Source organism: Eptesicus fuscus, chromosome 24 (assembly GCF_027574615.1).
Source record: "Eptesicus fuscus isolate TK198812 chromosome 24, DD_ASM_mEF_20220401, whole genome shotgun sequence".
NCBI classification, from domain to species: Eukaryota; Metazoa; Chordata; class Mammalia; order Chiroptera; family Vespertilionidae; genus Eptesicus; species Eptesicus fuscus.
This window is the reverse complement of record NC_072496.1, coordinates 17,918,522-17,990,610: the sequence shown is the minus strand read 5'-3', so window position 1 is coordinate 17,990,610 and position 72,089 is coordinate 17,918,522. Positions and strand designations below refer to the sequence as shown.

Sequence of the window (72,089 nt, the reverse complement as noted above, 5' to 3'; positions counted from 1 at the left end):
AGACCAAACCAGAGGGAGTCGGACCTGCATTACCACCATTTGTCCACCATCCAGAGCTGAAAAGTCAGTGCCGACATGTGCACATAAGAAACTGGTGGACATTGAAATTGGGTCTCAAAAGAACTGTTGGTCCAGAAGGAAGCTCACTACAGACTGATTCATTTTCCTGTCAGCATAAATATTATTGCTCGTCTCACATTCGGTTCTTATAAGTATATTTCTAGTAACACATGATCTCACTCATCTAGGGGAAATGATGAACAACATAGACTGATGAACAAGAACAGACCCAGAAACAAGGAGGCATCGATTGGACTGTCGGGCCTCAGAGGAAGGGTAGGGGAAGGTGGGGGTAGGGGGGAGAGATCAACCAAAGGACTTGTGTGCATGCATACAAGCCTAACCAATGGTTAAGGACAACAGAGGGGTGGGGGCATCCATGGGGAGGGGTGGGGATAGGAATGGGGGGATGAGGACAAATATGTGACACCTTAATCAATAAAGAAATTAAAATAAATAAATTAAAAAAAATGCCTCCGCCAGAGGCTTTCGGCCTTTGGCAGGAACGGAGCCTGCGATTGATGGCAGGGAGTTTGGGGTCCGTTTCTGCCCATGGCAGAAAATTCCCCTGGAAGCTGTCGGCCTTTGGCAGGAGCAGAGCCTGCGATCTACCTCAGGGAGCTGGGGTTCCGCTCCTGCAATCATTCGCAGGGAGCTGGAGGTCCACTATTGCCCAAGCCTGAAAGCTTCCCCCGGGGGCATTCGGCCTTGGGCACAAGCGAAGCCTGCGATTTATCGCAGCGAACTGGGGGTGCACTCTTGCCCAAGGCCGAAACTACCCCCATAGGCTTTCCAACTTTGGCAGGAGCAGAGCCTGTGCTCCATCACAGAGAGTGGGGTCTGCTTCTATGATCGATCGCAGGGAGTTGGGGGTCTGATCTTGCCCATGGCCAAATGTTTACCCAGAGGCTTTCAGCCTTGGGCAGGAGCGGACCCCCAGCTCCCTGTGATCAATCACAGGAATGGATTTCCAATCCCTGCGATCGATCACAGGTTCCGCTCCTGCTGAAAGCCAAAAGCCTCTGGGGGAGGCTTTCAGCCTTGGGCAGGAGCGGACCCCCAGCTCCCAGCAATCGATCGCAGGAGCGGACCACCAGCTCCCTGCGATCGTGTCCAGGTGGCTTTTGGCCTTGGGTAGGAGCGAACCCCAATCTCCCTGCGATTGATCGCAGGAGAGGACACCCACTCTCTGCGATTAATTGCAGGAGCGGAGCCTGTGATCGATCACAGGGAGCACAGGTCCATTCCTGTGATTGATCACAGGAAGCTGGGGATCCACTCCTTCCCAATAATGAAAGTCTCCACCAGAGGCTTTCGGTCTTTGGCAGGAGCAGAGCCTGCGATTGATGGCAGGGAGTTTGGGTTCCGCTCCTGCCCATGGCAGAAAATTCCCCCGGAAGCATTCAGCCTTTGGCAGGAGCGGAGCCTGTAATCAATCGCAGGTAGCTGGGGGTCCGCTCCTGCCCAAGGCAGAAAGATTCCCCCATGGGCTTTCGGCCTTGGGCAGGAGCGAATCCTGCGATTGATTGCAGGGAGCTGGGGGTCAACTCTTGCCCAAGGCTGAAAAGTCCCACGTAGGCTTTCAACTTTTGGCAGGATCAGAGCTGTGATCGATCGCAGGGAGCTGAGGGTCCATACCTGCGATCAATTGCAGGGAGCTGGAGGTCCGATCCTGCACAAGGCCGAAACCTTCCACTGGAGGCAGGAGCGCAACCTGCGATCGATTGCAGGGAACAGGGGTCTGATCCTGCGATTGATTGCAGGGAGCTGGGGATCGGCTCCTGCACAAGAGCAAAAGCCTCCGCCACAGGCTTTCGGCATTGGGCCGGAGTGGAGCCTGAGATCCATTGCAGGGTGCAGGGGTCTGCTCCTGCACAAGGCTGAATGCTTCCCCCAAATGCTTTTGACTTTGGACAGGAGCTTACCCTGCGACTGATGGCAGGAGCAGGGTCTGCTACAGCGATCGATCGCAGGGATCTGGGGGTCTGCTCCTGTGATCAATCGAAGGGAGCTGGTAGTCCGCTCCTGCCTAAGGCTGAAAGTCTCTGCCAGAGGCTTTCAGCCTTTGGCAAGAGAGGAGCCTGCGATTGGTGGCATGGAGTTTGGGGTCCACTCTTGCCCATGGCCGAAAATTGCCGAAGAAGCTTTCGGCCATTGGCAAGAGCGGAGCATGTGATCGATCGCAGGGAGCAAGGTGTCCTCTCCGGCCCATGGCTGAATGCTTCCCCAAAGGCTTTTGGCCTTGGGCAGGAGTGGAGCCTGAAATTGATTGAGGAGCGGGGTTCTGCTCCTGCGATCGATCATAGGGAGCTGGGGGTCCACTCTTGCCCAAGGCCGAAACTTCCCCCGTAGGCTTTCCGCCTATGCAGGAGCAGAGCCTATGAGCAAATGCAGAGCGCGGTGGTCCACTCCTATGATCGATCGCAGGGATTTGGGGATCCGATCTTGCCTATGGCCAAATGTTTACCCAGGAGACTTTAGGCCTTTGGGAGGAACTGACCCCCATCTCCCTGGGATCGATCACAGGAGCGGACCCCCAGATCTCTGAAATCGATCGCTGGCTCCACTCCTGCCTCCTTCGGAGGCTTTTGGCCTTGGGAAGGAGTGGACACCCAGCTCCCTGGGAACGATCAGAGGAGTAGACCCCCAGCTCCCTGCGATCCTCATCAGGTGGCTTTTAGTCTTGGGCAGGAGCGAACCCCTACCTCTCTGCGATCGATCACAGGAGCAGACCCCCAGATCCCTGGGAGCGTTCCCAGGTGGCTTTTGGCCTGGGTAAGAGTGGACCCCAATCTATCTGCGATCGATCACAGGAGAGAACACCTCCTCTCTTCCATCAATTACAGGAGTGGAGTCTGAGATCGATCGCAGGGAGCGCAGTTCCATTCCTGTGATTGATAACAGGCAGCTGGGGGTCCGCTCCTACCCAAGCATGAAATCTTCCCCCGGGGTCTTTTGGCCTTGGGCAGGAGCAAAGACTGCGATTGATCGCTGGGTGCTGGGGGGTCCACTCTTGCCCAAGGACAAATCTTTCCCTTAAGCTTTGCGCCTTTGGGAGGACCAGAGACTGTGGTCAATCGCAGAGAGTGGGGGTCCGCTCTTATGATCGATCGCAGGGAGTTGGGGGTCCGATCTTGCTCTTGGCCAAATATTTACCCAAGAGGCTTTCGGCCATGGGCAGGAGCAGACCTCCATCTCCATGCGATTAATTATAGGAGCGGACCCTCAGCTCCCTGTGATCGATCGCAGGAGTAAACCCCCAGCTCCCTGCGATTGTGTCCAGGTGGCTTTCTGCCTTGGGAGGAGAGGACTCCATTCTGCCTGCGATTGATCGCAGGAGAAAACACCTGCTCTATGCGATCAATCGCATGAGTGGAGCCTGAGATCGATCGCAGGGAGCGCAGGTCCATTCCTTTGACTGATCACAGGGAGTTGGGGGTCCACAACTGCCCACGGCTGAAAGCCTCCGGCGAACGCTTTAGGCCTTGAGGAGGAGCGGAGCCTGCCTTCGATTGTACGGAGTGGGGGGGTCTACTCTTGTGATCGATTGCAGAGCGCTGGGGGTCCTCTCCTGCAATCGATCGTAGGGAGCTGGGAGTCCGCTCCTGCCCAAGGCCGCAAGCCTCCGCGAGAGCAGAGCCTGCGATCACAGGAAGTGGGTGTCTGCTACTGCTATTGATCACTGGTAACTTGGGATCCATTCCAGTCCAAGGCTGAAAGCCGCCTATGATCGATGGCAGGGAGGTTGGGAACCGCTCCTGCGATCCATAACATGGAGCTGGAGGTCTGCTCCTGCCCATGGTCGAAAGCCTTCGCCGGAGGATTTAGGCTTTGGGCAGAAGCGGAGCCTTCAATGAATTGCAGGCAGCGGGGGTCTGCTCTTGCGATTAATCTCAGGGAGCTGGGGGACCGCTCCTGCCTAAGGCTAAAAGTCTCTGCCATAGGCTTGCAGCCTTTGGCACGAGCGGCGCCTGCGATTGATGGCAGGGAGTTTGGGGTCCGCTCCGGCCCATGGCCGAAAATTCCCCCAGAAATTTTCGGCCTTTGGCTAAAGCGGAGCCTGTGATCAACCACAGGGAGCTCGGTGTCCACTCTGGCCCATGGCTGAATGCTTCCCCAAAGGCTTTCGGCCTTTGGCAGGAGCGGTGCCTGCGACTGATGGCAGGGAGTTTGGGGTCCGCTCCTGGCCATGGCCAAAAATTCCCCCAGAAGCTTTCGGTCTTTGGCAAGAGCGGAGCCTGTGATCGATCGCGGGAGCTGGGTGTCTACTCCGGCCCATGGCTGATTGCTTCCCCAAAGGCTTTTGGCCTTGGGCAGGAGCAGAGCCTGCAATTGATTGAGGAGCAGGAGTTCGCTCCAGTGATCGATTGTAGGGAGCTGGGGGTCCACTCCTGTGATTGATCGCAGGGTGCTGGGGGTCTGCTCCTTCTCAGGCCACAAAGCTTACCCCAGGGCTTTCGGCCTTGGGTAGGAGTGAAGCCTATGATTGATTGCAGGGAGCTGAGATCCACTCTTGCCCAAGACCCTAACTTCCCCTGTAGGCTTTCCGCCTTTGCAGGAGCAGAGCCTGTGATCAAATGCAGAGAGCGGTGTTCCGCTCCTGTGATCGATCGCAGGGATGTGGGGATCCGATCTTGCCCATGGCCAAATGTTTAACCCAGTAGGCTTTCGGCCTTCGTCAGAAACTGACCCCCAGCTCCCTGGGATCGATCACAGGAGCAGACCCCGAGATCTCTAAAATCGATCGCTGGCTCCACTCCTGCCTCTCTCGGAGGCTTTTGGCCTTAGGAAGGAGTGGACCACCAGCTCCCTGGGATCAATCAGAGGAGCAGACCCCAGCTCCCTGCGATCCTTAGCAGGTGGCTTTTAGTCTTCGGCAGGAGCGGACCCCAATCTATCTGCGATCGATCACAGGAGAGGACACCTGCTCTCTTCCATCAATTACAGGAGTGGAGTCTGAGATCGATCGCAGGGAGCGCAGTTCCATTCCTGTGATTGATAACAGGAAGCTGGTGGTCCGCTCCTGTCCAAGCATGAAATCTTCCCCCGGGGGCTTTTGGCCTTGGGCAGCAGTGAAGACTGCCATTGATTACTGGGTGCTGGGGGTCCACTCTAGCCCAAGGACAAATTTTCCCCCTAGGCTTTCCGTATTTGGCAGGATCAGAGCCTGTGATCGATTGCACAGAGTGGGGGTCCGCTCCTATGATCGATCGCAGGGAGTTGGGGGTTCGATCTTGCTCATGGCCAAATGTTTACCCAGGAGGCTTTCGGCCTTGGGCAGGAGCGGACCACCAGCTCCCTGCGATTAATTATAGGAGCAGACCCTCAGCTCCCTGCGATCGATCATAGGAGCAGACACCCAGCTCTCTGCGTTCTATCTTAGGAGCGGATTACTGCTCCCTGCAATCAATGGCATGCTCTGCTTTTGCCCAAGGTCGAATGCCTCTGACGGAGGCTTTCAACCTTGGGCAGGAGCGGAATGCCGGCTCTCTGCAATCGATCGCAGGAGTAATCTCCCAGCTCACTGTGATCATGTCCAGGTGGCTTTCTGCCTTGGGAGGAGCGAACTCCATTCTCCCAGCGATCGATCGCAGGAGAAAACACCTGATCTCTGCGATTAATCGCATGAGCGGAGCCTGACATCGATCGCAGGGAGCGCAGGTCCATTCCTGTGATTGATCACAGGGAGTTGGGGGTCCACTCCTGCCCACAGCTGAAAGCCTCCGGCAAATGCTTTAGGCCTTGAGGAGGAGCAGAGCCTGCCTTTGATTGCAGGGAGGGGGGGGGTCTGCTTCTACGATCGATCACAGAGCGCTGGGGGTACTCTCCTGCAATAGATCATACGGAGCTGGGAGTCCGTTCCTGCCCAAGGCCAAAAGCCTCCGCCGGAGGCAGGAGCGGAGCCTGTAATCTATTGCAGGGAGCGGGTGTCCCCTCCTGCTATTGATCACAGGTAGCTTGGGGTCCATTCCAGCCCAAGGATGAAAGCCGCCTGTGATCGATGGCAGGGAGGTTGGGATCCGGTCTTGCGATCGATAACATTGAGCTGGAGGTCTGCTCCTGCCCATGGTTGCAAGTCTTCGCCAGAGGATTTAGTCATTGGGCAGAAGCGGAGCCTGCCATCAATTGCAGGAAGCGGGGGTCCGCTCCTGAGATCGATCGCAGGTAGCTGGGAGTCCGCTCCTGCCTAAGGCTGAAAGTCTCTGCCAGAGGTTTTCGGCCTTTGGCAGGATCGGAGCCTGCGACTGATGGCAGGGAGTTTGGGGTCCGCTCCTGCCCATGGCTGAAAACTCCCCCAGAAGCTTTCGGCCTTTGGCAAGAGCGGATCCTGTGATAATCACAGGGAGCTGGGTGTCCACTCTGGCCCATGCCTGAATGTTTTCCCAAAGGCTTTTGTCCTTGGGCAGGAGCGGGAGTACGCTCCTGCGATCGATTGTAGGGAGCTGGGGGTCCGCTCCTGTGATGGATCGCAGGGTGCTGGGGGTCTGCTCCTGCTCACGGCACAAAGCTTCCCCGGGGGCTTTCGTCCTTGGGTAAGAGTGAAGTCTGAGATTGATCGCAGGGAGTTGGGGGTCCACTCTTACCCAAGGCCCAAACTTCCCCTGTAGGCTTTCCGCCTTTGCAGGAGCAGAGCCTGTGATCAAATGCAGAGAGCGGTGGTCCGCTCCTATGATTGATCGCAGAAATTTGGGGATTCGATCTTGCCCATGGCCAAATGTTTACCCAGGAGGCTTTCGGTCTTTGGCAGGAACTGACCCCCATCTCCCTGGGATCGAACACAGGAGCAGACCCCCAGATCTCTGAAATCGATCGCTGGATCCACTCTTGCCTCTCTCGGAGGCTTTTGGCCTTAGGAAGGAGTGGACCCCCAGCTCCCTGGGATCGATCAGAGGAGCAGATCCCCAGCTCCCTGCCATCCATAGCAGGCAGCGGCAGGAGCGGACCCCTAAATCCCTGCAATCAATCGCAGGAGCAGACCCCCAGCTCCCTGCGATCATTCCCAGGTGGCTTTTGGCCTTGGGTAGGAGCGGACCCCAATCTATCTGTGATCGATCACAGGAGAGGACACCTGCTCTCTTCCATCAATTACAGGAGTGGAGTCTGAGATTGATCGCAGGGAGCGCAGTTCCATTCCTGTGATTGATAAGAGGAAGCTGGTGGTCCGCTCCTGCCCAAGCTTGAAATCTTCCCCGGGGGGCTTTCGGCCTTGGGCAGAAGGGAAGACTGTGATTGATCGCTGGGTGCTGGGGGTCCACTCTTGCCCGAGGACAAATCTTCCCCCATAGGCTCTCCGTATTTGGCAGGATCAGAGCCTGTGATCGATTGCACAGAGTGGGGGTCCGCTCCTATGATCGATCGCAGGGAGTTGGGGGTCCGATCTTGCTCATGGCCAAATATTTACCCAGGAGGCTTTCGACCTTGGGCAGGAGCGGACCACCAGCTCCCTGCGATCAATCACAGGAGCAGACCCCCAGCTTTCTGCGTTCTATCTTAGGAGCAGACTACTGCTCCCTGTAATCAATGGCATGCTCTGCTTTTGCCCAAGGTCGAATGCCTCTGGCGGAGGCTTTCAACCTTGGGCAGGAGCGGACCCCAGCTCTCTGCAATCGATCGCAAGTGTCAACCCCCAGCCTCTTGCGATCATGTCCCGGTAGCTTTTTGCCTTGGGAGGAGCGGACTCCATTCTCCCTGCGATCGATCGCAGGAGAAAACACCCGATCTCTGCGATCAATCCCAAGAGTGGAGCTTGAGATCGATCGCAAGGAGCGCAGGTCCATTCCTGTGACTGATCACAGGGAGTTGGGGGTCCACAACTGCCCATAGCTGAAAGCCTCCGGCGAACGCTTTAGGCCTTGAGGAGGAGCGGAGCCTGCCTTCGATTGCACGGAGTGGGAGTCTACTCCTGCGATCGATCACAGAGCGCTGGGGGTCCTCTCCTGCGACTGATTGTAGGGAGCTGGGAGTCCGTTCCTGCCCAAGGTCGAAAGCCTCCGACTGAGGCATGAGGTCAGCCTGCAATCGATCACAGGGAGTGTGTGTCCGCTCCTGCTATTGATCAATGGTAACTTGGGGTCCATTCCAGCCCAAGGCTAAAAGCCGCCTGTGATCGATGGCAGGGAGGTTGGATCCACTCCTGCGATCCGTAACATGGAGCTAGAGGTCTGCTCCTTCCCATGGTCGAAAGCCTTCGCCAGAGGATTTAGGCGTTGGACAGAAGCAGAACCTTCAATCAATTTATGGCAGCGGGGGTCTGCTCTTGCAATTGATCTCAGGGAGCTGGGGGTCTGCTCCTGCGATTGATCTCAGGTAGCTGGTAGTCCGCTCCTGCCTAAGGGTTAAAGTCTCTGCCAGAAGCTTTCGGCCTTTGGCAGGAGCGGAACCTGCGATTGATGGCAGGGAGTTTGGGGTCCGCTCCTGCCCATGGCCAAAAATTCCCCCAGAAGCTTTTGGCCTTTGGCAAGAGCGGAGCCTGTGATGGATCACAGGGAGCTGGGTGTCCGCTCTGGCCAATGGTTGAATGCTTCCCCAAAGGCTTTTGGCGTTGGGCAGGCACGGAGCCAGCTATTGATTGAGGAGCTGGGGTCCACTCCTGCGATTGATTGTAGGGAGCTGGGGGTCCGCTCCTGCGATCGATCACAGGGAGCTGGGGGTCCGCTCTTGCCCAAGGCCGAAACTTCCCCCGTAGGCTTTCCGCCTTTGCAGGAGCAGATCCTGTGATCAAATGCAGAGAGTGGTGGTCCACTCCTATGATCGATCACAGGATTTTGGGGTTCGGGTCTTGTCCATGGCCAAATGTTACCCAGGAGGCTTTTGGCCTTGGGCAGGAGCGGACCCCCAGCTCTCTGCAATCGATCACAGGAGTCAACCCCCAGCTCCCTACGATCGTGTCCAGGTGGCTTTCTGCCTTGGGAGGAGCGGACTCCATTCTCCCTGTGATCGATCGCAGGAGAAAACACCCGATCTCTGCGAACAATCGCATGAGCGGACCTGAGATTGATAGCAGGGAGCGCAGGCCCATTCCTGTGACTGATCACAGGGAGTTGGGGGTCCACTCTGGCCCATGCCTGAATGCTTCCCCAAAGGCTTTTGGCCTTGGGAAGGAGCGGAGCCCGTGATTGATTGAAGGAGCAGGGATCTGCTCCTGCGATCGATCGCAGGGAGCTGGGGGTCTGCTCCTGCCTAAGGCTGAAAACTTCCCCTGGGGGCTATTGGCCTTGGGAGGAGCAAAGCCTGCAATTGATCACATGGAGCTGAGGGTCCACTCTTGCCCAAGGCCAAAACTCCCCCTGTAGGCTTTCCGCCTTTGCAAGAGCAGTGCCTGTGATCAATCGCAGAGAGCTGCGGTCCACTCCTATGGTCGAATGCAGTGATTTGGGGGTCCGATCTTGCCCATGGCCAAATGTTTACCCAGGAGGCTATCAGCCTTGGGCAGGAGTGGACCCCCAGCTCCCTGCGATCAATTTTAGGAGCAGACCCCCAGGAAGCTACGATTGTTCCCAGTTGTATTTTGGTCTTGGGTAGGAGCGGACCCCAATCTCCCTGCGATCGATCACAGGAGAAGACACCTGCTCTCTGCCATCAATTTCAGGAGCGGAGTCAGTGATCGATCGCAGGGAGCGCAGGTAAATTCCTGTGATTAATAACAGGGAGCTGGGGGTCCGCTACTGCCCATGGATGAAAGCCTCTGGCTAATGCTTTAGGCCTTGGGTAGGAGCGGAGCCTGCCTTCAATTGCAGGGACTGGGGGTCCGCTCCTGCAATCGATCAGAGAGCACTGGGGGTCCTCTCCTGCGATTAATCGTAGGGAAGTGGGTGTCCGCTACTGCGCAAGGCTGAAAGCCTCCGCCGGAGGCAGCAGCGGAGTCTGCAATCGATCGCAGGGAGCGGGTGTCTGCTCCTGCTATTGATTACAGGGAACTTGGGGTCCACTCCTGCCTAAGGCTGAAAGCCGCCTGTGATCGATGGCAGGGAGGTGGGGATCCACTCTTGTGATCGATTGCATAGAGCTGGAGGTCCGCTCCTGCCCTAGTTCAAAAGTCTTTGCCAAAGGCTTTTGGCGTTGGGCAGAAGCGGAGCCTTCGATCAATTGCAGGCAGTGGCAGTCTGGTCCTGCGATCGATCTCAGGGAGCTTGGGGTCCGCTCCTATGATTGAATGCAGGGAGCTGGGGTTCTGCTCATGCCCATGGCTGAAAGCTTCCCAAGGAGGCTTTTGGCCTTGGGTTACAGCTGAGCCTGCAATCCATCACAGGGAGCTGGTGGTCTGCTCCTACCCAAGGCCGTATCCTCCAGCAGACGCAAAAGTGTAGCCTGCAATCGATCGCAGGGAGCTTGGGATCTGCTTCTGTGATGGATCGCATGGAGCTGGGGTTTCACTCCTGCCCAAGGCAGAAAGCTTCCCCTGGAGGATTTCAGCCTTGGGCAGGAGAGGATCCTGTGATGGATCGCAGAGAGCTGGGGTCCGCTCATGCGATTGATCGCAGGGAGCTGGCATCCGCTCCTGCACAAACCCAAAAGCTTCCCCAGAAGGCTTTCGGCCCTGGGCAGGAGCGGAGCCTGCGATAGATCGCAGAGAGTGGGGGTTCGCTCCTGGTATTGATCGCAAGGAGCTGGGGGTCCGCAAACTTAATGTATTATTAAGCCATTTAACCTATCACTGTGGAACTTACAGCACTGTCCACAGTAAGTATGCAGTATATACTAAGATACTAAAAATTTACAATAAAATATCTTACTATTTCCTTACTTTTTAATATAGAGACTTGCTTTAAGCATCTAATCTTTACAAAAATTTTAATTACTTCAACTATTCCTGCCAACATTTTGATAACTAATGAAATATTAAATATGCTTACTTGCAACCCTGGAAAATATTTGAATCCAATCTTACTGACACTTTTAACTGTCATCCTAATGAATATTTTCTACTCACTTCCTTCAACTGTATTATCAACTCTAAACATGTTAAATTGAAAGGTTATGCTTGAAAAGCCTCAAGAAGAAACATCATGGAACTGGTCAAATTTTAAAAATTCTTCCTTGCTAATGTGCTATTAGAATTGGCCATTGTAACTGCAGAGGAAGGAGAGAAAATGCTGACATCACAGACTCATTTTAACTCAAAAAGGCAATAGTTCATCACATTCAGTCCTATAGGGAAAGCAAGATATAGATCACAAACAATGAAAATTTACTTTCTAGAAATTGTTTGTCTAATTTCTTTAAAAACAATTTCTAGACATGATAGCTAACGGCATGCATTATAGGTAGAGTAAGTCACTTATTCAATATAAGCCCTTGGAACTATCTGCTAGCAAAGAGGTCCTGGAAAGTAATACAGAACAGCCACCCTTTGAATCCAACTTCTGTACCACCAGAAATCTCCACGTTACTAGTTCATTGTGGCAGTTTTAAGGCCAGTTACACAAGAATTTTCAAAGGCTAAAGAGCACAGAATATATGATTTTTATAATGAGAATAGTTGTTATTTAGTTTCTTTGAAAGAGAAACCTTCACCCTGGCCAGATGGCTCAGTGGATTGGAGTGTCTTCCCCGGCACCAAAGGGTCCAGGATTCGGTGACCAGTCAGGGCACGTACCCAGGTGCCAGGTTTGATCCCCAGTCTCAGACACTGGATGGGAGGCAACTGATAGATATTTCTCTCATATCCACATTTCTCTCCATTTCTTTCCTTCTCCCTTCCTTTCCCTCTAACATCAATTAAAAAGAAAGAGAAATCTACAAAGTTAGAAAAACTGAAATGAAAACTCATAATTAAAATTACTTTAAAGTAATTCATATAAAGTAACAATGTCCAAAAGGTTCAGGAGGAAAGGAAACAGCACATAATGAGAAAAAAAGTACCCATTTTGCTCTAGGAAGCAATAAAAATATTTAAGGAATTTTCTATTGTAAAAAAATCAATGTCCCACATTATTAAAGTAAACATTAAAGCATTTGAAACTATACTAGTAGTATACAGAAATAGGTACTTTAAACTTTTAAATGAGAGTACCAAAGCTCAAAAGAAAATGTCAAGGGGAAGGTTAACTAGAACTTTTTTAAAAGTTTAACAGAGACATTTCCTTTTTATCCAAAAATGAAAACAAAATTAAACAAATGTAATACCTCTGATAATTAAAATAATTAAAAGGGAAATAAAAAATATTAAGGCTCATAAATTAAGTACAGGCTAAAAATGATCCTCATAAGGTTTGAAACCCTTCATTTTTTTAAAAAAAGAGGAAATACTAATCTTGCTGGAACAAGAAAAATTATATTTCAACAGTCGTTGTTTTGGTAAGTGAGAAACTCATTATGTCAATACCCTTAAATCCCCCTTAAAAGGAAATAACTTAGCTGGGATTGGAGCAGGAGCGGTAATTCTTCTCCAGTCCTTGCAGATGAGGGGCTCATCATGTCACAGCCCTCATTCCTCCTTAAGATAAGATGGCATTGGCATATTGCACATTAGTAAGGTTATCACAGCTGCCAGATTTTTTTATGGCCACCTTGCACAGGTTTTTGTTCTCACAATATTTGGAAATGGCCTAGGAGGAGAAATGAGATAGAGCACAGGGACATTCAAAATAAAAGAGTTGCAGCCTTCACAGAGAAAGCCACACATTCCTACTTCTTTACATGGATTATAGTTACTGCTTCTCCGGAGAGCTGTGGTCTACACTCCTATTTTATGTTCATTCACAAAGTTAAGTAGTTTAGGGACTCTGATTAGATTGACAGAGCAAAGGGGAACTTAGAATTTTGTAAATTTTGGGTTTTTTCCAAGATGTCAAAGGTGTGACAGTGTCCTAACAATAATACCATCTGTTGTCTGTACACTTGGTTCCTTAAATATAATAAACACTAGTGGCCCGGTGCACTAAATTTGTGCACGCGGGGGGCGGGGGTTGTCCCTCATCCCAGCCTATAACCTCTCCAATCTGGGACTCCTTGGGGGAATGTCGGACTCTAAACCAGCAGTCAGACATCCCTCTCGCAATCTGGGACCACTGGCTCCTAACCACTCACCTGCATGCCTGCCTGTTGCCCCTAACCACTCTGCCTGCCATCCTGATCACCCCTAACTGTCCCCCTGCCGGCCTGATCACCCCAACTTCCCCCCTGCCAGCCTGATAGCCCCCAATTGCCCCCCTGCTAGCCAGCTCACCCCAACTGCCCCCCACCAGCCTTCTTGCCCTCAAATGTTCCCCCTGCCAGCCTGCTGACCCCCAACTGCCCCCAATGCTGGCCTGATAGCTCCCAACTTCCCCACTCTCCCCTCCCCCTGCCAGCCTGATCGCCCCTAACCGCCTCTGCCTCAGCCCCACCACCATGGCTTTGTCCGGAAGGTCTCCCTGGCTAATTAGCATATTACTTTTTTATTAGTATAGATACAGTTGGGAAAAGTCATTGTTTACTTAGCTATTTACATTCTATCCAATCTTCATTAGTTAGAATTTACTCTAAGCAAATTTTAATGAAGCAGGCAAGTTCTGAATTTTACTGAAATATAGGAAAGGTCTAGTGATTGAAGCACCATAAAGGTTCTATTTCACTTGCACATTATGGTAGAAGTACATCTTATTCTAAAGGACCATTAAAGTACCATAGAAACTGTCCATTCCAGTTGTAATTTTGTGGTATACTCCCCAGAATTCATAAGCCATAAATATTACTTTGTTGCACATACTTTACAATTGCCATTGAAAACCCATATACTTTCTACACCCAGTGTTTGAAGTATATATTCTATGATCTAAGTGTCACTCTCTGAGGTTAGTTTTGTCTAACAAACTAAAGGTACTGAACTGTGATCTATACAGAAAAGACATGAATTTGCAAACTGAGTTAGGAGTGATAAGTAGAATATGGTTGTAGATATGATTAGCGACACAATTTAAAGAAATTATTCATATATGGCTAGAAAATAGAATACAGATTCAAAAAAATCATCAAAGTTTAAAATGGATTTAAATTATTCTGAATCATGGTCACAGAAAAGATAATTTTTATAATATGGGATTCTTATACACACCATAAAAAATACCGCTAATATGATGTGAAAGAGTCAATAAGTCTTATTCAATGTTCTAGTTAAAACAGCTTTTCATTTTCCTAATACTACATAATATGATTTACCCACAGATATTGGCTTTTGTGTCTGGCAGCAAACCCCACTTTGTGAATCCACAGCCTTACCTCTAGGTTCAGTGCTCTTTCTTTTTGAAGAGGAGCAAGTGCAATAGGCAGTCCATGGTCACTTGCTAAAGACCGAAGGTCAAAATAGTATTGGGCATAGACACTGGCAGAAACATAAAGATGAAACCGCAGTAGACATATGTACTGCCTTTCCAACTCATTTCTGGGGGAAAAGGAAAACACAAAACCACCAGAGGGCAATTTTAGTCAACATGGTTCTCTTCAAAATTGTCATTCTAAGCTACTAGGTTGGCTCTGAGTTTAGTTTTGAAACAAATAAAGGCTACCCAGCTGGGCTAATACACTAATGTTCAAACAGGCAAACAAGGTTCAACAATTCGCGGTCCCTTTTGCCTCCCAGGACTTTGAGTTTGGGGCACGGGGAAGGAGGTTATGTCTCTTGTGCACAACTGCTGTTGGGTAGGGGCTCGATTATCAGAGTCCCGTTAGTGTAGCTATAGGTTGATTCTCCTTGCTCACTCACAGGGCCCCACTCTAGTGTTCAGATGGAAGGAATGATGTATGCTGTTTCTTAGCCCTGAAGAACTTGCAGACATTTCCATCAGGCTGATAACAGGAAAGGGATTAGTAAAGTAGAGATGTGACAACAAAAGGATTGGGCACATCATCGCAGCAACAAATGGGTCCATTCAGAGCCACCACTATTATCTCTGAGGGGAAAACTCTTGGAAAATTATCAGACACCAAAAAAGAAGTTGAGGAAGAGACAAATAAATGGAAACATATACAAAGCTCATGGTCAGGAAGCATTAACACCTTTAAAATGTCCATATTACCTCAAATAATCTATTTCAATGAAACTCCTATCAAGATGCCAATGCCATCTTTTACAGAAGTAGAACAAATAATCCAAAGTTTTATACAGACCCACAAAAGACTCTAAACAGTCACAGCAGTTGAGAGAAAAACTAAACAGGTTGGAGGTATCACACTACCTGCTATCAAACTCTACTACAAGGCTATAGTAATCAAAAGAGCATGGTACTAGCATAAAAACAAACATAGATCAATGGAACAAAATAGAAAATCCAGAAATAACCCCATACCTGTATGGTTAATTACTATTTGACAAAAGAGGAGACTTGATTCAATGGTATAAAGACAGTCTATTAAATAAATGATGTTGGGTAAATTGGACAGATACATTCAAAAAATGAAGTTAGACCACTTCTTACACCACATACAAAAATAGACTCAAAATGGATTATTAACTTAATGTAAGAGTCAAAACCATAAAACTCATAGAAAAAAACATAGGCACTAAAGTCTGGAATATTTCTTAGTGTTTTGCTGATAGATTACCCTGTGCAAGTGAAATAAAATAAAAAATAAAGAAATGGGACTACATCAAACTAATAATTTTAGTATAGCAAAAGAAAACATCAACAAAATAAAAAGACAATCCACTGACAGGAAAATGTATTTGACAATGATATATCTAATAAGGGGTTTAATATTCAAAATTTATAAAAAACATATATAACTCAATACCTTATAAAAAACATATATAGCCCAACACCAAAAATACAAATAATCTAATTAAAAAATGGACAGAGGGCCTGAACAGACACTTCTCCAAAGAGAGCATACAGATGGCTGATATACATGAAAAGATGCTTAACATCACTGATCATCAGTGAGATGCAAATTAAAACCACAATGAGATATACTCACACCTGTCAGAATGGCTATCATCAATAAATCAACAAACAGCAAGTGTTGATAAGGATGTGGAGAAAAGGGAAACCACTTTTGGTGGCAATGTATACTGGTGCAGACACTGTGGAAAATAGTATGGAAGTTCCTCAAAAATTAAAAATGGAACTGCTTTATGACTCAGTGATTCTACCCTGAGTATATATCCGAAGAAAACCAAGATACTAATTTGAAAGAATATATGCACCCTATGTTCACTGCAGTATTATTTACAATCCTCAAGCTGTAGAAGCAACTCAAATGCCCATTAACTGATGAGTGGATAAAAAAGCAGTGGAATATCATTACTCATCCATAAAAAAGAATAAAATCCTTCCATTTGCGAGAGAACAGATGGACCTAGAGGGTATTATGTTAGTGAAATAAGTCAGTCAGAGAACTATAAATAACATGTGATTTCACTAAAAAGCAATATAAATGAACAAAAACAGAAGCAGACTCATAGGTAAAGGGAACATTTTGATGGTTGTCAGAGGAGAAGAGGTTTGGGGGGCTGGGTGGAGAAGGTGAAGAAATTGAGAAGTACAGATTGGCAATTGCAATGCAGTTATGGGGATATAAATTATGCCATAGTAAGGAGAGTCAATAATACTGCAATAATTATGCATGGTGTCAGGTCAGTACTAAAAATATTGTGGAAAACACTTTGCAAAGCACATGGTTTTTTAACCATTATGCTGTACACCTGAGATTAATATAAACTAACTATAGGCCTAGTGCACAGATTTGTGTTCTTTCGCAATCCGGGACCCCTCAGGGGATGTTAGAGAGCCAGTTTTGGCCCGATCCCCGCAGGCCAGGTGGAGGGACCCCACTGGTGCACGAATCTGTGCACTGGGCCTCTAGTATGCATAAAAGATCTTTGGTTAATCTCTTCCCGCCCTCCCCTCTACCCCCTTGTTTCTGAGATTCATGAGTCTGTTCCATGTTTCCATGCCTATGGTTTTCGCTCCTGCATTAAGCGTCTTCCCCCTGGTGGTCAGTGCATGTCATAACTACTGGCTGGTCAGCCGATCCCTTAGGCTTTTATATATAGATATCGAATGTAAAGTCTTATTGAAAATAAATGAAATTTTAAAAGGGGGAAATAAAAGACCTAAACTGGTAGACAGTGTTAAGGAAGCCATGAAAATATTTACATCACTGTTGTTTTTGGATGTGAGCTTCTACCAAGTTTGCTACCAGAGAAATATACCAAATTATCACACAGATTATTACAATAATAACACATGAAGGCATACTAATTAATGAGGAGGAGTATGAAATGTTTATAGCAAATGTGGATAGAAAAATATATGTAATTTTATGCCTAGTTCAGTCCTCTGCACAATGTAACCTTTCAAAATATTTATTTTGTAAATTTTATGGGGGCAAATAAGGTATTCAAAAATGGTTAGAAACTTCATCAAAACCTTGCAAACTCACAAGTCCTTGATTGTAATGCTTCTTAGCAATCGGGTGAAGTGAGTATTCCATATAGCCAGATCGTGCAGATACTTGTAGGCCTGAATAATCGCTTCCAAAACAATGCGTTTCCAGTTAAATGGGCAAAGGTCGATTTCAGCATAAATTAAAAGTCTTTCTATGTAAACCTGCAAAGTAGAACACTGGTCTTTGATTCTAGTTCAGTTTAAGTGCTGTGATAAGAACTTACAGGAATGACAGATTTCATCAGTTTTTGACATGCCTTTTATTCTTAGGTTCTAGAGAGACTGCTTGGCCAGCAAAAGCCAGAGGCCAAGAAACAGTTGCAAATCAAATACTTTTATTGCCTACTTTCCAGGTGAATTTACAGCCTGCTCACCAAAGAGTCTCTGGTCCAACTCTTGGCCCCAGTCAGGACTCATGCGGGAGACAATCAACAGATGTCTCTCTCTCATACTGATGATTCATTCTCTCTCTCTCTCTCTCTCTCTTTTTTTCCTCTCCTCCCCTCTCTTTTCTACTTTCTCTGAAAATCAATGGAAAACATATCCTCTGGTAAGGATTAACCCTTTGCACTCGCTTGCTTTTTTCTCAATTCCTTTATTCTACTCAGGATTTAATTTTTAAATACCCCAGATTTTACAAAGCGCGGCAGTAGAATAAAAAACTGGAGTTTCTTTTCATACAAACTTATTTATTGGGATTTTTTCATATTTCAAATTATTGATACATTCAAAGAGTAATTTTAATCTCGACATCCGAGTGCAAAAGGTTAAAAAAAAAAATTTAAAGACAGCTCCCCCAGTGGCTGCTGTGTGGTGCAGCAGGACAGGCAGTGCAAACAGGTGTGTCTGAGGCAGGTCTCTACAACTGTCAAGTATTCCTGGATTTAGTGCCTTTGTAAGAAACACACATGCACACCAAGGGTAGTCCTTTTATGTCTCCTAAGCCTCACATCTCCATCATGATTCTGTGAAATCCATCTCTGTCTTACACAACCTGAAGCTTAGTCAGTTCTGTTGGTTTCAGGTGGTAGCAGAGCTGCCAGTCTCTGTCTCCCTGGTTCTCCTCTAAATCTGCCAGGTAGCTGGTGAGGTCTCATGATTTCTTCACATGTATTACATGTCTATTCTACAAAGAACTGGGTGAAGGTAACAGCTAAGCAAAGATTATAGAGGCAAGCTGTGATTTGTTGTTACGTCAAAGGGTTCTTTGAAGAAGAGTATGTTGACTGTCTCAGGTTATCAGATAATCTCAAATGGACAACTCACATTAGCCAAAGGTCTTCAAACCCAGCTGTATTTTAGAAAGCAAACGGTTATTGAACATTATGTGTTATTAGTGAAAGTTTGCACCAATCTCCCAAAGCTAAATGCTCTCAGATATCCTATGAATGAACCTCCTTACAAGATTCAACGGTCAACTTTCTGGGAATAATTAGATACATATACAACATTGGAAATCACTCAACTTCCTGCAATCTTTACTGTAGACTTGGTATGTGCCATTAACCATTCATTTATACCACTTGCCCTCTGGTGTCATTGGAATTGAGATTTCTCTTCTCACTGAAACTCTTCTAGCAGTGAAATCAATCCCATCCCACTTCTGAAGAACACCTCCCACAATTACCTCTTTTTGAACACTTCCCTGTGGCCCAGACACTCTCCCCAATATGAATGTCTTTATATGGTACCCATCCCACCCGCCACAACCCCTAGGATGCTTCCTCTCTGTTTCCTCACAGTGAATGCCCTGATGCTGCTTCTCATCTCCCACTCTCCCCTTCACCCTCTGTAGTCTGCCCCCGGCACTGTCACTAGACTGAAACTACTACTGCTAAGGTCATCGGTGCATTTGCACATACAAACCAGAGCTCTTCACCGCAGCTCCTCACTCCTCACACATTCCCTAATGTCATGGGGGCACTGCCATTTGCCTAGGTGCTTGGCCAAAGACTTCCAATTGAGTTAACCTGCTGCAATCTGTGAGCAATTCTTGTTCTCTCTGCCTGTCACTGGTAGTCAGATCGCTTTCTAGTCTATTTCACTTCCCACCTGTGTCACTGTTATTGCCTCCTGATTTCTCACTCTCCACTCAGACTCCCAGCTACAGTCTTTCTCCCCAAAGCAGCCAGGATAGACTTTTTAATCAAGAGCACTTCCCCACCCTGCTCAACTCTGTCAAGGGGTTTCCACCAAACAAATAAAAATGTCACTTCCTCCCATGGCCTGCAAGCTGAAAGGCCCAATCAGATGGCACGTGCCCTCCTGGCCCTCATGCCCTACCTTCTTTTCCTCATTTGACACTCTGACCACACTGGCCATACCTCACTCTTACTCAAATACCAAGTATAAGTTCCCGTCTCTGAATCTGGCACTTGTTCCATCTGCACATACACCAGAGCTCCTCATCTTCCTCAGTTCAGTCAGGTCAGTGTTCAGATGTCCTCTCTTTACAGAGGCTCTTTCTGATCACCTCTCTAAAGTAGCTGACCTAAGTACTCTTCCCTCACACCAAGCAGGAGACTTTCCCCTTTAGGATTGCCTGAGGCAGGAGTGATACAATCCCCATTCCTTCTCACTAGAATGGACCACTCATTCCAAATGATACTCTTTCCACAGGAATCCTGGATGAATGACACAAAGGTCCTTACACAGCTGTAGCCGAGCAGGCAACTAGCAATGCCCTTTCAGGTCCTACTGGCACTAGAATCCTGGCAACATCACAGGAGTCACAAGAGGACAGCAAGGACGGATGAACACCCATCATCCCAGGAACAGCGAAGTTAGGGCTCTAGTTCTCAGTCAGGACACACATTACAACTGCCCGGGGAATGCAGCCTGGGACTCAGCTTAGCCCTACCCTGAACCTCTCTCTCCCTGGGGCCCAGAAGGTTCTGTTATTGCCCCCGTCCTGCCCCATCAGCACACCTTGTAAGTGTGCCTGTGTGCACTGCCTGCGCCTATGTCTCCTGAGGTCCGGAAGGAGAAATTGGAAATCTCGCTCTCTTGCTGCCTTTAATAGCAACGATTTTGTGGTGAAAAAAGCAAGGACATTTTTAATCATAGTGATTATTAAGCTGAAATGTGTGAACTTTACTTCCTTTTATAGGTTTCCCTTAATAAAGTTCTGAAAGAAGAACTATCTTACCAAAGTTGTTATTGCATATCCTGCTGTTACCTTATAGGCAAAGAAAAAAGGTCGAATAAATCTGTAAATTGATTCGGGATCGGGATTATGATGAAAGAATTCCTCGGGAACCTTTTCTTCCTGAAAGGAAGTACCCATTGAAGAAAAATATTAAGTACTTTTGTAACAGCCCTGTTCCACTTATGCCCATGTGCTAATTAAAATAATTTTTATTGGGTAACATGTATTTTAGCCTTTTAAATAAAATAATGGGACCTTAAAAAACAATACTGATTGAATAATGACGCTCATTAAAGATACAGGCACAACCTCAGATTATTTATATATTCCTTTCCACCTTCCCCCTCTAACATTCCGTCTAAATGTGAACTATCTTTAGGCTCCAAGGACTTGTTGGTCATCATGTCACAGTTCTCTGCAATCAACTTTGAGAATGTAACCATCGGGCTCTAAGGCTGTGCTGTGTGTACAATGCTCACCAGCCACATATTGTTATAGAGCAAATCTGAAGACATTTGAAAATTTTTGTCATTCTAATTAATTCAATATTTAAATAGCTGTTTAATTTTCTCCTAGAGATCTTGATATATCTACTAGGTTTATGTACAAATATTCATATTGTTTGATGCTATTGAAAATTTTCTTTTAAAAATATAAATTTTTGTTTTTTGGGTATGTTGACCCACTTTAGTTCACTAATTATACAAAGCTGAAACTCAGTTCTTACTGACATATCCTATATAATAAAAGGGTAATATGCAAATTTAAGCAAATTTACTGAATGGCGGAACAACCACTCGCTATGATGTGCACTGACCACCAAGGAGCAGAGCCTCAACACAGGAGCTGCCCTTGGTGGTCAGTGTGCTCCCACAGGGGGTAGGGGGGATGCTGCTCAGCCAGAAGCCAGGATGATGGCTGGCGAGCTCAGCGGCTGTGGCAGGAGCCTCCCCTGCCTCCACAGCAGCACTAAGGATGTAAGCCATCAGTCAGACATCCCCGAGGGCTCCCAGACTGCAAAAGGGCAGGGGCCCGGCTTAGGGGCCTCCCCACCCCCAGTACATGAATGTCGCCCACCAGGGCCTCTAGTTTCTTATGTAACACTAGAGGCCCTGTGCACAAAATTCGAATTTGTGCACTGGGGCGGGAGGTGGCCCTCAGTCAAGCCTGTGCCTTCTTGTAATCTGGGACCCCTTGGGTAGGGTCCCTAGGCTTGGCTGATGATCAGAGCATATCAGGGCTTTCCTTCCCCCGGCTGAAGGCAGCTGGTTGTGCCCCGCCGCTGCCACTGCTTGCCATCAGTACAGCACTGCCACCCCTACCCCACCACCAGTCACCTCACTCTGTGGGTGACAGGTGTGGGGTGGGATCATTGGCTGGCTTGGAATTTCCCTCTGCAGGGCGATAACTGGCTGGCCCTGCACACCCGTCACCACATCGCTAGTCAGTGGGCTGGGCCTCCCTCTGTGGGTTGATCAATTGTGGTGCCCCAGATTGATCACCCCGCAGAGGGAGGCCCTGCTCACCCACCGCAGTGCTGTCTGTGGGGGTAGCCTGGGCCTTCCTCTTTAGGGCGATTGGGTGTGGGGCTCTGCCCACCCACCTGGGGCTCTGCGAATGGTCTGTGCCTCCACCATTGGGGCGATTGTGGAGCCGACCCACCGGATTGATCGCCCCGCCAGCCAGCATGGGTCTCCCTCTTTGGGGCAATTGATCACCTCGCAGCGGGTGGCCTGGGCCTCCCTCTGCAGGGCGATCGTGGAGTGATTGCGGGGCCCCCTGACCAACTGCATTGCACCCACCTTTGCTGGCCTGGCGCCAGTGCGTGTCATAGTGTGGTCATTCAGAAGGTAGTCTGGGAGGTCATTCGGCTGTTCAGTTGTTTGGTCTATTTGCATATTACCCTTTTATTATTATAGACTAAAGGCCTGATGCACAGATTTGTGCACAGGTGGGATCCCTCGGCCTTGCCTATGGGGATCAGGCCAAAACCAGCTCTCCGATATCCCTCAAGGGCTCCTGGAGTGCAAAAGGGCACAGGTCGGGCTGAGAGACCACTCATGCCCAGTATACGAGTGTTGTGCATTGGGCCTCTAGATTCTTATATAACACTAAAGGCCTGGTGCACAGATTTGTGCACAGGTGGGGTCCCTCGGGCTGAAACCAGCTCCCTGACATCCCCCAAAGTGTCCCAGATTGCAAGAGGGAAGTTCTCGGGTTACGCACCCTGGAATCGGGCTCCCTCCTCTCTGGTTCTGGATGCATCACCTGAGGACCACAGCTGCCAAGTCACAGCAGCTCCCCAGCTCCTGTGTTGAGCATCTGCCCCCTGATGTTCAGTGCCCATCACAGTTACCAGTTGGACGGTCGCTTATGCTTTTATATATATTGATTCCTTTTGCAAAATAATTAGATACAACATGGGGTGGGGAAGAAAACTTAAAGGAAGGTAACGTTAACTCCAAGCTGGAGAGAGTAATTTTCTATTAGTGATTAATTTCAAAGCAAATCAGCATGGAATAAACACAAGTGTCTGAGAGAAAGAGAGAACCTTAATACAACTGGCACTTACTGTGACAGGATGGAGTCTCTCATCAAAAATGTCCTTAGATCTATTTGAATCTCTAGAAAATAAGAACGTGATTTTAAAAAGTAATCCAGAAATTGTTGTATTAGGAACACATCTGTTGGGAGTAGAGAGAATTTTGGTGGGAGCTTAACCTTCAACAAAGAAAGTCCTTCTACAAATTCTTCTCTTATATCCTGTAGGAATTTTATGACCTCTTTTTACTCAACACATCGAATTCTGTGAAACCTTTTCTATAATGACCTGCCAGAGCTGCCTTTATAAGCATTGACCCTCCCTAATAGGCAATGCTAGTCAACCAGATCAATTGCCACTCCTCTAACCTTTCATTGAAAGACCCAGGAATATTTTATAAAGCAGTAGTGATGGGCAATCCTTCATGTGAAAATGAGATCCCTGTTGTTTTTTTTTTTCTCTAACTAGTTTCCTATACTATATTCTTATTATATATTTCTTCTTGATTCTTTACAATAGTCTGAATTTAAAATTTGCCTTTGTATTTTAAAAGTAACCATTCTATTTATTTGAGAAAAAAATGGATTGGCTGCCTCCTATACATGCTGAACTGTGGATGGAACCAGAAACCTAGCTATGTGGCCTTACAGAATTGAACCTACAGCCTAGGTATGTGCTGCCCTAACTTGGAATCAAACCTACCACATTTTGGTGTACAGGACAATGCTCCAACATTTAATGCCAAAATTTAATGGCAAACCATGGCTCGAGAGCCACATGCGGCTCTTTGTCCCCTTGATTGTGGCTCGGCGTTAGAACCACTTCTTCAAAATAGACTCGCCCAGGCCGAAAACCGACTTCTGTGCATGGGCCACTAAGTTTCAATTGCACTGTACATGCGCACTAGCACGTGCTATTTTGTGGAAGAGCAACACTCAACGGGCCAAAGAGCCGCATGTGGCTCGCGAGCCACGGTTTGCTGACCGCTGCTCCAAACAACTGAGTGAAGGAAACCAGTCTTCTGGGTTTTTTTAGGTTTAATTTTCCACGGAGTGGTTCTCCAAGAGTGTTTTGCAGGCTTCTCTGGTTCCACTAGCCCCGTGGTCGGCAAACTCATTAGTCAACAGAGCCAAATATCAACAGTACAACAACTGAAATTTCTTTTGAGAGCCAAACTTTTTAAACTTAAACTTCTTCTAACGCTACTTCTTCAAAATAGACTCGCCCAGGCTGTGGTATTTTGTGGAAGAGCCACACTCAAGGGGCCAAAGAGCCGCATGTGGCTCGTGAGCCGCAGTTTGCTGACCACGGCACTAGACCATTTTCAGGAGACCCATGAGGGCAAAACTGTTTGTATAGAAATATTAAGGCATAGTCTGCATTTACACTGACATTTGCAATGACTGCATAAAAGCAAAAGTCAGTAAAACTGGTTTCTGAGCAAGAATCAAGGCAGAGGTCCCACCCTGTACTAGTAGTCATTCTACTCTTCACTGCCACTTGTAGACAAGAAATCTGCTTTACTTAAGCACATCTTTGATAAAGCAATGACAATGAATACTGTTATTAAAAATTGAATCTTCTTTTTATACTCTACAATAAGGGGAAGTATGTATTAAGCACTCCTGCATACTGAAATGTGGTTGTGTTAAGGAAAAGCACTTGGAATTAGTTGTGAGCTGAATGCCCTACTGTTTTCAGAGAATAATATTTTTATTTGATAATACAAGTGTCATTCTCTCAAGACTGAAAAGTGAGCCTGTCACTTCCAGAAAAATAACTTATACATTTCTTGCCAATTGCACAGTTCCAGGTATCAAGCTAAAAATCAAGATTGGGGAAAACTTGTACCCTCTTTTTGTGACCTAACAGCTTTTCAATACCTAAAGGTTTTTCTGGGAAGACTGGTGGTTATATGATGCTAACTAACAAAAGTGAGTTTTGATACCGTATAAAGAAATGGAACTGATACTTTCCAAATGACCAATGCATAATGTTATTATGAAATTACTTACAATGTAAGAGATTCATTTAGCATAGAATATGTATGCATGGGTACTAATTTAACAGAGACCTTAGTACAAGTTCAAGGACAGGATTTAAAACCATTGTAACTAATTTAAGGAGACAGCTTCTGTGGACTTCTGGTACAGTATCAAAGAATATCCAAAATTATCTGAAGGCTTAAAAAATACAAACTTTTCTAGCCATAAAGATACATGAGGCTGGGTCTTCATATTGTTTATTCAAAACAAATTATTGAGATGACTGAGGTAATCACAAAGGATTGAAGACAGGGTGTACATGAGAATCAGCTGTCTTCTGTTGAAGCAGACATAAAGAGATCTGCCAAATGTAAATAAGTGACACAATTTCCATTCAACCAATTTATTGTAGAAAGTGATTCTCTTTTACAAAGAATTATGTTAATGCTATAGCTCGCTATCAGGGGTGTTTCTGTCTTCCAGGAAACATTCAGCCATGGTAGAGACATTTTTTGTTGTCACAATGGGGCCTGGGGGGAGGGTGCTACTGGCATCTAGTGAGGAGAGGCCAGGAATGTTGCTAAACATCCTGTAAAGCACAAGGCAATCCCCCACAACAAAGAAGTACCCTGCTCAAAATGTCAAAAGTGCTTTAAAAACTATGTTTTAGCATACAAGGGACTTATTTTTAAATTCTCAATTTTAATTTCTAATCCAGTAAATATTAATATAGCCCACATCAACAAATGTTCTTTAGAATCCTCCTTAAACATTAGGAGTCCTAAGACAAAAAAAAAAAAAAAAAAAAAAAAGGTTCGCTTCAAAAATGTAATAAAAGCACTATAGCCTACTCCAATAATATATATAGTTAAAACCTAACACTAACATTATATCTTGTAAGTTTATTAGCTAGAATAACAGCACTGATTTTAAAACTCACCTGTTCTTTATGTGGTAATATATTGCTAGTGCCAGGCTGTGGAGAAAAGGAAAAGTAACAATTGACTTTATGTCAGGTCTAAAGACAAGTTTTAAAAGGGTTGTGGAGGGGGAAGACCATCCCATATGCCTAGTAGCCATGAGACCTATTCAAAACAGTATCTCCTAAGCACTTTTTACCTCGTTGCAGTTCTTTGTCGGTTAGTAAAATTAGGAAAACCAAAATACGAAGGAATATGCTGTTAGAAGACATGTTTTGGGTGATTATTACAACATATAAGTTATTACACTCTTGCCCTATCATTTGCCTTTCTACTCATATATCCTTTCATCCTGTACAAGTAATACCTACTTGTACACATGCTTAAATTTAAGCCATATAGTAGTTTTTCCACCTGCCCACCTATTTTCCTTCATTCCCCTAAAGTTAAATAAAATGCTCTATACCAAACTGAATCATTTAAGGTCACTTTTACATAGTTGTTAAGAAAATTTAATGGCAAATATAAGAATACAATGGAGTAAAATTATACACAGTGTAGTATTAAAAACATTTATTTCTAAATTAGTTTAAATACAATTTTAATGAGCAGATGTAAGTGCTCAGATACTGTGTAAGTTACATTATCCCTATGTTATTCCCAGATGCTGTGTAACATGAAACAAAGGGGTGCTGTAGATTAAGTTATATGCTTTTTCTCTTTGCCCCAAATGTCAAAAATGAAGCTCCAAATAATTGAGGAAAAGCAAATCTGAATTTTATAACTAGGTTATAGAATATTAGCAGTTGTAGAAAGGCCTGTAGCATTGTTAGCATCAAAGATGGGCACTTTTATAGTGCTTCAAACAGTTTCATCTTCAAAATGATTTTAAAATCATAGAATTTGAAGCATATAAGCTGAAAGAAACTAATGAACGTGTGATGATATTTAATTCAACAACCCATTTTACAGAGAAGATAATCAAGGCTTAAAACTGACTTCCTCAAGGTCCCACTGAGAGTGAGAAGCACTTTTCCTTCTCCTACCCTCTAACCTGGCAATGTGGTTCCCAAGCTTGGCTGTGCATTGGGATCATCAGAGGAGTTTTACAAACTGCCTTCTACCACCTTGAGTGGATCTGATTCATCTGGCATTGGGTATGACCTGGGGTTGTTCTCAAAGCTTCTCAGGTGATGGCAAAGTGCAGCAAAGTTTGAGAACACATGAATTAGGATTAAAATAAAAATCATCCCAGATGCTTTTCTCTATATAAAGATTCCTTCTATCCTTCCTCAGCTTATCAGAAGGCTTGTGAGAGTAAGAGAGTGTGTTGGGAAAGAAGTGTGTTGGAATGCATGTGTATAGAGACACATTTAGATAAAAGTTGCATAAGTGATTATAATAAGGCTCACCCATCCCATTGAGAACAATGCACTACTACCCCACAATAAACATTTTTTCAAAACCATTCCTAAAAGCCAATGAGCTCTATTAAAATTCTCACTAAACTTTTATTTTATCAATAGTAAATGTACTGAATGATCATTTTCAAAACTCGATAAGAGCAAATGAAAACTTACTGTATTTCCAAAAACTAGACAATTTTGGAGGAAAAAAGTATATATTCAAAACGATTCTTGAATTATATACTGTAACATCAGAATCATCTAACTCAAAAGAAGCTATGGAACACAGCTAGAGTGGACTGGTTTTCTACTCCCAGATTTAGAGGTCAGACTGAAGAAAAAGACTCAGTGATTGTGAGACAGGTGTCAAAACTCAGGACTTTAGAGAGAGATGGGCTCAATTTTTGCAGAAAATCAATTTGATCTCAACTGTTGTTATGAGAGAAGAAACTTCCATTATGATTGTAAACTGGCTGTTTTTAATTAACGTAGAAGTTACTGAGAATTTAATTAGCAAACAAGGTGGTACAATATAGACAAAATTAAGTTTATAAATAAATTATGTTTTAGGACTGAAAAATAAAATTAGAAATGAGGATTTTATTATTTTCAGGTAGCATTTCCCAAACTGTGTTCTGGAAAGTCAACCCTCACATCCCAGGGAGACACTGATAATGATCCTTGGACCACCCCAATGGAATTCAGGAAGCTCTACATCCAAGTTTGGTTTTATTTTTCTCTTAAATAAGCTTGAACGTTTCAGATTAGGGTGTTTTTTTAAAGTCTCCAATTGTGGACTATGAACTTACAGAATTTAATGAATAGTTTTCATAATCATGACACTGTTATGTTTGCTTAAACGTAAACCTGACTGTGACTAGGTTTTCAAAACTTTACCTCTCTCATGATTTTCTGCTTTGATTTTGTTATATATGGATCGATATAGTGTCTTGAATATGCATTTATATATCTATACCTTTTATATAACTACATTTAATACATCTATGAAATTAAAACCTCAGCTGAACAAGTTTAAGACACAAAGAAATTATCTTGAAAAGTTGTTCCTTAAGACTGGTTTGATGCATTTTTCCTGGAAGGAGAGTGCATTTCAGTACAGAAATGGTGCAGGAATAAAGAAAGCACGATGGGGGAAATCTGACACAATCCAATGAGCTGTAAATGCAGATGCACTCTGGTGCCAGTAGGGGACAAGCTTCTTAGAGCAGCTTCCAGGGCAGTCAGTACACATGGTTCCAGGCCCATTTCTCATGAAGAAATACTTTATTCCAGAAACATTCAGTAAAACGCGCTTCTCCTCTCATTGTGTTCAACAATGAGTCTCAGAAGCAGTAATGCCTCAAGTAAAGATAAATACTTTTGGGGGGATTTTTTAATTGTTAAGTGGGTTTCCCTTCTTCCATCCACTCTGAGATTAAAATGTAAGTGCAAATCAATATATAATTGACACCAGTTTTTTAACCTGAGCACTGAAAAGGACAATCAAATGAAAGTACCTATGGGCAGGATAAGGGGTCTGTCCTCTATTTGTACTTACCACTGCACAGCGATTCTCAGATCAGGCTGAGAAATCGAGTAGTCAACATATACAGTAGCACATGAGCTGTACTTTTCCCTAAGGTGACCAGGAGATACCTGAAGGGGAAGGGGAATAGAAGAAAATATGACAGTAAGTTAAACCTATAAAAGTATGTTTTTCCTTGGCTAAAATGTCAAACAATTAAGCATTACAATTGTTCTCATACTCTATGAACTACTTTAGTGCAATACCATGTGCAACTCTACGGTAAACCCATTACATGCTCTAACTTCCAACAATGAGAATTGAGGAGGGGATCATAAAATGCTGCCCTTGACAGACTACCTATAATCCAACTTGGCATACACATATGATAAATTCCCTTTATAATAATGTAAAACATTTAAAATAAGATTTCAGTGTTTTTTCCTTAAAAAATAAAAACTGCTGAGATTTCTATTTCTGCTAGTTATTTTCTACATTAAGACATACTGCCATCCTACATAATAAAAAGGTAATATGCAAATTGCATCACTCCGCTACTCCCACGATTGGGCCGGCTGGAGGTGTGGGGGCGGGACTCAGGGTGGCCTATTGGCTCCGACCCCCGCTCCTCCCGCCGGCCTAAACAGCCGGCGCTGCGGAAGGACCCATGGGGCCAGCGGAAGACGCTGGTGGCGGAACTCGGGGTGGCCGATTATGTGGCTGCTGGCACCAGTTTTCCGCCAGCAGCAGTTTTCCTCTGGCCACCCGTTGATGGGAGCGCCTCCCGATTGGAGTTCCTCTCGGGGTGGCCGATCGTGCTGGCTGGAGGCGCTCTGATCGGCGGGTGGCCAGAGGAAAACTGCTGCTGGCGGAAAACTGGTGCCGGCAGCCAGGTGAAGGAAAAGTCTATTGCACGAAACTTCGTGCAACGGGCTTCTAGTTTATAATATTGAAGCAAGAGCACCTTATTGACGTCCACGAAAGCCAATAATAAATGTTGGCTCAGGAGGCAGTGTGACAAAACACATGTGTCTGAGGCAGAGGTGTGTGTGCAGGGCTGGCCTGTAGCTCATAAGTTAAAGGACAAGAGGTCTCTCTGGGCCTCAGTTTCCTTACCTTGAGAATTAAAAAGTATTGTTTTAAGATTCTCTCACATCCAAAAACAGATCAAACAACTCTGAGAATTTAACTCTCTCTTCATGTTGAAATAAGACTATTATTACATTACTCAAAAGAGAACCTCAGATAATATGGAACTTTATATGATATTACAAATTCTACTAGAGGCCTGGTACACAAATTCATGCACAGGTGGGGGTCCCTTGGCCTGGCCACCGATCGGGGCCGATTGGGGCTGTCTTGCCCAGTCCTGATCCAGGCTGATCAGGGCCAGCCAGCCAGGGGGAGGTACTATGGGAGGTTCGCTGTGGGAGTGCAATGACCACGAGGGGGCAGCTCCTTCATTGAGTGTTTGCCCTCTGGTGGTCAGTATGCATCATAGCGACCAACTGTTGGGTCATTCGGCCGCTTAGGCTTTTATATCTATAGATTCCCTAAGCTACATGATACTTATCTGGACCCTGCCTCACTCAGCTGCTCTCTCTGACTACAAGGCCTTTTTCTTCCACCTTTTCTCAGCAAGGTTAACCCCACTTCCCATCTACTTCCAGGGTACCTCTGCCAGCAGCCACACTACAGAACTTCTCCATTTCTCTACTTTTACACACCTGAGTTACTACTTGTCACATGTTATCAACTGCTTCCAGGGCATCCCCCTCATAAAAAGTGAGCTTCTCTAGGGAAGGCAGGACTTTCCCTCCTCTTCTACCTCCAACTGCTGAGCACAGAATCTGGGGCAAATTAGGAGTTCAACAAGTGTTTGACCAATTATCTAAAATAAATTGCAACTGGAAGGTAAATCCTACTACAGATACAATTAGAATTTACCTGCAGTAGTGTCAGATTTATGACAATAACTTTTTGAGACCCGCTAGAGAATAAATTATCTTTAAAACACTAGAAATACTCATAATAAAAAGACTCATGTCTTTTAGAAGTATTCATTGATTTGTTAAGAGCCCAACAATACAGCAATAATCAAATACGGAAATAGCCAAAACTATGTTGGGAAAATCCACTTAGAGTAAAACCAAAACCCAATTCTAGTCACTGTAAGTAGTTGAAAGTAATAGTAGTATTCTTTAATATCATAGAATACCAACAATTTTAATATACTTCATTTTGTTAGTGGCAAAATGGCACATTTTGTTAGTGGCAAAATGAATATAATAGAATCAGGGACATAGAAAGGGTTTGGACTGACAATTCTTAGGGGAAAGGGGATGTGAGGGGTGCGGGAAGAGATTGGACAAAAATCTTACACCGATGGATGAAGACAGTGGCGGCGGGTAAGGGCATGGGGTGGGGTGGGGAATCAGGTGGAGAGGAGCTATGGGGGAAAAAAAAGAGGAACACATGTAATAATCTGAACAATAAAGATTTATTAAAAAAAAACAGAATTATAAAATGTTGGTGGCCCTAGCCAGTTTGTCTCAGTGGATAGAGCACTGGCCTGCAGACTGAAGGGTCCCAGGCTCAATTCTGGTTAAGGGTACATGCCCAGGTTGCGGGCTCGATCCCCAGTAGAGGTGGTGCAGGAAGCAGCCGATCAATGATTATCTCTTATCATTGATGTTTCTATCTCTTTCTGAAATCAATAAAAACTAAAAAAAAACAAACAAACAAACAAACAAACAAAAAAACCAAATGCAGCAAGTAGGCTGGTCTTTGGCGAACAAACTAAGGAAATCCCCAGGAAGCAGAAAAAGACAAAATGGGAAATAAGAGGGGAAAATATTTAGAAATTTTTCCAGGAATACTAGTCTAAGAGTTCCAACTTCTGAGTAATTGGAATATTAGGAAAAAAGAAGGAATAAAGAATGTATAAAAGAAACAAAAATATTCCCTGAAAGTAGATAAGACCTGGAGTCTTGATGGCCACAATAAAATGAAAAGGTTCATACCAAAACATAACATGAAACTTCAGAATCCCAGGAATAGGTAAGCTTCTAAACATTTCCAGAGAAGAAAGGGTGGGGAAAATTACTAAAGTTGCAAATATATAATGTATCATACATTACCAATATATTTTAGAGTAACAATGTAATGAGAAAATAGTAGAAATGTCTTTAGAACTGCAAAAATTTATTTCAACCTATAATTCTCTGCTTTATTAATAAGTAGGAGGCATTTCAGAAAGGCTAGATCTCTAAACAATTTCTGCCCATGTATCCTTTCCCAGGAAAAAGTTCTTGGGTGAAAAAAAGGAGAATAACAATACAGAGGAAAACATAAACACGGGACAAAGATTTTCAACCAGTGTACCACCCAGCACACTGGTGTGTGGCAAGAATGTTTACAAAATGCAATACCTAATAAAGTTTAAAAAAAAAAAGAAAAAGAAAAAAAATGCAATACCTGACTATTTGGGCAGGGGCACTGACCTTTTCCCTTACATTGTCAAATAACAAAATGACAACAGCCAATACCACAATAGACGTCAAAAGTGAATGAATGACAATTATACTTTTTTTTTTTAGATCGGTAAAAGATATATTTTTTGGTGTGTCACAGAATTTTAGTCATTAGTTTATGCATGCCATGAGATGAAAAAGGTTGAAAATCGCTGACCTAAGAAACCAGGGATCCAACACAAGAGTGTGTGATATCCCAGATGACTTTACAGAACAGGCCTTCGGAGAACAAGGGTATAGCAGAGGAGGATAACAAAAGGCTAGGGAGATGGCTTCCAATAAGAAATGGAACAAATGTGTTTAGTACATGGAAAATATTTTTGACAGGCATGTGACAAATGTCACAGCATGTTCAGAAAAAAAGAAAAGAAAAGAAGTGATTACACTAAAAAAAATTAATTCCACACACATAAAAATGAAATCTTACTAGGTATTATGTTAATGTAGCATAAATGTAGTGATTTGTCTAACAGTCATCTTTCTCTGCCAAGTTACTAGGTTGTTAGATATAAAGCAGTTATTTCTGAAATGAGAAAGACCAGCCTACTTGCTGCATTTGGCTAAGTGAGACATGTTGATGAGAAAGAGGGGTTTGGATTGTCCTGGAGAAGTGTAGCAGTGCTCAAATTTCAGTAATATAGGGGGTCCCAAAAATGAATACAAATTTTAACAGCTGATAACTCAATTTTCTTTTTTCTTTCTTTCTTTACAAACCCTTGTGTAGAAGGCTGACTTTCAATAGATTGTAGCTAGGGAGCTGCTCTGCAAAGTACGAAACCCCAACCCAGAAGCAGGTAGTCTATGAATGGTTTAGCACCAGGTTCCCCACGAATGTGCAATGTGGGGGTGGCCCCCTTTCCGGCCCCACCCCGTTTCCCAGGACGAAGGGCTCTCCGCACCGGACCCAGTCCCAAAGCATGGCGGAGCATGCCACGCCACCTCAGCGAGGCGGTTGGGCGCGATGGCCCACTGGCAGGGACTGCGGGGAACCCGCTATCTGAGGCCAACCTAGGCTCCCCGGTGCTGCCATATCGTTCCGCCTAGGCGGGTTTCTGACTTAGAGGTGTTCAGTCATAATCCCACAGATGGTAGCTTCACCCCATTGGCTCCTCAGCCAAGCACATACACCAAATGTCTGAACCTGCGGTGATAACTCAATTTTTACTTCTTTTCAGGTTTAACTGATTCAAATTAATAGGTAAAGCCAGCGTATACTTTGAACAAAGAAAACTTACTTTAAACTCTGACTAGACATTTTTTAATGGGGAGATATAAAACTGGCAATAGGTGACAAATTGAGGGCACACAATTATCGACTAAAATAATTAATTCTTGACATTTGCAATTCCATTGCTTTGTTTTGCCAGCAGTGCCTGGACCAGAATGGTCATCAGTTTGAAAACAGGTACTGACAAAAATTATTCACTTCTGTAGAGTCTTTCAAATTTTGAAAATGAACTATCCTACCTAATAAAAGACTAATATGCAAAATGACCGAATGGTGGAATGGCTGGTTGCTATGATGTGCACTGACCACAAGGGGGCAGATGCTCAATGCAGGAGCTGCCCCCTGGTGGTCAATGCATGCCCACAATGGGAGTGCAGCTTGGCTGCTCCAGCAGTGGGCCTATGCCCACAGGCCACACCCCCCACCAGTGCATGAATCTCGTGCACAGGGCCTCTAGTAAGCTAATAAACACCAACATAATCATGCAGAGTGCATATACATTTTTTGATCAAAAGAATGAAGGGTATACAAGAAAAAGGCACCGCCAGATAACTAGATGGCTCAACAGTAACAAATATTTGCATAGTCATGATAACAGAAACACTGATTCTAATTTACTAAAAACCATGATACATGTTGGGAGAACAGAAGAAAGGAAATAAGACCACCCTGCAGAGAGGAAGCTAAGCTTTCAGCTGCTACAATTAGTCAATAGATAACACAAAAATTGCCTTAGCTATTATATTGTTGTTAATTTTGTTAAAAAACAAAATTAAAAGTTAAGGCAAAAAATTAAGGCAGATTTTTATACCACAACCATGTTACTGACATTTAACTTAAAGGTCAGAACCCCTTTAAGAAATGACCATTATTAAGCTAAAAACTTTCCTGAATATGTAAACTCGTTAATTAAGATAACATTAGTGATTATCTTCCAAAAAAGGTTCCTGCTAATGATACCTGGTTCATAATAGATTTCTAACAATTATGGCAGACAATTTTTAATTCAAATTACTATTTCTTACATAACTTTTCAACTATTTACTTACATGGTAGAAATAGTTGTTCTTTCTCTTTCCTCCCACTAAAAATAAAAAGAATTAACTGATCAATAATGATACAAATGCCATAGAAAAAACAGAAGTTACCAATTATCTGAAATATTACTAATATACAAAACTGGAGGCACACACTCCTTAGGACTGCATAGAGGGGCACAGGATAGCATTTTCTTTACTGTCTCACCCTCTCTCTACCAGTGAGCAGCCCATGGAAATACAGCAATCCTAACCAAAATGATCAGCTCCATACAGTCATGTATACATGCCATGAAAATGCATGTTAAAACCCCCACTTTTTATTGACCTGCATGGATTCAAATAAAATGGATCCTTCCCTGCCTATACTTCTGCTGTCACAATCAACTGAAAGACTCGATTCGTGTGCCTTTTAAAGCAAGTAAACTTGACTGAACATAACGTTAAGGAAAATAAGCAGGCAAGCAGAAGCGTTAAAATCCTACAGTTCTGAGTTCTTATCCTAAAACAAACAGGACACAGGAAATGGACATAGTTGCACATGCTTGTGCTAAGCTTCTGGGGAACCCCAGAGGGCTCTGTTACTCTGATGTACCCTGGTAGCATTACATAGGGCGAGAGAGTTTGAATAGCTTCAAATTCTAATGTGAGATAGCATCCTTTGCTTGAGCACTATGTAAGATCACAAATTCAATCCTCATATATAAACAACTGAAATGTTTTTATTTGTTCAAACAAAAACCTGTGACCTAAATCCTATCTTGACTTACCAATCATTTGACATTTCTTCAGGAAAATTGTGCCAGCCCTTGGATGGTCAGAAGGGATTAAACCTGAAGCCCAGAAAAAGGCATACAATTTTGTTGAGTAGAAAAATTCATAATTTAAAAAAATAGCTATACATAAATTTATATCACTTACTGTTGGGAAGTCTTTTTAAGTAATAGTAATAAGCCAATTTTAATTTTAGTAAAGGCAACGATATAAAAATTCTACTAGGAAAATTCAAAATTGCAGAATTTTGCTATACATGTGCAGTAAAACCAGGCTATGTCTTAGACTTTATTTTTTAACTTGGACCTAAATAATCTATGAATTATGTATGTGTTTCCCCACGTCTACTTATCAATTAGAAATGGTCACTCTCTTTCATGCTAATATTACCAGCACATTTCAGAAAGTGTCAAGAAACAAGTTAAACTGTGGCCAGTTATTGTCAACTACCTGCTCATATATCAAATATGCCCAAATCACATGAGCTGTATTTGGCAAATGTTCTTTACTATTAGGCTAATTCTCACTCCATTCACAAAATAAACTTATTTAGTTAGCTGTGGCTTACTTGGGGCTATTCATCGTGGCACACTTAAAAGAATAGCATAAAAGCTCAATGCTTTAATCTACAGGGAACCTTTCATGACAGTGACTTTTTATACTTTCATCAAAATGAGTTTTTCCAATCTTTATTGTTCAAAGTATTACAGATGTCCCCTATTTTCCACAATTGTCCCCTTCTAGCCCACCCCCAGGCCTGCACCACCCTATTGTCTGTGTCCATGGGTTATGCATATGTGCACACAAGTTCTTTGCTTGATCTATTCCCACCCACCCACCCACTCCAGCCTTCCCTCTGAGATTCATCAGCTGTTTCATATTTCTGTGTCTCTGGATCAATTTGGTTCACCAGTTTGTTGTTGTTGTTTTAGAAATAGATGGAGTGGTAATTGTTGTTACTGAGTTGTATACAACAATTTCAAATGGAAATAATCAAGACTGGAGCAAGTTAAATAGACACACTTTGTGGAGAGTTTATAATATATAGGCTGCATTCTAAAGAGCTTTGTATGCATCACCAAATTGAATTGGGCACATCTATCATCTGCATGTCAGCCTCTCCTGTTCAGCAGCTGGTTTCACAGTTGGTTCACATCTCTAAGTTTCGGTTTTTTCATCAGCAATAGGAGAATATACACAGGACTTGTTTGCAAGTAGAAGGACCAAATGGGCTATACATGGGAGTGAGTTGTAAATCTTGAAAGAACCATATAAAGGTCCTATTTTGGTCTCGCATCCAATACTACCCATCTACTAACTGGTTTATAAAATCACTCAGACAGAGGCATACTTTATAGCACCAAACAGAGTGAACAGAAATTTCACAGGTTCTCACTTGTTTTGTGTTTAAAGGTACAATTCATTAATTCACATAATTTATTCACTTTTTCACACTGTTTTAATATTCTGAACAGGGAATACTTTTCAGTTATAAAGACATATCCATCATCCAGGTGAATCCCTAGGCTTAATTATTCTAATTTTTAAAGAAATTAAAAGGTCAACTAGAGTTTAAATAGAATACGAGCTATGATGTGTTTTATCTATGAAATAATGAAATAATCGCTGCCATTTAAATGGAAAAAAACTGGGCCAAAGAGGCTTTAACATCTTTGTAAATGTATGTTTTTTACTTCACAAATCACTCTTCATTAGCTACATTGTTACCCAGAATTATTTTAAACCAAGTACCCTATCTTCTCTCTTCTCCCTCTCTCCTCCCACTTCTCCACTCCCCAAGCTCCTCTTCAGGCGTCTGGTCTTTAGAACTTTTATCTCAACATTCTTACAGTTAAACAGGAATCTTCTGGCAGTAGGAGAGACGATGAAGACAAACATTCTTGTGCACAATTTTACATCTTAACTGCCAAGACTTTATGTTACAAATTAAAGTCTACATGTATGTGTTCTCTTTGGAAACGTTTGACCAACACTCTTGTGAACAACCCATCCCTCCTTGAGAACAAGCGATATGACGGGAAGTCTGTTAGGTCACTGAAGTAAGACAGAGGGAAATTTGTGTCAACGTGGACATATGAATCAGAACTCCCTGGGTCCTCATGTATGTAAAAACCAAACAAACAACTATTCTCTGTAGGTCTGGCAGTAATGTTTCACATCATTTGAGAAATTTTGAGTTCCCTCTCCCACCATTTCCTTCTGTGTTCAAATTACAGTTGGAAGGAGTAAACAGCTCCTATCCAGGCAACTGAAAACAGCCTACGCAAGAACACATATAGGTTCTATGTCAGTTATTGATTTTGAGTTTACATAACAAACCCTAAAATCTTTGCAGCTGAACTGTCCAGAGTATCAACTATCTTAACAGGTGGGAGCAAGGGTATCACTGGGCCCTACCTCATTCCTACACTACGTACCATAATGCTCGATAAGGATAGGGAGATGGGATGGAAACTCTGCAGTTGGGATGTTCAAGTTTTCATTGAAAAAAGGAGAACATATACCCAGCATTCTTCCTGGAGTCCCAGGAGACATTAAACAGAGCCATGAACAGGAAGGGACAACTGGCGGGTCTCAGGCTGAGCTGGGTATAGAAGAAAGAACTGGACATCTGGGTAGTGCACAGGGAAAGGAAGTGGCCAGACACGACAGGGAGAAATAAAGGTTCGGGATACCAGAAAGAAGGCAAGACGGCGTCTGAGGTGGTGCTCATCTAGAGCATCCTGGGGTCAGCAGGGGCCAGAGGTGGAACTGACAGCACTGAGCACCTGCCACCTCCTTACCTTTGGGCATTTGCAGGTCACTGAGGCGCAGCACAGGGTGGCATTTGCAGAACACCAAACCCACGTCCTTATGTTCCCGGGCAGCTCGAGTCACCTCACAGACATAAGACTCAGGGTATGGATTCACCCACTCCAAGCTCCGGCCCACTTTGGGGCTGGCATTGGGCTTCAGGCAGCGGCAGGTGAGTTTGTTCCCCATGAGGGACCTCTACTCCTCGCTGCTGTCACTGCCTTCACTCAACAGTCCCCCCAACCCACCCTCTCCCCCCAAAATGGCCAACCCCGCCCCTGCTGCCCCCCGCCCCCCCACACAGCTGTCAGCCGCTGCCGCGTCCACTGAGGTGACTGGTCGGTGAGGACAGCCGGCAGTCTCACTCAGTTCAAAGGCGTGCTGATCAGGCAACTGCTGAGAATCACAACCACTGCAAGAAGAGAGCACAGCCGAAGCTCCACCGCCTGCCACAGCGCTTCTCAACTGAAGGCAGGGCTCCTGGCCGGCCCCAGCCAACCAGAGCACATTCTGTGGTCACCTGGTTACGAGGGACCAATCACGGCAGAGTTCCCTCCGCGTGCCCGCAGGGCAGAGAAGGCAGCGGGTCAGAATGGGGCCCTCCCTGCCCTGCAGCCCTCCACCCCTTTCCCAGCGCACACGTGTGGCCCAGTCTCGGGTTCCTTACAGAATTTCCTCAGCACAGTCAAATGCTGTCAGGAGGGCAGGAAACCTACAAATGCCCATGGCGGTGGCAACTGGGTGAAGAAGTGAATACATTTTTCAATTACTGTACACGTTTTGGAGAAGAATAGAAAAAAAATCAAGAAGAAAAAGACGTATACAATAATTACAAAATGTACAAACGTTTACAAACCCTTCAATCAAATAGATTCCCCCCCCCACACACACATACACACACACAGAAAGGACCAGAGGGAATGTTCTCCTTTATTAAAAGGATAGCAGGAGAGAAAATGAAAGGGAAGAGCAGGACAGTACAAAATGTACTGCATCCTCCATCCTGTGTAACTATGTCCCTGATATGACTCCTTTTTCTGAGAAAAAGCACAGAATGTGTCAGTTACCCAGCCCGCCCTTAAATCAGCCAATAAGAATACAAAGGAAAGTAACCAAAGGCCAAAAGAATGCTAACCGCCCCCTGTCTTTGTGTAACTGGACCCTAGTCCTCACCCAACCAATCGGAATCAGCCAACTCGATGGTCCGAGCATCACCCCACCACCCGACCCCAAGCCCTGTCAAACTACTGTACTTCTGGAGCTCTGGGCTCTTTTGCATCCTGCCGCTGCTTCAGTAGGTGTGGAGAGACCCGGCCTGAGCTTGAGTAAAGGCTCTTTGATTTTGCTCCCTGGTGGTCTCTGGGGATCTTGAAATCTGGGCATTGAAAGGGCAGAGCAGGACAGCACAAAATGTACTGTACCCTCCATCCTGTGTAACTATGTATATGACTCCTTTTTCTTAGAAAACCGCGAGAATGTAACAGTTGCATAAATCTGCCAATAGGAATGTAGAGAAGTAGATTCAGTCCAAATTAGGCAATCTCTGTAACCCACGTCACTTCCCTAAGCCCACCCAAATGTCCAACCCTTTATAATTCATCACTCCCCTGGAGTTCTCTCTCTGGCTCCACTGCTGCGTCAGGAGGAGGCTAGGAGCCAAACCCGAGTTTGAATAAAGACTCTTTGCTTTTGCATCGGAGAAAAGGCTCCCTAGTGGTTGATTATTGGGGACCCTGAACTCTGGGCATAACATTTGGGGGCTCGCCCGGGGCTCCCCAATACCCACGAGGGACCCGATCCGAAGAGTCTGAGTGCTGACTTACCGCGGTAAGTGTCTGTATTGTCTGTTCTGCGCGAGCTCGCTTCTGAAGCCAAGTCTGAATTGCCCCAAAACGGTCTAAGTGGACGCACAGGTGGATCTTGGGTAGGAGGGTCAGAGGACGCTCTGATTCTCCGTCTGGAGGGGCGTAAAAACCCCCATCTGGAGGGGAGTGGCTTCCCCTCAAACCTCTGGGATGAAGCGGGTTGCTCCCGCTGGTTGGTGCAGGGCCATCATCCAGCTGTTCCTAGGTGTCTTTGTCTGTTTGGTTTCTGTGTCTTTCTGTGGACTTCTGTGGACTTACTGGACGGACATTATGGGACAGACTCAGTCCACTCCAAGTGAGTGGAAAGGGGAGCTTAATCTCCCCCCCCCCAAGGCCCAGTATCACTGGGCCCTACCTCAGTAGTATAAAGGCCATAGAGCTTCCTCAGGCAAATTAATCAGGTGTCTGTTTAAACTCTGGCAAATATCTAGTAGGAGTCAAAAACTCAGACTGTTTGGTATATAAATATAAATGTGAAAATATTTGTTATCTCTTTCTGCTGTTTAATTTATTTAAAGATAGGGCGGACCTGCTGTGGCGGAATACAAAGGTCTTTAGCAGCTGCTGAGACACCTTTTTATCAGAGTCCTTTGTTCTCCGTCAGAGAGGGAATAAGCCCACTTAGATGATAAAAATTCCTGTTTGTATAAATGAAGGTTTCAGTTTGCTCTGATTTGTGAATTTACTGTATTAAATTGAATTTTAAAGTCCTAAGGTTGATTTAAAAGTATCCATTTATAACATTTCAAAGAACAAAAGAACTTTTATTTACAGCTTCCTTATCTCTTTTGTTGCTCGGAGACTCCCAGCTAACAATTTCACAGGGCGGAGAGATTTACAGGCCCTGTCCCTGCCTGTGACATCATAGTCCAACGTGAAACTAAGGCTGAAGTTACTATTAACTCTTTATAGACCCTGTTAACCATTTGTTTAACTTACTGTTTTCAGTTATTAGGATCCTCATAGAGGACATAACCTGGACTTTCCCTTCCTCTCTCATCCTGATTCTAATAGCATAAGAATAACTGGATTAAAAATCTTTTCTTTCAGTAGGCCATCCAGGCTTTCAGCTCACAAGAAATCTCCTCCTGCGAGAGGAGAGAGGGACCCCCCAGAAGGGGCTGGAGGCTCTCCCTCTCAACAGGTGTTTGTTTTGTGTTTTGTCATGTTGGTATCAGGACTGTTTGTTTTGTCTTTTTGTCTTATATTTTCTGTCATAATTGGGCCCTATATGTATATATTATTTATTGAGTTTTGATTTGTCAAGGTTTTGTCAGTTTGTTAAAATCCTCTTAGAGGACATTGAGTGGTTCTTCCCTTCCAGTTTAACCTTTGACTGTGTGATTGAATTACGGAGCTTTTATCAAGGTTTTGCCTCTCCTGAAACAACGCTCCATGTGTAACCTGTCCCTCCCTGAGCCAGACTGCAGGATGATTTTTCCTTCAACACACTGGTCCTGCCCACTGGCCTATGGCAGAAGCCAGAAAAAGCGACAATAAGAAAGGGAGGCCCCCATCGGGGGACTTAGAGGCAGTGTTCCTGTTATCTGCTTAGATCCCAAGAATATAAGAATACTTATTTACTGAAATGATATAAGGACAGATGTTTGTTTGATATTTTGTTGTCTGCCTGGTTATAATTATTTGTTCATATATAGAAGAAAAAAACAACAACACATTTAATTTGTTTAAGGCTGAGTACTCTGACAGGTAGCAATCCCCCCAAGTGGCCACTGGGATTCTTTTTTCCCAGGGGTGTTTTCTGTCTGTCAGAGGGGGAATCGGCCTGCCTAACAACATTTCTGTCTATATTTATTAATTTGAAGATATAAAGTTATAACAATTGTAATCCAAAGAGATTTAAAGCAGGGACCACATTCTAAAATTAACTATAAGAAGGAAGCTGGAGCTGGCAAAGCCACCAAGTCTGCCCAGCAAGCTCAAAACCTAAATGAATCTTATTTCTGACACCTGCCACCACCCAGTCTTAATCAGTGGTGGAGGAACGGTCTCAGAAGTGTTTGTCTCAATTGGCCATTAAGTTTGATGTGATTATTATACATTGTAAAACCTTTCAAAGAAAAGGAAGTATTTTATAGGCCACTTGGTCCTTATGTGTGTGTGGCAACTCTTAAGTTATAATTTTGAAATCAGTAATTTTTAATAGAAACACACTCAAGCAGAGTGGCTTTTCAGAAAGGTAAGGGAGTCTGATTACAGTGTAGGGGTCACCGGTTCCCCCATGCCACCTTCGTTAGCAGGAGGCAAGCGCTTTTCCCAGTGGGAACAGAGAGTGGACTGCCAGATGAAAACGCCTCGGTGGGACCTGCGCCTCGCTCCCTGCCTCCACCCACCCGGTGTCCATCCCCTCCAGGGGTTGTTTTAAGTGGCTAGAGGCAGCAACGAGAAGGGAAATTCCCTTGTGATCCCCTCCGCCCCAATGAGACCCAAGAACCCTCGGCGACTCCTTGGACACTTTTCACCGTGTTCTGTAGGGGGCTTAAAGGCAGCAGCTAGAACTTCCCCTTTCCAGGCTTATCAGAATCTGAGATTCTTATCTGTAGGAAAAATATGACAGTTTGAAATTCAAGCGGCTGAGCCTGCTCCCTTCTCCCTCTGCCTTTTCTAAATATTTTAAAGTAATAAAAGATTTGAGGCATAGTTATACATTTTTGAAAGACATAGAAGAAAGTTTAAAGACTAATTTAAAATTATAAAATTTGTAAAGATTTATATATAGTAAGAAAAAAAGAAAACAACAGAGAAATATTAGAAAGAAGAAAAAGCCAGCAGCAAATAGGAAGGAATTAGTATACCTATTGTAAGAAGCAGAGGCACAGGAAGAGAAAATGTCCTGGCAGGTTAGCTAGAGAAGCAGAAAGGGAAGACTCAGACTCCAAGGGTCTTTAACTTAGAGGAAAAGGACTGACAGGACCGGGGTTCCTTTCCATTAAGCCTCCAGAGTAACCTTACAAGTGGGGAACAAACCTGTTAGTTTCCTGGTGGACACTGGGACAGCCTTTTCAGTCTTGACAGGGCCGATGGGACCCATAACCTCTAAGAAGACAGCAGTCCAGGAAGCCACCGGACAAATTGCCTGTTTTCCTTGGACATCAAAAAGGACTATGGACCTCGGAAAGAACACGGTAACTCATTCATTTCTGGTCATGCCAGAATGCCCGTACCCCCCTGTGTAGATGTGACCTCCTACAGAAACTATTTGGACTGCCATCATATCCTTTGAGGGGGATAGAGCGGGAATTCTTAGGGGCAGTTGGATACTACAACCTATAGATACCGGGGCTCATAGAGATTGCTAAACCTCAAGACTCAAGTACTGGGGGAACGCAGCCGCTGAACTGGACCAAAGTGGAACAATAGACCTTTGAGGAGCTAAAGAAGGTTCTCATGTCAGCACCTGCCCTAGTCTTACCAGACGTCACGAAGCCCTTCCACCTCCACATGAGTGAGGTAAGGGGCATTGCCAAAGGGGTTCTCACTCAGACTCTAGGTCCCCGGAAGAGACCTGCTGCCTATCTGTCTAAGAGGCTAGACTCCGTGGCAGCAGGGTGGCCAGCGTGCCTCCGGGCAGTGGCCACCACAGCAATGCTGGTAAAGAAGGCAGATAAGCTGACTCTGGGCCAGGAACTAGCCCTGACAACACCCCATGGTGTGGAGGCCCTCCTTCGAGGTGCTCCAGAGAGATGGATATCAAACACCAGGATCACCCAGTGCCAAGCTCTTCTCCTGGACCAGCCCTGTGTCTGGTTCCATAAGACACTGGCCATCAACCCTGCCAGCCTGCTTCCAGAGCTTCCAGATGATGAGCCAGAGGAACCCATTCATGACTGCACGGAGGTAACAGACGCAGTACAAATGGCTCGCCCAGACCTGACAGATGCCCCACTATCATCACCAGACAAGGTACTGTTCACGGTTGGGAGCAGTTATGTTCAGGATGGCATCCGATGTGCAGGGGCAGCAGTAGTCACCCTGAACCGCACCATTTGGGCGCAGTCCCTGAATAGGGGAACCAAGGCACAAAAAGTCGAGCTTTTGGTCTTAAACCAGGCCCTCCGATGGGAACACAGTGCCATCCACCAGAAAAGAGGGTTACCAACTGCAGCGGGAAAGGACATTAAAAATAAGGAATAAATTTTAGCCACATTAAAGGTCATCTGGCTCCCAAGGGCAGTTGCAATAGTGCACTGCAAAGGACATCAGAAAGGGAAGACAATTGAAGCCAGAGGAAATAGAGCCGCAGACCAAACTGCCAAGGAAGCCGCCCAAAAACCAGTGGGGCCTTTACAAGTTTTAGTGACCCTGCCGTACCTGGACCTACACAGACCCCCTCTTACACCAAACAAGAGGAGGAATTGGCAGAACAGAAGCAAGCCATTAAAGAACCGGATGGTTGGTGTACCCTACCAGATGACAGACTATTGGTCCCAGAGGCTATAGGTTGGACGTTAGTTACCCAGTTATACCAGGCTACCCACTTGGCGTCACCAAGACTTCTGAACTTCTGCAAGGCAGGTACTCTTAGATAAAATAATTAAAAGCATAGTCACTAGAAGTACAGTTTATGCACAGATAAATACTAAGCAAGGTAAGAAGGTCCCCCTGAAAATTCAGGCCCCAGGGAAATTCCCCAGGAGAGCATTAGGAGGTAGATTTCACAGAAATTAAGCCACCAGCATCAGAGTACAAGTACCTGCTAGCTCTCATAGATTCCTTCTCGGGTTGGGTTGAAGCATACCCCACTATGACAGAAACTACCTCTATAGTTGCTAGGAGATTATACCTAGATTCAGGCTGCCAGTAGTCATAGGATCAGATAACAGCCCCACCTTTGTAGCCAAGATATCTCAAAATATATCTCAAGCCTTAGGACAGGCATAAGCAAGACTCAAAAAAAGAATTTAACTAAATTTACCCTAGAAACCGGTGAAAACTGGACCAACCTCCTGCCCTTCACCCTCTTATGGGCCAGGTGTACCCCTTACCGGTAGGGGTTTCCCCCTTTTAGAGATCATATATGATAGACCTCCCCCCGCCGCTTCCTTTCCAGGGTCAGGAAGACACTGAAAGCTGGAATTCATAACCATTCCCTTACTCAAGTCCTTACAGGCTGTGCAGTATACCCAGAGAGCCACCCATAAGCTTGTTCGCGATGCTCTGCCAGTGCCCACTGCGGAATCCCTTCCAGCCCAGGGACTCGGTATGGGTAAAGAAGTTCACTGCCCAAGGACTCACCCCAACCTGAAAGGGGCGCTACACTGTTATCCTGAGCACGCCCACGGCTGTTGAAGTAGACGGCGTCCAGACCTGGCTACACCACTCCCAGCTCCTGCATCAGGAAACGGCCTGGATCCTGGCAACCAGCGGCCTCACCCGTGAGATCCCTAGCCTGGGCTCCAAGCAGACCAGGAGGAAACGCGACACCTGCAGGAGAGGAACTGGAATTCACTGTGGACAGTACTGTTGGGGACTGTAGTACTAAAGGCCTTGGCTAGAAGTAAGAGACAAAGTAGAAATGCAAACCGTCTCATGATTGAGCCAGGTGTCCCAAGACAAGGGGGGAATGAAAGGGCAGAGCAGGACAGCACAAAATGTACTGTACCCTCCATCCTGTGTAACTATGTATATGACTCCTTTTTCTTAGAAAACCGCGAGAATGTAACAGTTGCATAAATCTGCCAATAGGAATGCAGAGAAGTAGATTCAGTCCAAATTAGGCAATCTCTGTAACCCACGTCACTTCCCTAAGCCCACCCAAATGTCCAACCCTTTATAATTCATCACTCCCCCGGAGTTCTCTCTCTGGCTCCACTGCTGCGTCAGGAGGAGGCTGGGAGCCAAACCCGGGTTTGAATAAAGACTCTTTGCTTTTGCATCGGAGAAAAGGCTCCCTAGTGGTTGATTATTGGGGACCCTGAACTCTGGGCATAACAGGCATAACAAAAGGCCACTTCAAAAAATCAGGGAAACAGAGATTATTAACATTCAACAGTATAAGAGACATAAGTATGTTTTGGTGACAAGAATGAGTAATATATTAAAATGTGGAGACCGCAGTGGAATGGGAAATGATCTGATGAACTTCAGTGTTTTTTTAAAACAGCATCCAGTTAAATCCTTAAAGCCTGGATGTAACTAGTTGCTATTAATAATATTGTTGTCTAAAGTCCTAGGAATGCCATTAGACAGCAGTTTGGATGACTCTTGTAAGCTTGAGACAACACTGAAGATGATGTGGTAAAACAGTGCCCGCACCTAACAAGAGACACACCCCACAAAAACCAGACTTCCTCTACCAGACATTTAAGGTTTTCCCCCGGGGCCCAGTCACCCAGGAAAACGTGCTCCTTCTGCGGACTCGGCCCCTCCTCCCGCCCTCCCCTCCGCGGAGGGACAAGAAGAAAGCCCGTTAGAGCGGGTGTAAGCCTGTCCCAGGGCACCAGGCAGCCCACTCTCCGGACCCCCTTCCATTTGTTCAGCAGGGCCCCCCACACTGCCACCAGACCTCAGGGAGCCAGGGCCCTGCCTCACTGTCAGACATCCTGTCCCCGGGTGTCTGCTGGCTTCTCCCCGCAGGGCAGGCTCCACGGATGCCTGTGGACACAGACACGGAAGGAAGGAGCCGCCTCCCGCCTTCCATCTCCGCACCTCCATCCGGGAGGGGGGATCTATGGAATCCGCGTGTGGGCAGGAGAAAGGGGCACATCGCTGGCCACATCCGCGTCTGCCAGACTCCTCCCTCCTGCACAGGACCCCGCAGAGCCCCCCAGCGAAGCGCCCAGCAACAGCCATGGGGGCGGCAGCGGGGCCCCTGCCCCCGCCCCGCGACCACGCCCGCCCGGAGCCCCCGCCTGAAGCCTTCGCTGAATTCCGAACCCGCACCCACCAGAGGCCCTGAGCCAGGACCCACTTCCTCACTGTGGACTCGGTCAACCCGCTCTGGTCTCCCCGCAGCACCAGGCCGACCGGGCAGGGTCCCCGTGACACCCCTCAGGGCCCCCCCGAAGTCCCAGCACCCCAGGGAAGCCGGCGAGTGATGGCTGGGGGCCTGGGCGGCCTCGGGGAGCCTGGCGGGCAGGCGGGGACACTGCTGTGCTGAGCTGGAGGGCAGGTGAGCGCCCACCTGGTGGGCGAGCCCCGCCCCGTGTCCTCCGGGCTGAGCTGGGGGTCCCCTCTCCTGGGGAAGAGCCCGCTCCCGTGTCCTGAGGACGGAGACCCGGGCGGCCTGGTCCTCTGTCCCTGTGGGTTGGACCAGCTTTCCCTCTGAGGTTGGCAGATGTGTGAGGTCCTGGGCACCCAGAGCGGGTCTACTTAGCCCTCCAAATACCGCTTTCCAGGCGCGAATTCTCAGCCATGAACACCTGCCGCATGCTGCATGGCCCTTGCCTGCGGTTTCTCTGCCCTCCCCGCTGACCTGTCCGCCAGATTGGCTCCAGCCCGCCACACCACACACGCCATTTCCCCCTCCCCACAGAGGCCCAGGCAGGGCCCGGCGCCCGGCCCCGAGAGCCCCCGCTGACCAGCTATCTCTGCGGTCTCCCTGGTCTGTGCCCGGAAAGTGTCCTGTAGACGCGCCCTCCGTGGCTCTCCAGCTGCCGGGGGTGTGGGGAGGCCGCGTGCAGCTGGGCATGCGCTCTGGACGTCCAGGGCACACGCTCTCCACACTGGGGGCACGCGCTCTTACGCACGGGACGTGCACTCTGACGCATGGGGCACGTATTCTGACGCATGGGGCACGCACTGTGACGCACGGGACGTGCACTCTGACGCATGGGGCACGTTCTCTGACGCACAGGGCATGTGAGCTGACGCCCTGGGCACGTGCTCTTGCCTTCCTGGCCAGTGGCTGCGGGAGTGGAGCTCTGTGGTCAGGAGGCTGGTGCACGTGGTGACGCCCTGTTGGCCCTGTACGCCCTTTGCTCCGGGCTGGAGGCTCCTGGGTGTGGCCGTGACCGCCTGCCCTGCGGGGACCTGCAGGTAAGCAGAGCCCCAGGGGAGCTCCCCCCACCAGTGCTGGGGGAGGGACAAAGATGTCACCTCAGGCGCCCCTGTGAGTTTCTTTCTCCCGTTTGTCAGAAGCCATGGCTCGGTGGCCCCTCGGGAGTGAGGCTGTCTGTCCACAGGAGTGATGTCTGTGCAGGTCGGGTGTGCTGGGAGGGGAGGGGAGGCTGGTCCTGCACTACTTATCTTGAGGCACCAGGTGGTGGACCTGCTACGGGGCCCGGGGAGACCATGGGACCTGCATCTGCGGGTGCACCGACTTGGAGAACCTGGGCACATGGGGCACCTGGGCAGGGGTGTGCCCTGATCTCACAGAGGCCACCTTTCCTTTCCAGCCCCCAGTGTGCAGGCCTGTTCCCTGGAGGAAACTGGATTCCTGCTGTGGGGGCTGGGGGGGTGAGGGTGGGAGGGTGTGTGTGGTAGCTCAGGCCTCCCTCCTGACCCAGCTTCTCCCTCCTGCCCACAGACCCACCTCTCGACCTGTTCCCACCTTCACAGTGCCTCCATAGGCACACACAGATACACAGTAGGTCTGTAACTGGCTTAGACCTGCCACCCAGAACAGTCAGGACGGGTTAGCATTAGGACATCCTCACTGTTGGGATAGGCACTGCCCACGACCTGTGTACCGACCTGCGTACCGCTATTTGCACCACCTCTTTATCCTGCTGCACCAGGAACTGCAGTGTCAAACCCACCCGGGTCCTGGCAGGGCCCAGGATATCACTGCTCACTGAGCATGCCTTCAGCACACCTGGCCTGGGCCCAGACAGGGTCCTTACCTGGATGGCAGTATCCCTTCTTCCCATCCTGTGTCTGTTTTGAGAAGGTGATTATTTCACTCAAGAGGTTCATTGAAATAATCAGAGCTGCTTAGTCATTCCCACGGAAGAGCAGCCCCCGTGTCGGGCTCTGCAGAGCATCTGGCACACCTCACAGTCCTTGGTGGGTCAAAGACGGGATAAATCACGGAGCCTTAAGTACAGCTGCCAGTGCCGCAAATGATTGCCTTGCTAGTGCATTCGGAGAGCAGGGTCTACAGCAACAATCCTCTGAATCTCATACTTGTTAAAAAGGGTAAAGATTCAGATGACACAGTTCAGAAACCATGAATGGACCCGGATAAAACCTCCACTGCACGCTGTTTCTATGGTCGCTTCTTTGGGGAAGACCCTACCTTTACCAGCCGCCCAGCTTCTCTTCCTGACCTGGAAAGTCACATGTTCACCTGCCAGAAATGGGAAGCTCTTGGGAGCCATCAAACATATTGAAAGCATTGTAGTTCCTGCTTGCCCCTGCTGGCTGTGTGACCACCAGGGAGTGCCCAACATCTCTGAGACGGTTTCTTTCTGCTTACATCAAGTGATTAAACAAAACTTTGTCCTGCCAGTGTAGCTCAGTGGTTTAGCATCATCCCAGGAACGAGGAGTTCATCTGTTTGATTCCAGTTGAGGCACATGCCTGGGTTGTGGACACAATCCCCAGTGTGGGGCATGTAGGAGGCAGCTGATCAGTGATGTTCCTCTCTCATCAATGTTTCTATCTATCCCTCTCCCCTCCTCTCTCTCTAAAAATCAATAAAAACAAAACAAAAACTTATCCCTGGAATCCTGCACATCCCTTTGCTATTGCTGATTGTGAACAACCAGCATGCCTCTGCCACTCAGGTTTCAAATCTCAAAGATATACACACAGAGGATGCTCCGAGGTCAGGGGTCAAAAAGATTCACATAAAACCGCCTATGGTGAGAAAAAAACAACGAAAAAATAAATAAAAAATAAATAAATAAATAAAACAGCCTATGGTGAAGGAGCCATCTTCCTGTCATGTTTCTGGAAATTTACTGGGATAGACTTGGGAAATTATAATCTAGATAGAATCTTTTGCAAATTTTGCTTCTGAGATGTTGCTGCCAACTTTCATAATTTTGTCTCCTCTATCCTCCGTACACTCACTCCAACATACATCTGAGAGAATATATATATATATATATATATATATATATATATATACACACACACACACACACACACACACACACATACACACACACATATGACACATACATATCTTACATTTTCCCACAATATGCAGCTCACATGTGGGAAATCACCAGGCTTTAGTGCACAGGTTCCAATTTCCTATTAAATGAAATTGGGGATGGAATTTATTATATTAACTAAACCAATTTCCATGTGATGGCAGTGAAAATTCTGTCTGGCAGCCTGGCTGTCTTTGTGGCAGCAGCATTCCTTCACCAGGCACATGCTGGCTGCCCCTGCGAGAGCACTCCCAATCAAGAAGGTGCGGTTGCATGGCAGTGTCACCGTGCTCTGTGCTGCCAGCTGTGGAATGGGAGCTCCAAGCTGGGGAACAGCTTTGGACCTCCTCACGCCTGTTAATGACCTGCATCAGAATGGGATGCTTTCTTTGTCATTTTATTTAGTTTTCTGTAGAGCCAGATTCAAGTTTTGTTCATAAAATCATGAGGGTGATAAATGAAGGGGGCACTATAAACCCTCCAAAGCATATAGATTGTAGGCTAGGAACACAACAGCAGGTTTTGCTTATGGAAGGAAATATGTCAGCTCTCTAGGTTACAGATTTTTAAACATGTATTTGCTTAATGAAAAGTTGGTACAAGTGTGTGTGTAAAACTCACAGGGTACAAATGGCATAAGAGTACAGTGGAAACCTAAAACTGGTCTCCAGCTGACAAACCTCTGTCAAGGGGCAACTAAGTTTATCGATCCTTGTGTGTCCCATGACTTACTTTACAGTGAAGGAAAATAGCACTCAGACTGGTTACTTGCTGTAGCTAGACCACTGGACCAGGACCTGGCCTCCCCCAACCTAACACAGTCTCCCCCATCGTCCATGGTTGTCCACAGGCTCCGGGTGAACTAGAGACATACTTTTCTTAAAATACAAACTACAACTTTAATAAAACAGAAGGCCGAGGAGAACCTTCAGACACAGTGCTTTCACTTGGATGGATGTCCAATACAGGACACTGGAGATTAGTTCTGAAAGAGATATATAGGAAATCCATTTCAATGGCCTCAGCTTATAGATGAGGAAACTGAGGTTCCAACAAGGAAATAATTTTCCAGCACATTAACGCTGACGGGACCCATTTGTGTGAACTCCAAGCAGTGCTTCTGACTTTGCAGAGGCGGTCTGGGTTCTTTGGTCATCTCTTGGTCTGCCTGCCTATGTCTGGGCATTATGGCTAAGTTAGAATGGAAAATGCAGGAGCTCACTGATTTCCGAAATGGTTTTACCTATAGGAAGTTGTGAGGACATTTCTGGCTAGAAGATTTGGCATTGAGTGTCTGGAAACCTTGAACTGAGACTGAGGTTCTAAAGCAGTAACTCCCACTTGGCTCCTGGAGAAAAGCCTTTCCCGCTCCAGCTGACAGTGAGTTCTTTTTTTTTTTTTATATTTTTTATTGAGGTATTATATGTGTACATATCTTACCATTACCCCCCCCACCCCACACCCACACATGTCCCCCCGAGTTTTGCGTCCATTGTTTATGCTTATATGCATGCATACAAGTCCTTCGTTTGATTTCATAACTCCCCGACCTCTCCCTAACTTTCCCCCTGTAATTTGAAAGTCTGTTTGATGCTTTACTGTCTCTGTATCTATCTTTTTGTTCATCACTATATAATGATCTTTACTATCTCTAAATGAGTGAGATCATGTGGTATTTTTCTTTCATTGACTGGATTATTTCACTTAGCATAATGTTCTCCAATTCCATCCAGGTTGCTGCAAATGATGAGAATTCCTTCTTTTTTATGGCAGCATAGTATTCCATTGTGTAGATGTACCACTGTTTTCCGATCCAGTCATCTGCTGACGGGCACCTAGGCTGTTTCCAAATCTTAGCTATTGTAAATTGTGCTGCTATGAACATAGTGGTGCATATATCCTTTCTGATTGGTGTTTCTAGTTTCTTCGGATATATTCCCAGGAGTGGGATTGCTGGGTCAAATGGGAGGTCCATTTTCAGTTTTTTGAGGAAACTCCATACTGTTCTCCACAGTGGCTGCACCAGTCTGCATTCCCACCAGCAGTGCACGAGGGTTCCTTTTTCTCCGCATCCTCGCCAACACTTGTTGTTTGTTGATTTGTTGATGATAGCCATTCTGACAGGTGTGAGATGGTACCTCATTGTTGTTTTGATTTGCATCTCTCGGAAAATAAGTGACTTTGAACATGTTTTCATGTGTCTCTTGGCCTTCCTTCTGTCTTCTTTTGAAAATATTCTGTTTAGGTCTGTTGCCCATTTTTTTATTGGATCATTTATCTTCCTCTTATTAAGTTGCATAAGCTGCCTGTAGATGTTGGAGATTAAACCTTTATCAGTGATAGCATTTGCAAATATGTTCTGCCATGCAGTGGGCTTTCTTGTTGTTTTGTTGATGGTTTCTTTTGCTGTAAAAAAGCTTTTTATTTTGATGTAGTCCCATTTGTTAATTTTCTCTTTAGCTTCCATTGCTCTAGGGGCAGTGTCAGTGAAGAAGTTCTTTTGGCATATGTCTGAGATTTTGTTGCCTGTGGATTCCTCTAGTATTTTTATGGTTTCCCGTCTTATGTTTAAGTCCTGTATCCATCTTGAGTTTATTTTTGTGTATGGTGTAAGTTGGTGATCTAGTTTCATTTTTTTGCATGTATCTATCCAGTTTTCCCAACACCATTTATTGAAGAGACTTTCTTGACTCCATTGTATGTTCATGCCTCCTTTGTCAAATATTAATTGAGCATAGTGGTTTGGGTCGACATCTGGGGTCTCTATTCTGTTCCATTGATCAATATGTCTGTTCTTGTGCCAGTACCAGGATGTTTTGAGAACAGTGGCTTTGTAATACAGCTTGAAATCTGGTATTGAGATCCCACCTACTTTATTCTTCTTTCTCAGGATTGCTGTGGCTATTCGGGGTCTTTTTTATTTCCAGATGAATTTTTGGAGAGTTCTTTCTAAGTCTGTAAAATATGCTGTTGGTATTTTGATGGGAAGTGCATTGAATCTGTAGATTGCTTTGGGTAGTATGGACATTTTAATGATGTTGATTCTACCAATCCATGAACATGGTATGTTCTTCCATCTGTTTACGTCTTCCTCTATCTCTTTTTTTCAGTGTCCTGTAGTTTTCTGCGTATAGGTCTTTTACCTCCTTAGTTAAGTTTATTCGTAGGTATCTTAATTTTTTTGGTGCGATGGTAAATGGGATTGCTTTTTTAGTCTCTCTTTCTGTAAGTTCATTATTGGTGTATAGAAAAGCCATAGATTTCTTGGCGTTAATTTTGTACCCTGCTACATTGCCGAATTCATTTATTAAGTCTATTAGTTTTTTGATGGAATCTTTTGGGTTTTTTATGTACAATATCATGTCATCTGCAAATAAGGACAGCTTCACTTCTTCTTTTCCAATTTGGATGCCTCTTATTTCTTCTTCTTGCCTAATTGCGATAGCTAATACTTCCAGTACTATGTCAAACAGGAGTGGTGAGAGTGGGCATCCCTGTCTTGTTCCTGTTCTTAGGGGAAATGGTTTTAGTTTTTGCCCATTGAGTATGAGTTTGCTGTAGGGTTTATCATATATAGCTTTTATTATGTTGAGGTATGATCTTTCTATTCCCACCTTGTTGAGAGTTTTTATCAAGAAAGGGTGTTGGATTTTGTCAAATGCTTTTTCTGCATCTATTGATATGACTATGTGATTTTTATCTCTCAGTTTGTTTATGTGATGTATCACGTTTATTGATTTGCGGATATTGTACCATCCTTGCATTCCTGGGATAAATCCTACTTGGTCATGGTGTATGATCTTTCTGATGTACTGCTGGAGCCGATTTGCTAGAATTTTGTTGAGGATTTTGGCATCTATGTTCATGAGGGATATTGGCCTGTAATTCTCTTTCATTGAGTTGTCTTTATCTGGTTTTGGTATTAGGGTGATGCTGGCTTCATAGAAGGAGCCTGGGAGTGTTCCTTCCTCTTGAATTTTTTGGAATAGTCTGAGGAGGATAGGGTTTAGTTCTTCCTTGAAAGTTTGGTAAAACTCTCCTGTGAAGCCATCTGGCCCCGGGCTTTTGTTTGCCAGTAGCTTTTTGATGACTGCTTCAATTTCTTCTATAGTTACTGGCATGTTGAGCTGCTTAGATTCTTCCTGATTGAGTTTTGGAAGGTTGTATTTTTCTAGGAATATGTCGATTTTCTCTAGGTTGTCCAGTTTGTTGGAATAGAGTTGTTCGTAGTATTTTGTAACAATCCTTTGTATTTCGTCGGGGTCTGTTGTTATTTCACCTCTTTCATTTCTGATTTTGTTTATTTGGGTCCTCTCTCTTTGCTTCTTGGTGAGCCTGGCTAGAGGTTCATCAACCTTGTTTATCCTTTCAAAGAACCAGCTCTTGGTTTTGTTGATCTTTTGTATTGTTTCTTTGGTCTCTATGTCGTTTATCTCCGCTCTGATCTTTATTATTTCTTTCTTTCTGCTTACACTGGGCTTATCTTGTTGTTCTCTCTCTAACTCTTTGAGTTGTTGGGTTAGGTAATTTATTACCATTGTTTCTTGTTTTTTGCAGTAGGCTTGTAGAGCTATGAACTTCCCTCTCAGGACTGCTTTCGCTGTGTCCCATAGATTTTGAATTGTTTTGTTTTCATTGTCATTTGTTGCCATGATGATTTTTATTTCTTCCTTGATGTCTTTGGTAACCCAGTCATGGTTTAATAGCATGCTGTTTAGTCTCCAAGTGTTTGATTTCTTTGGGTTGTTTTTATTGTAGTTGATTTCCAGTTTTATGCCACTGTGATCTGAGAAGATGCTTGATATGATTTCAATCTTCTTGAATTTGGAGAGACTTTTCCTATGTCCTAACATATGGTCAATCTTTGAAAATGACCCATGTGCACTTGAGAAGAATGTATATTCTGTGGCTTTGGGGTGAAATGTTCTGAAGATGTCGATGAATTCCATCTGTTCTAGTGAGTCATTTAGGATTGATGTTTCTTTGCTGATTTTTTGTTTAGAGGATTTGTCCAATGGTGATAGTGGGGTATTGAAGTCTCCTACTATGATTGTATTGCTGTCAATCTCTCCTTTGATATCTTCAAGGAGTTTTTTAATGTATCTTGGTGCTCCTGTATTGGGTGCATATATGTTTACCAGAGTTATTTCTTCTTGTTGGATTTCTCCCTTTAGTATTATGAAGTGGCCTTCATTATCTCTTGTTATGTTCTTCACTTTGAGATCTAATTTGTCAGACATAAGTATTGCTACCCCAGCTTTTTTTTTCATTTCCATTCGCCTGGAAAACGTTTTTCCATCCCTTTACTCTCAGTCTGTGTGCATCCTTTTTTTTGAGGTGGGTTTCCTGTAGACAGCAGATATCTGGGTTTTGTTTTCTTATCCAGTCTGTTACCCTGTGTCTTTTGATTGGGGCATTCAATCCATTTACATTTAAAGTTATTATTGATAGGTTCTTATTTGACGCCATTTTTATTCTATACCCCTGTGTTCCTTCTTTGCTTCCTATTTCTTTCTCTCTCTCTCTTTTTTTTTTTTTTACAGCAGACCCTTTAGCATTTCTTTCATTGCTGGTTTGGTGGTGATAAACTCCCTTAGTCCTTTTTTGTCTGTGAAGCTCCTGATTTCACCTTCAATTTTGATTGATAGCCTTGCTAGGTACAGTATTCTTGGATTTAGACCCTTCCTTTGCATGACTTTGTATATTTCATTCCATTCTCTTCTGGCCTGATGAGTTTCTGTTGAGAAATCAGTTGCTAGTCTGATGGGGGTTCCTTTGTATGTAACTGTCTGTCTCTCTCTGGCCGCTTTTAAGATTCTTACTTTGTCGTTGGTGTTTGCCAACTTAATTATAATGCGCCTTGGCGTCGGTCTTTTGGGGTTCATTTTGCTTGGAACTCTGTGAGCTTCTTGGATTTTTGTGGGTTTTTTCTTCCCTATATCAGGGAAGTTTTCTGTTATTATTTCTTCTAACAGGTTTTCTATTCCTTGCTCAGTTTCCCTTCCTTCTGGCACCCCTATTATCCTGATGTTGTTTTGTTTTGTGTTGTCCCGAAGTTCCCTTACGCTCTCCTCAGTCTTTCTAATTTTTGTTTCTAGAAGCTGTTGTAATTGGGTATTTTTTTCCATCTTGTCTTCTAGCTCACTTATGCGTTCCTCTGCTTCGTCTAGTCTACTCTTGATGCTTTCTATTGAGTTCTTTACAGCAGCGATATCATTTTTCATTTCTTCTTGGTTCTTCTTCATTTCCTCTTGGTTCTTACTCATATTGTCGAATTTGTCTTCCATCCTTTTCAGCCACTTTATGACCATTTCTCTGAATTCTTTCTGTGATAGATTGTTTGCCTCTAAATCGTTTACTTCCTTTTCTGGTGATGCCTGCTTCTCTTTCCGGGGGCTATTTCTTTGTCACCTCATGGTCTCTCTTCTCCGGATGTCTGGTTATATAGATCTCTCTCTCTGGCGTTGATTTAAAGGTATAAAATACAACACAACCAGGCACAACAGACAAGGCACTGAACAGAATTGTATTCACGATATTAATAATCTCCAATAAAGGTAACCACCAGAGAAAGACAAATTAGGGAATAGGAGTGGAAGAGGGAGAGTAAAAAGAAAGAACAACAACAACAAAAAAACAACAAAGAGTGTAAATCTGAACTTGGGAAAAGAGCAGAAAGAAAGAAAAGAAAAAGAAAAAAAAAAAGAAAAGAAAAAGAAAAGAAAAAAAAAGTAAGAGAGACAAGAATGATACTAAGAGAGAAAAGGGGAACAAACTATATATATGGGGAGTAAACTCCACTAGAACAACCACAATTCCCAGCAAATTCCAGCAACACGAGCCTGGATATTAATACAAACTGCAACACCAGCTAATATCAAGTGAGGCAAGGGAAAACAAAATTAAAAAACAAACAAAAACAAAGCAAACAAAAGAACCAACCAAACCAACAAAAAGAATAATCAAAACAATCTCATAAAAAAGCATAAAAATTCAATCTAATCAACATTCAAGCAAACAACAACAAAAGGCCAGACAGAAAAATAATTTTTTTAAGGTAGCGTAGAGAGAGGTTTGTATGTATTTGGAGCAGGGGGTTGGGAATTAGATATATAAGTAGGGTGAAGTTTTAGCAGAGAGTATACTGAGAAAGTACGGAAAATCTAAAGCCAGAAAGGGTTAAGATAAACTGGGGACCAAAAGGGGAAAGGTTAGGAGGAGAGTGATGGCATAATGTTAGCTTTGAGATAGGGTAAAACGATTGTAAGGGAAAATTGCAAATTGAATGTAGGACACTAATCCAAAAATAATAGAAAGAGAAAATCAAATGACATTAAAAAAAAAGTAAAATAATAGTAATAATAGTGCTGATTGAAAATAAAAATGTAATAATTAAAAAGGTGAAAATCGAGTGAGGAAAAAGAAACAAAATTTAGTTTCTTAAGTAAAAGATGCAAAAAATGAAAATAAAAAATATGAGAATAAAAAATTGAAAAAATTGAAAAAAGAATTGAAAATTAAAAAATAGGAAGACTAAAATGTGCAGTAGCAGCTGTCATTCACTTCCTCTATTATTCTGTTTGGTATGCCTTTTTCCCAGTCTGGGCGGTATTTCAGTTCAGCTTCATTCCAGGGCTCCTCAGTGTTGGAAGCCAGTCCTGCTTTTTAAGCCAGCCATGTCTTAATTTCTCGTATTTATTTTTGATTATACCAGAGACAATTAGCTTTTCAGCCCCTGGGTGGCAGTGTTTCTGAATTGACTTCCGGGCCTCTCTAGCTCTCTCTCTTTTTTTTTTTCCCCCTCTATGGCACTCACTACCTGTTTGTGGAGGTGTGAGCCTCAGAGCTTGTGGAGGTGTGTGCCTCAGAGCTGCCTCTCTGATGGTCACACGCAGCTCTGGTCCCCAGGTTCCGAAAAAACACCTTCCCCCTGTAGTCTTTCAGGGCCCCTCCACCTGGGTTTTTCTATGTATTGGGCTTAGCAATCAGGGTTGGAAAGAGCCCAAGTGTGCGGAGAGTGGGTCTGTGCGCCAGACTGAGGATATTGCACTCCTTTGAAAATTCTTAGTCTCACCCTCCTCGTCAGATTAAAATGAGTTGCTTTCAAGAGGTCACATCTGTTAGCAGTTCAGAAGACCCCCCTCCTCATTCACGGATCACGGCAGTTCCAACTGCTGCCGATTTTTCTAGGCACAGAACTCCCGGCTCCTGCAGGTCCTGCGGCTGCCGTGCTTCCCTCACCCAGCGCTTCCCTCACCCACCGCTGGGATTAGAAACCGCACCTTATTTCAGGCGAAATCTGACCTTTCCGTGGTGCAGTGAAGAGTTTCTTTGAATCCGAATGTTTGCGCCCATAGGGGACCGGTGGTCTGGTGATCGCAGCAGTTCAGTGTTTGCAGTTGTCGCTGAAAGTCAGGTTTCCAATAAAATCCTCCTTTCCTTGCAAGATGGCGAGGAGCCCGGTGAGCCCGCAGCTCCGGGAGGGGACACAGCCCCTGTGGGTGCTGCGTGGTCAGAGGAACACTGCCCAGCACTCCCCCGCCTTCTCCTGGAGTTTAACTGTCCCTTGGCTTGCCCACATACACTCCCTCTGCGAGCCTCTGCTGCTCCTACACTCCGCCCCAGGAACAGACTCCAAACCTGACTCTATTCCGTCGCCATTTTCGGTTTTCTCTGACAGTGAGTTCTTAACCTGTCATTACTAAAATGTGTACCAACTTAGTAATCCACACATTAAACCTATATGTTTGTGTTAACTAATGTCACCCCAATAAAATTTAATTGAAAAAAAAAGAAATAAATAAAAAACTACCAATAAAAAATAAGTAAATAAAAGTTGTACCTTTTATTTTTAAAATAAAGGTGGGAAACGGGTTGCTAGGTATTTGGACATCTTTTGCCTTGTTAGTAGAGCAAGTTATGGGCTTTTTAAAAATAAAGCAATCATGAATCAAGCTTTGAAGAAAAGCTATGTAGTAACAAGTTTCCTCATATCTTTCTAATTTGGATTGTATTAGACAATGTGATTATAGAGAACAAGAGGAAGATTGACAGTAAGGTGAAAGTTTGAGTAGTGACCCTCCTCCCCTGCTCGGGAAAGATGCTAAGCTTCAAAATGTCCCTGCCTGTGCTACCTCTAAAGCCCTTTCTATTTTAAAACTGACAACCAACTTGGGAGGCAGGAATTCTTACCACATTTTCATTCTAAAGATGATTATAATGAAACTAGAGGCCCGGTGCACAAAATTTGTGCACTATGTGTGTGTGTTTGGTGGGGCGGGGGGGATGTCCCTCAGCCCAGACTGCACCCTCTCCAATCTGGGACCCCTTGGAGGATGTCCGACTGCCGGTTTAGGCCCAATCCCAAACCAGCAGTTAGACATCCTGTCAGGGCTAGCCTGATGGTTGAACCGGGCTGAGGTAGGGAGGTGGGAGGTGGGATTTGAGAAAAGAAAGACAGGACAGTGGGATTCGGGAGGTCCACGAACTCTCGAGAATCTCTGGCGACTTTTATTAGTAATACTGTGCTTTTTAAATATAAGACACTAAGCAGGGAATCACTCACAAGGAAAACATTATTTTGTTTCTCTAAAATCACTACTGGAGGGATAAGTTGAAGGACAGGTTTCTTGTTACAATAAATCTCACTAACTGGAATACATATTTCTTGGCAAACCATGAAAGTAGCTCTTATCCTACTGATAGCAGTCATATAAACAAACCCTGGGAAAGCTTTGCAGGCAGGGGCTGCTCTCGTTATACTGATTAGTTGCCATCCAAATAGGTCTGGGAAATCTGTGTGGGTAGGGTGCCAGCCTTGCCAGCACCTACAGGTGCAAGGACCATGTCATCTTACATCCCGCTCCCCACAACATCCCTCTCACAATTCGGGACTGCTGGCTGCCAACTGCTCATCTGCCTGCCAGCCTGATCACCCCCTAACCACTCCTCCGCCATCCTGATTGACGCCTAACAACTCCTCTGCCTGCCTGATTGCCCCCAACTGCCCTCCCCTGCAGGTCCAATTGCCCCAGCTGCCCTCCCCTGCTGGCCTGGTTGCCCCTAACTGCCCTCCCTCCTCTGCAGGCCTGGTCGTCCCCAACTTCCCTCCCCTGCTGACCATTTTGTGGCGGCCATCTTGTGACCACATGGGGGCAGCCATCTTTGACCACATGGGGGTTGCCTTCTTGTGCGAGGGTGTGGGGGTCAATTTGCATATTACCTCTTTATTATATAGGACGGTAACATTGTAAGGTATTGTATCACTACCTCTCTCATTTTCCTGTGTCTTGGGTATGTCTAGTAATGAACATTGAGGCAATAATTACAATGAGGTATTCTCAGCAGTTCTCCACCCTGGGTATTATTTTTGCATTGTCCAATTAATCAACAAATAATTATCAAATGCTTATTGTATGACAGGGTATGTTCTAAGTATAGGTGACTTGAAGGTGAATAAGATAGTCCATATCCCTGCCTTCATGGTGCCTACAGTGTTTTAGGGGAGATGGGCAAGAAATGGTTAAACACAGTAACAGGTGAAATGATTACAGATTGTCAAAGGAGCCCAGAGGAAAATCTGCAGGTTTATGATAAAGAATAACAGAGTGACTCACCTGAATGAGGGAGGACCTCTTTGTGGAAGTGATGAAGCTGAGCCCTGAAGGATTAGAAGGAACCAGTGCTGTGAGAAGGAGGGGCAGAATGATCCAGGCAAGGGGAAGGGCGGGTGCAAAGGCCCTGGCCTTGAGTGTGGCATGCCAGACAGAAGCAGGGAGGCTCCTATGGCTGCAACATAGTGAGAAGAGCCAGAGAGATAGGAAGAGCTAGGGAGTTCCTAGAGGCTGGGTCAGCTGATTGGAGTCTACCCTGGGGTAATGAAGCCATTGGTGTTGGAGCAGGAATGGGCAGAAGTTTCTGTGTGATGCACTCTGTAACCACCCTAGTTGCCATTGAGGTTATTGGCTGAAGATGGAGCTGAATATAAGGAGGAGGCCCTGTCCCCCAGGGACCGCAGCATGCACGAGCCTCACTGTCTTGGACCACACTCTCTGATAAGAGCAGGCTGCTGTGTGGCACTTCTCACAGGTGCAGTTTGAGCCTTCCCAGAGCCCATTCAAATGGTTGGCATTTGAGTAATGAATACCAGGATTGCTGTGTCCAGTATAGCAAGGCATGTCAGAGACCTTTCTGAAATGCAAATCAGCTTGTCTCTCTCCCCTGGTTAAACCCTTCATTGTTGCTGGATAAAGCACACGCTGCCTAGCATGGATAAAAAACTTTCTACACGTGGCTTTGTGACCATTTTTGCTGTTAGCTGAACCACTCCTGCCCCTCAGCCTAATCTCCTGTCTCCTGAGCACATTATGTGGGTTCTGTGCCTCAATGTTTCTTTCTGCCTCTTCCTTGCAAAATAACAAACATATGTTGTAGCAGTATCTTTACCGATACAGCTCCTAGGGCAATGGAAACTAAGGAGAAAATAAACAAATGGGATTACATCAAAATAAAAAGCTTCTGCACAGCAAAAGAAACTATCAACAAGACAACAAGAAAGCCCACTGCATGAGAGAACATATTTGCTAATGTTATCTCTGATAAGTGTTTTATCTCCAACATTTACAGGGAACTCATACAACTTAACAAAAGGAATATAAACAATCCAACCATAAAATGGGCAAAGGAAATACATAGGCACTTTTCACAAGAGGACATACAGAAGTCCAAGAGACATGAAAACATGCTCAAAGTTACTAATAATCCAAAAGATGCAAATCAAAATGACAATGAGGTACCATCTCACACCTGTCAGAATGGCTATCATCAACAAACGACAAGTGCTGGAGAGGATTTGAAGAAAAAGGAACCATCATGCACTGCTGGTGGGAATGCAGACTGGTGCAGCCACTGTGAAAAACAGTATGGAGTATCCTCAAAAAGTTAAAAATGGAACTCCCATTGACCCAGTAATCTCACTTCTAGGAATATATCCCAAGAAAACAGAAACACGAATCAGAAAGTTTATATGCACCCCTATGTTTATAGCAGCACAATTTACAATAACTAAGATTTGGAAACAGCCTAAGTGCCCATCAATAGATGAATGGCTTAAAAAGCAGTGGTACACCTACACAATGGAATAATACACTGCTGTAAAAAAAAAAGAAGGAATTATTACCATTTGCAACAGCATGGCTGGAACTGGAGAGCATTATGCTAAGCGAAATAAGCCAGAGAAAGGTAAATATCACATGATCTCACTCATTTGTGGAATATAATGAACAATATATTTCTATGTACAATATCATGTCATCTGAGAATAATGATAGTTTTATTTCTTCCTTTCCAATTTGGATGCCTTTTATTTTTTCTTCTTTTCTGATTGCTATGGCTAGTACTTCCAGTACTATATCAACAGGAATGGTGAGAGTGGGCATCCCTGACTTATTCCTGTTCTGAAGGTAAATGGTTTTAGTTTTTGCCCATTGAGTATGAATATTTTTGGCATAGTCTGAGGAAGATTGGTTAATTTTTTCTTTCAATGTTTGGTAAAACTCCCCTGTGAAGCCATCCTGACTAGGGCTTTTATTTGCTGGAAGTTTTTTTAAATTACTGCTTCAATTTCATCAGTAGTTATCAGTCTATTCAGAGATTTTTATTCTTCCTGATACAGTTTTGGAAGATTGTATTTTTCTAGGAATATATCCATTTTGTTTAGGTTGTCCATTTTGTTGGAACATTTATTGGCCATCTATTATGCAAATAGTACCTTTCATGTTGTCCTACAGCTCCTTTAAGCTGTCTTCTGGTTTTTAAATTATTTGTTGGTGTGTTTGTTTGTTTTTAGGTTCTCTGAGTGATTTTTTTCTACCTTATCTTCTAATTCACTGATCTGATTCTTGGCTTCCCCTAATCTGCTGGGTATTTCTTCCACTCTGCTCTATATTAGTGCTATGTCATTCTTCACAGTTACTATATCTTATCTCATGCTATTGAGCATCTTTGCCATCATTGTTCTAAACTCTTGTGTCTGATAAATTTCTTCTCTTCATTTAATTTAGCTCTTCTTCTGGAGAATTCTCTCGTTCTTTCATTTGGGGGTTGCTTCTTTGTCTCCGATTTTAGCTGCCTGTTTGGGTTTGTGTCTGTGTATTAAGTAGATTTGCTATGCCTCCCAATCTGTAGCACAGGACAGTGTCAAAAGTTGTTTCTAACTTATTAGATCAGGCCAAGACTCAAAGCCTCCAGAGACCTTCCTCTGCCTGGGGCCTGATTGGACAAAGTCTGAGGAGGCTCAAAGAATCATCACAGGTGATGTGAGAGGTTATCCAACAAGGTGGGGCAATTACTTCTGCCTGGAGGCTAATTGTTATTCTCAGTCTCTTAATGGACCTTAGATACTCTATAGCTGGACTCAAGAGATTTTCCAAGAGGGAGGGGCTATCCTTTGCCCCCAAAGGAGAAACCACTTGGAAAGCAAAGGTCTGCCTGAGAAACATGCCCTTTGATATAGGAGTGAGGTAAGACTCAGCATAGGAAACCAGGGTGCCTGCCTTCCAAGCTCTAACCACAGAGCCCCCAACTGTGGCTTCTGCTCACACAGCTCCAGTCCACTCTGCCCTCCCTCTGCTGGAGCCCAAGGTGACTAGCTCCCTAGAAATTTTGTGTGTTGGCCCTTTTCAAGAGTGCTTGCATTTCCAGCCATCTCCCCCTGGCAGATCGCAACCCTGCTGCCTATCACAGCCAGATGATTTGTGGGCACCTTTTTCAATTCTGGTGCTCTCTGCTGGGGGGCCCAGCTTGGGGTTTAGACCGAGTTCTCGGTGACAACCCACCCATAACAGAGATATCTCTCTGGAACTTCAGCTGCTATCTGGGGGAGCCAGTTCAGCACTTTCATGCCTCTGCTCTTCATACCAGTGTCTATGTGGTCTCCTCTTTCCATCCTTCATTATCAGGGTTCTCTGCACCTAGTCTTCAGTTGGTTATTCAGGATGGGTTTTTTAATTTATTGTTTTAGCTGTAATTCCAGTTTGGTCCTAGGAGCATGTCTGTGTAGCAAGCCCTTATTCCACCACCCGAAGTGAGTGAATCTTAAAACAATACTCTTGAATCCTCTGGGTAAGGAAACTGAGGCCCAGAGAGACCGCTGGTCCCCTAACTTGTTAGCCATAGGCCAGCCCCTGCACACACACACCTCTGCCTCAGATACAGGTGTTTTGTCATACTGCCTCCTGAACTAATATTTCTTATTGGCTTTCATGGACTTTAATAAAATGCACCTGCTTTCATATGATAGAAGGCATTATGTTTTAATGCAGAAAATAAAGAATAGAAATAGAAATTTTAGCTGTTTTCATTTATTAAGGAAAAACATTGAAATCCTCTTTTAAATGTTTTATATTAATATAAAGGGAATTTATCTTAGGTGTTTGCAGAGTTGGGTTATAGGTATTATATCTAGGGCAGCATTTTGTAATCCATTTTTCAAATCTCATGGTTGGAAGTTAGGGCATCTAATGGGTTTACCATACAACTGCACGATATCACAATAAGCAGTTCATAGAGTATGAGCACAATTGTAATGCTTCATTGTTTGACACTGTAACCAAGGAAAAACAAACTGTTATAAGTTTAACTTACTGTGATATTTTCTTTGATTCCCCTTCCTGATCACCTTAGGGAAAAGTACAGCTTATGCTCAACAATATTTGTAGACAACACTTTTTGTCAGTCTAATCTCAGAATCGCCTTGCAATGGTGAGTACCAATAGGTTGCCCAGGGCTCAGTGACAGACCCCTTATGCTAAAAGCATCCTACCCGTAGGTGATTTTACTTGATTGCCCTTTTCAGTGCTCAGGTTAAGAAACTGGTGCCAATCATCTGAAAAGCCATCTTTGCATTCCTGTGGTTGCCTCTCTGCTTGCTGCAGTCACCACTGCTGCATGCCTCCACCACCACCACGGACTCCCACAGCTTCTTCTCCAGACTCCTCCAACTCTTGCTTTTAAAAAATAATCTGCTGCATCAGATCACCAGCATGCCCCATCATGTCAGACATTGCTGTGGGCACCAGGTCTGAGATGACCACCAAGCTCTTAAAAGTGAAGAAGGAAGTTGTGGAGGAGGCAGAGAATGGAGGAGAAGCACTTGCAAATGAGAATGGTGAGAATGAGGAAAATGGGGAGCAAGAGGAAAAAGTGATCTTAAATGATTTTGTTTGGTAGAGAGCATTTTATTTACCTTTAGGGAAATGATGGAATATGGGTGGGCAGGTGGAAAACCTACTGTGTGGCTTAAATTGAAACATGAGTACAAATAGATCTAACTTGTACAGGAGGAAAGGTTCTATGGCTCGAAGGGCAGATGACAGGGCAAGTGCGTAATAACTTATATATTAAATGTAATCACCTGAAACATGTCTTCCAACAGAATATTCCCTAGCATTTTGGACTTCCTAATGTTGATAAAGGACAAAGAACTACAACAAGGTTAAGAGTGCCCTTGAGATACTGTTCTGAATGAGGATTTCATGGCCACTGGGCAGCAGGGAAGGTCTTCTCCCACCACAACCCCTTTTAAAAAAAATATCTTCTGACCCAACCTAAAATCAGTTGTTACTTTTTCTCTCTACAGCCTATTAGCAATATTCTCACATAGAAAACAGGTGAGTTTTGAAACCTGTCTTGTTCTAGCTAATAAACTTACAAAATACAAAGTTAGTGTTAGGTTTTAACTATAGACATTGCAGTAAGCTATCGTGCTTTTTTACATTATTTAAGTGAATCGTTCAATTTCTGGTTTAATAGAAGACAGCTGATTCTCATGTACACCCTGTTTTTGTCTTAGGACTCTTAATGCTGAAATTATTGAGGATCCCAAAGAAGAATTTATGTGGGCTATATTGATAATTACTGTACCAGAAATTAAAATTGAGAATTTAAAACAAGTCCCTTGTATGTTGAAACATGGTGTTCATAGCACTGTTGAAATTTTGAGCAGGATACTTCTTTGTTGTGGGTATTGCCTTGTGCATTACTGGCCTCTCCTCACTAGTTGCCAGTTGCACCCTCTTCCCAGGCCTCATTGTGACAGCAAAAAATGTCTCCTCCATGGCAGGATTTTTCCTGGGGGACAGAATCACCCCTTATAGGGAGCCATAGCATAAACATAATCCTATCTAATAAAAGAGTAATATGCAAATTGACCCTAACTCTGCTACACCCACAAGCCATGACCACAAGCCACGTTCGCCAGCCAATCAGGAGCAAATATGCAAATAAACCCAACCAAGATGGCTACAGCCACAGAGAGCAGGAGGGAGGCTTGCGTTTCCCCGGGAACAGAGGAAGCCAAGCTTTATGCCTGCCCTTGCTGGCCTAAGAACTCCACTCAAGGCTACAAAGTTTCAATTATACAAGGTAAACAAATCCAAATAGGAATGGCAGCAGCTATGGAGCTGGAAAGAGCAGGAGGCAAGGGTTGCCCCAGCAATGGAGGAAGCAAAGCTTTCCGCACACCTTGACTAGCCTAGGCCTCCACTCCAGGCTACAAAGTTTCAATTATAGAAGAAACATAAGTCCCAAAAGAAATGGTTGCCAGCCATGGAGCGAGCAAGAGGCTTGGCTCCGCTCCAGGCTACAAAGTTTCAATTGTAGAAGGTAAATAAATTCCAGATACCAGGGCCTCCGCTTGGGTCACCAGAGGGTGTGGCTGGCCTGCAAACCACCACAGGCCCCTCACTCAGGCCTCCCCACGCCCCAAGGGAACCCCACCCTGGTCCAGGACAACCTTCAGGGCAAACCAGCTGGCCCCCTCCGTGCACCAGGCCTCTATCCTATCTAATAAAAAGTAATATGCAGATTGACCATCACTCCAATGCACAATATGGCTGCCCCCATGTGGTCAAAGATCCTGCACCCATGTGGACACAAGATAGCCACCACAAGATGGCCAGCAGGAGGGCAGTTGGGAGGCACCAGGCCTGCAAGGGAGGGCAGTTGAGAGGGACCAGGCCTGCAAGGGAGGGATGTTGGATGTGATCAACCCTGCAGGGGAGGGCAGTTAGGGGTGACCTGGCCGGCAGAGGAGGGAAGTTGGGGGCAAAGAGGCTGGCAGGGGAGAAGTTAGACATCAATCAGGCTGTCATGGGAGTGGTTAGGGGGTGATCAGGATGGCAGGCAGAAGTGGTTAAGGGCAATCAGGAAGGCAGGCAGGCGAGCAGTTGGGAGCCAGCCGTCCTGGATTGTGAGAGTGATGTCTGACTGCCCACCAGGATCAGGCCTAAATGGGCAGCCGGACATCCCTCAAGGGGTCCCAGAATGGAGAGGGTACAGGCTGGGCTGAGGGACAACCCCCCACCCCCGTGCATGAATTTCGTGCACCGGGCCTCTAGTTCTTTATAAAAGAGAATTATTTACCACAACAAAAAAGTTGAGAGGACATTGTGTAATTTATTTACATTTGACAAATCTTTATTTCTGGTTTAATAGAAGACAGCTGATTCTCATGTACACCCTGTCTTCAATCCTTTGTGATTATGTCAGTCATGTCAATGATTTGTTTTGAATGAACAATATGAAGACCTAGCCTCATTTGGCTTTATGGCTGGAAAAGGGCATCATTTTAAAGCCTTCAGATAATTGTGGATTTCTTTGAAACTGTACCAGAAATCCACAGGAGCTGGTTTCTTAAATTAGTTATAATGGAATTTTAAGTCCTATTCTTGAACTTGTACTAAGGTCTCTGTTAAATTAATATCCATTCATCTATTTTGTATGCTGAATGAATATTTTTATTTGTAAATAATTTCATAGGAATATTTTGCATTGGTCATTTGGAAAGTATTGGGTCACTTTTCTTTATATAGTATCAAAACTCATATTTAGTTAGCATCTTATCACCACCAGTCTTCCCAGAAAAGCCTTTAAGTATTGAAAAGCTGTCAAACTCTCAAAATAAGGTACAAGATTTCCCCAGTCTTAATTTTTAGCTTGATGGCTGGAATTGTGAAATTGGCAAGAAATGTGTAAGTTGTTTTCCTTGAAGTGACAGGCTCACTTTTTAGTTTTGAGAGAATGACAGTTGTACTATCAAATACAGATGTTATTTTATGAAACAGTAGGACATTCAGCTCACAACTAAGTCCAAGTGCTTTTCCTTAACACAACCACATTTCAGTATGCAGAATATAAATAGAATGATCAATATTTAATAACATTATTCATTGTCACAGCTTTATCAAAGATGTGCTTAAGTAAAACAGATTTGTTTTCAACAACAAGTGGCAGTGAAGAATAGGATGACTATTAGCACACCGCAGTACTCCTCCCTTGATTCTTGCTTAGAAATCCGTGTTAATGACTTGCTTTTATACAGTCACCAGAGGCCCGGTGAATGAATTCGAGACATTAGGGACTAGTATGTGATTCCTGCTGAACTTTCATTGAGGTGTCTCAGCCCACGTGGCCTGTGTCCTGGCTACCCCTGTGTGCTGTGGCTGAGAACTCCTGCCACCTGGACTTTTGGCCTTGCTCTGGCTCTTGGTCCTAGTTATCCTGGTCCTTTTTTCTACACATTCTGCAGATGCTCCCAGGCCTCTTCTAGTTCCAGAAGTGGAATATTCTTTGTCTCCTAGGTGTTCCCATCCCCAGCCTGCCATAAGCTTTATTTTCTGGTCATGTACTACTTTTACAGAGTAGTAGTCAATTAGGCAAATTTTTTTTTATTGTCTTAAGTTTTACATGTCTCCTTTTTTCCCAATTGACCCCCTCCCCCATCCTTTCCCAGCCCGGGCAAGCCCCCATCGTCCCAGTGTCTGTGTCCATTGGTTATGCTAATAGGCATGCATGTAAGTCCTTTGGTTGCTCTCTAACACCCATCCCCCACCATTTGTCTCTAGACTAGTCTATTCTTGTTCATCAAATTATGTTGATCATTATATCCCACATATGAGTGAGATCATGTGATACTTACCTTTCTCCGACTGGCTTATTTAGCTTAGCATAATTCTCTCCAGTTCTATCCATGCTGTTGCGAATGTTGTACTATCAAATACAAATTTTATTTATGAAACAGTAGGACATTCAGCTCACAACAAAGTCCAAGTGCTTTTCCTTAACACAACCACATTTCAGTATGCAGAAATGCTTAATGCATACTTCCCCTTACTCAGAATATAAATAGAAGGATCTTTTTAATAGTGGCATAGTATTCCACTGTGTAGATGTACCACAGTTTTTATTTTTATTAATTTATTTTTAAATTTTGTGGGGGCCAGATGCTGCAGGGGCCAAACATGGCAGGGATCACCCTTTTCTGCGTCCAGCACAGAAAGAGAGATGAACGAACTGGTTCTAAGTGGAGGCGGCCAGGGATTGAGAAATAATAGAAAGAAAAAGAGAAGATGCAGAAATAGACTTAAAAGCTGGGAGCTAGGTGGGACACCATTCTCTGATGGAGAGGCAGCGAGCGACTATGACCTGAGCTACGCAGCACGTTTATTTTATACGCCCAATACCAGGAAGTATCACCAAAACTTAGGATAGAAGGAGCTTATTTGCATTCTTGAGTGGGCCCTAGCATTCCTGGTGCTTGCCTGGATTTACATATCAAAGCCTGCCCCTGACACCTGGGCTGATATGAAGGCCAAGCTGATAAAATGTTCAGCCTTATTGGGGAAGCATGTTCCCAGGGCATGGCTCTGCCTATCACCCTGAGTTCAGCAGACGATAATTAAAGAAATGCCCATGTACCTTCCCAGGCGCTGTCTACAAATTTTTTTTTTATTGTTTAAAGTATTACACATAGTAGTACATATATCTCCTATTTTTTCTTCCATTGATCTTCCCCATCCTCCCCTACCCCTTCTCGCATGCCCTCATCCAACCCCTCCCAGTGTCTTATGTCCATTGGTTGTGCATATATGCATGCATATAAGTACTTTGGTTGATCTCTTCCCCCCCTTCCCAACTCTCCCCAGCCTTCCCACTGTAATTTAACAGTCTGTTCGATGCTTTACTGTCTCTGTATCTATCTTTTTGTTCACCTTAACTAATAATAGACAAACATATAAATTGACCGTACCTCCCCTACACCCGCCAGGAGAGAATGTGCAAATTAGAAGGACAAAGATGGCAGCCCCCCAGCTGCTCCAGGTGTGGAGTGTCTGAGCGGGGAAGGATGCCTGCTATGAGAGGGAGGGCGGGGGGTGAGGGGATCTACAGGAGCAGCACTCTGGCCCTGCAGTGAAGATGAAGACTGCAGATTCGGAGTCTGCAGCAAAGATGAAGAAGGCAGACTCTGGCCGGAGTCTGCAGTGAAGACAAAGAAGACAGACTCTGGCTGGAGTCTGCAGGAAAGAAGAAGAAGGCAGACTGGCCAGAGTCTGCAGCAAAGGCAGCAGACTCCAGTCGGAGCAAAGGCCTGGGTCCTTGGTGCTGGAGGACAACTGGTGCTGGAAGCCAGGGGAAGGAAGGCCTATTGCACGAATCTCTTCATGCAACAGGCCTCTAGTCAGGTTATAATGTTCTTTATTTTTCCATAAATGAGTGAGAGCATGTGGCACTTTTCTTTCATTGCCTGGCTTATTTCACTTAGCATAATGCTCTCCAGTTCCATCCATGCTGCTACAAATGGTAAGAATTCCTTCTTTTTTATAGCAGTGTCGTGTTCCATTGTGTAGATATACCATAGTTTTCTAATCCACTCATCTGCTGATGGGCATTTAGGCTGTTTCCAAATCTTAGCTATGGTGAATTGTGCTGCTATGAACATAGGGGTGCATATATCCTTTCTGATTGGTGTTTCTAGTTTTTTTGGATATATTCCTAGAAGTGGGATCACTGGGTCAAATGGGAGTTCCATTTTTAGTTTTTTGAAGAAACTCCATACTGTTTTTCACAGGGCTGCATCAGTCTGCATTCCCACCAGCAGTGCACAAGGGTTCCTTTTTCTCCACATCTTTGGCAGTACTTATCATTTGTTGATTTGTTGATGATAGCCATTCTTACAGGTATGAGATGGTACCACATTGTTTTCATTTGCATCTCTCAGATAATTAGTGACTTTGAGTATGTTTTCATATATCTCTTGACCTTCCTTCTGTCTTCTTTAGAAAAGTATCTATTTAGGTCCATTGCCCATTTTTTTTATTGGATCATTTAAGTTCCTTTTATTGAGTTGTATGAGTTCCCTGTAAATGTTGGAGATTAAACCCTTATCAGTGATAACATTTGCAAATATGTTTTCCCATACAGTGGGCTTTCTTGTTGTTTTGTTGATGGTTTCTTTTGCTGTGAAGAAGCTTTTTATTTTGATGTAATACCATTTGTTTATTTTCTCTTTAATTTCCATTGCTGTAGGAGCGGTATTGATGAAGAAATTGCTTCGGCATATGTCTGAGACTTTGCTGCCTGTGGATTCCTCTAGTACTTTTATGATTCCCTGTCTTATGTTTAAGTCCTTTACCCATTTTGAGTTTATTTTTGTGTATGGTGTTAAGTTGGTGGTCTAGTTTCATTTTTTTTTGCATCTATTTCTCCAATTTTCCCAACACTATTTACTGAAGAGACTATCTTGACTCCATTGTATGTTCATGCCTCCTTTGTCAAATATTAATTGAGCATAGTGGTTTGGGTCGATATCTGGATTCTCTATTCTATTCCATTGGTCTATATGTATATTCTTGTGCCAGTACCAGGCTGTTTTGAGAACAGTGGCTTTGTAATTCAGCTTGAAATCTGATATTGAGATCCCACCTACTTTATTCTTCTTTCTCAGGATTGCTGCGGCTATCCGGGGTCTTTTTTTATTCCAGATGA

At 44.7% G+C, this 72,089-nt stretch overlaps 1 protein-coding gene across 1 annotated transcript; it reads right to left on the bottom strand.

Annotated features, from left to right (window-relative positions):
* Positions 1–12,403: 12,403 nt before the first annotated feature.
* On the bottom strand, positions 12,404–38,527 carry LOC129148263 (cyclin-Y-like protein 1). Its single transcript, XM_054712880.1, has 10 exons — positions 38,329–38,527; positions 35,521–35,583; positions 34,763–34,797; positions 28,986–29,083; positions 26,042–26,077; positions 23,147–23,198; positions 20,575–20,694; positions 17,422–17,588; positions 14,260–14,422; positions 12,404–12,608 (listed from the first exon to the last, which is right to left on the bottom strand). Exons 1-10 carry the CDS (start codon positions 38,525–38,527, stop codon positions 12,498–12,500), a joined length of 1,044 nt encoding a protein of 347 aa, XP_054568855.1. The 3' UTR covers positions 12,404–12,497.
* Positions 38,528–72,089: the final 33,562 nt, after the last annotated feature.

Coding starts and splice junctions, on each gene's coding strand:
- LOC129148263 (XM_054712880.1), bottom strand. CDS start 38,527: ATGGGGAACAAACTCACCTGCCGCTGCCTGAAGCCCAATGCCAGCCCC. Junction 34,798..35,520: donor GAAGAAATGTCAAATGATTG/GTAAGTCAAGAT, acceptor TTTTATTTTTAG/TGGGAGGAAAGAGAAAGAAC. Junction 14,423..17,421: donor AGCATTACAATCAAGGACTT/GTGAGTTTGCAA, acceptor CTTTTCCCCCAG/AAATGAGTTGGAAAGGCAGT.